Below are 72,089 nucleotides of genomic sequence, written 5' to 3'. Positions count from 1 at the left end.
TCTGTCTGTCTGTCTGTCTGTCTGTCTGTCTGTCTGTCTGTCTGTCTGTCTGTCTGTCTGTCTGTCTGTCTGTCTGGCTGTCTGGCTGTCTGTCTGGCTGTCTGGCGGTGGCAAGAAACTTCACTGAGCACATGTAGAATCTAATCGCAATGAAGTTCATATGTACCAGTTGATATGATTAGCCTAGGTACTAAGATATCAATTCACTTTGAACCAAGAGAAAAATTCAGACAAAGAATTTGCAAAATCTAAGATCATAATGAACAATATTATAAGGACATAGGGGATCTGATCCAAGATCAGCCCTTCTACTCTGAGAGTATTTGGGCCCTGGTTACTAACCCTGTTTTCTTATCCTGCTTCTGGAGAGCTACATTGGTATGCATTTGTGACTTGTTTCAGGAAACTAGGCGTAAGTCACACGTCACTACTTCACAGGAGAGGCATTTGAACGTAAACATAAAAAAATGTATCAATTTTTGGGGGTTAGAAATCCCTTCTGGAACATGTGAACTTTGATGTTCCATTAATAATAAACTTGTATTCCATCCATAAATAAGAATAAAATTGTTAAATTACAAGCCTAGTTGGTTTAGCCACAGAAAAAGACAGGAACCTTCCCGCTAGCTGAGTTAATAATGGCTGAGTTAATTGGCTGAGATAATAATGGATGGGCAGGACATGCCAAGAGATGTGTTTGGATTGGTCTGCCATTTAGCATGCTATTGTCTATAACATGAGCAGTTCAGTATGTGTCGAAAGTCCTTTCTACCTTGCCATTTTCGAAAGATATAACGTTAGCCATCGAAAGAGATACAAAAGTGCTGCTACTTTTCTCAACAGCATTGATGCCCTGAATTTAGCAGGCATTATCAACAGATCAGTTGGGAAAAGTGATGGGCTACTTTCTGCTCACGCCACGGTCAGTGTGAACCGGAGTGACTTGACACAATGCTGGCCAAACAAGATGTAGATACAAACAAAACAGAGTTAAATGGTTCCAGCCTGCCGTGAAGTGTTTATCCATGTATTCGGATAAGATTCTAGTTACATTTTCAGATATAAGCCTCAAATTTAGTCAAAAAGCCATTTTTATTGCAAGTTAACCTGTTAGGGCTAGGGGGCAGTATTGACACGGCCGGATAAAAAACGTACCCGATTTAATCTGGTTACTACTCCTGCCCAGTAACTAGAATATGCATATAATTATTGGCTTTGGATAGAAAACACCCTAAAGTTTCTAAAACTGTTTGAATGGTGTCTGTGAGTATAACAGAACTCATATGGCAGGCCAAAACCTGAGAAGATTCCATGCAGGAAGTGGCCTGTCTGACAAATTGTGTTTCATCTTGGCTCTTTTTATTGAAGACTGAGGATCTTTGCTCTAACGTGACACTTCCTACGGCTCCCATAGGCTCTCAGAGCCCGGGAAAAAGCTGAATGATATCGAGGCAGGCTCTGGCTGAAACACATTATCGCTTTTGGCAAGTGGCCGATCAGAGTACTATGGGCTTAGGCGCGTGCCCGAGTCGACCGAATGCTTTATTTTCTTTCGTCTGTTTACCTAAACGCAGATTCCCGGTCGTAATATTATCGCTTTTTTATGAGAAAAATGGCATAAAAATTGATTTTAAACAGCGGTTGACATGCTTCGAAGTACGGTAATGGAATATTTAGAATTTTTTTGTCACGAATTGCGCCATGCTCGTCACCCTTATTTACCCTTTCGGAGAGTGTCTTGAACGCACAAACAAAACGCCGCTGTTTGGATATAACTATGGATTATTTTGAACCAAACCAACATTTGTTATTGAAGTAGAAGTCCTGGGAGTGCATTCTGACAAAGACAGCAAAGGTAATAACATTTTTCTTATAGTAAATCTGACTTTGGTGAATGCTAAACTTGCTGGGTGTCTAAATAGCTAGCCCTGTGATGCCGGGCTATCACCTAAAATCGGACATATCGAGTGCATAGAGGAGTTCTGTATCTATAATTCTTAAAATAATTGTTATGCTTTTTGTGAACGTTTATCGTGAGTAATTTAGTAAATTCACCGGCAGTGTTCGGTGGGAATGCTAGTCACATGCTAGTCACATGCTAATGTAAAAAGCTGGTTTTTGATATAAATATGAACTTGATTGAACAAAACATGCATGTATTGTATAACATAATGTCCTAGGGTTGTCATCTGATGAAGATCATCAAAGGTTAGTGCTACATTTAGCTGTGGTTTGGGTTTATGTGACATTATATGCTAGCTTGAAAAATGGGTGTCTGATTATTTCTGGCTGGGTACTCTGCTGACATAATCTAATGTTTTGCTTTCGTTGTAAAGCCTTTTTGAAATCGGACAGTGTGGTTAGATTAACGAGAGTCTTATCTTTAAAATGGTGTAAAATAGTCATATGTTTGAAAAATTGAAGTTTTTGCATTTTTGAGGAATTTGAATAACGCGCCACGGGATTACACTGGCTGTTGAGTAGGTGGGACGCAAGTGTCTCACCTAGCCCATAGAGGTTAAAGTGTAATGTTAGTTAGGTAGCGAACGGTAGCTTGCTGGCTCGCTAGGTAAAGTTACGTGTATGATCTGTGTAGTAATATTATTTGAATCATAAATCAATTTGCATTGCTAGTTATAGCCTAATGTTAGCTAGCTAACATTGAAACTAGTTTGTTAGATTTAGCTACTTGCAGAATCATACTACAGCTCTGACAATGTTTGTATTGGTATTAATATGAGTTGGGATTATGCCAGTTAATTGTTTAGCTAGATAGCTCGGTAGCTACATGTCTAAACAAAAGACTCCACTTCTGCCAGATTATTACATGACCCATCAAGTTAGCCAGGTGTGTATGGGGGTAATTAATAACCTGTTTGGGATCGGGGGCAGTATTTTCACGCCCAGATGAAAAAAACATACCCGATTTAAACTGGTTACTACGAGAATATGCATATTATTAGTAGATTTGGAGAGAAACACTCTGACGTTTCTAAAACTGTTTGAATTGTGTCTGAGTATAACAGAACTCATATGGCAGGCAAAAACCTGAGAAGATTCCAAGCAGGAAGTGGCCTGTCTGTAAATTTGTAGTTCTTCTTTTGGTTCTCTATCAAAACTACAGTATCTGAGCTGCTATGAAGCACTTTCTAAGGCTTCCATTGGCTCTCTAAAGCCTTCAGAAAGCGGATTGAGGCGTCTCCTGTCTCTGGGCAGAGTATTGTCAGTGGTCTCCCTAGTGACAAAGAGATTGGAGATGCGCGGTCCCGCGACCATGCTGTTTTTTCTTTTCCTCTTTGAATGAAAACACTATTGTCCGGTTGGAATATTATCATTATTTTACGAGAAAAATACCATCAACATTTATTTTAAACAGCGTTTGACATGCTTCTAAGTACGGTAAAGGAACATTTTGGAATTTTTTGTCTCGAAATGCACTCGCACGTTACCCTTTGGATAGTGACCTGAACGCACAAACAAAATGGAGGTATTTGGACATAACTATGGATTATTTGGAACAAAAACAACATTTGTTGTTGAAGTAGCAGTCCTGGGAGTGCATTCTGACGAAGATCAGCAAAGGTAATACCATTTTTCTAAGAGTAATTCTGAGTTTAGTGAGCCCCGAACTTGGCGGGTGTCAAAATAGCTAGCAGTGATGGCTGAGCTATGTACTCAGAATATTGCAAAATGTGCTTTCGCCGAAAAGCTATTTTAAAATCTGACACAGCGATTGCATAAAGGAGTTCTGTATCTATAATTCTTAAAATAATTGTTATGTATTTTGTCAACATTTATGATGCGTAATTTAGTAAATTCACCGGAAGTTTTGGGTGGGAATGCATGTTCTGAACATCACATGCTAATGTAAAAAGTTGTTTTTGGATATAAATATGAACTTGATTGAACAAAACATGCATGTATTGTATAACGTAATGTCCTAGGAGTGTCCTCTGATGAAGATCATCAAAGGTTAGTGCTTCATTTAGCTGTTTTGGGTTTATGTGACATATATGCTTGCTTGGAAAATGGCTGTGTGATTATTTTTGACTGTGTACTCTCCTAACATAATCTAATGTTTTGCTTTCGCTGTAAAGCCTTTTTGAAATCGGACAATGTGGTTAGATTAACGAGAGTCTTGTCTTTAAAATGGTGTAAAATAGTCGTATGTTTGAAAAATTGAAATTATAGCATTTTTGAGGTTTTTGTATTTCGCGCCACGCTCTACCATTGGATATTGGCGAGGCGTTCCGCTAGCGGAACATCTGTCCTCAACAGGTTTTAAGGCCATCTATAGCATTTATTTCATATGACCCATTAATTAATCCGGCCCTGACTGGTGGGTGGGAGCTGGCTTACGAAAGAGAAGGATCTTTGTTGTCATGGCCTTTCAGATGATCACATGAATATTCAACTTTGTATTTTTTTTCATCATATTGATTAAATATTTTTATCTGGACACTTGACACTGTTTTTTGATATTGCTACTATGCACGTAACCATTTCACTGTGCCATTTACACCTTCTGTATCCTGTGCATGTGACAAATACATTTAGATTTGATTTGATATAGCTTGTATTTTAACACATGGCTTCACATGCGAATCTTTAAAGAGATAGGTGGGGCTAAGGATTAAAGAGGGTGTGAACGATGCTGAATGGGTATAGACAAAGTCCTTTCCAGTAGGTACCAAATTATTCACGGGTCATTTTCTCAAAAGTGGGTTTACAAGTTTATCAACTTTCAAAGCAGAATAAGTTTCCCATTATTCCTCAACTGCAGTGTATTTTCCAGCTCTGAGTCCCTATTTTTATCCAATGTAAAAAACACTTTCACATTTTGCTACATTAAGACCAAATCAAGGAGGTTGGTCACATTTTGTTTGTGTATGTGTCCTAGGAGTTTCAGGGGTGTACCCACTGGATGTTAACATTGATGTAGGAGTCCATCCTTGTGACGTCCATCTACACCAGCAAAGGAGGTCTCCTGTAGTATAAGGTGCTGTAAATTACAACATTTAAAAAGCCCCTTGGCCAGTACATACTGTAAATAGTGTTTATTGGAAAAGAGTTTCAGGATACAGATGTAAAAAAAAAAAAAAAAAAAAAACACCTGATTTTTCTGATTATATGCGGAATATTTTCAAAACTCTAAACTGATAACACTGGGAGTACATTCATGCAAAATCGAAGTTTTCTGTGAAATACCATGAGGACATTTTGTTTAGTCACCAGTACACCAATACAGTGCCTTCAGAAAGTATTCACACCCGTTGACTTTTCCACATGTTGTTGCGTTACAGCCTGAAATGTTGTCACTGGTCTACACACAATACCCCCATCAAAGTGGAATTATGTTTTTACAAATTTGTACAAATGAAATAAAAAATGATATTCTGAAATGTCTTGACTCAGTAAGTATTCAGCCCCTTTGTTATGGCAAGCGTCCATACAGTACATAACAGCACATAATGGAAGATAGACAAAGGATATATACAGACAATAAATACAGGTAGAAACAGTGCAATTCATGAGCGATCAAAGGTTCATCTGTACACTATAAACAATAGAACACTCAATCAACTACAACATTAGCTGTAGGCCAGCCTGCTGGTCCTACTTGTGGTTTTAAACGTTCAGGAGCCTTACTGCCGCTTGGACAAAGGATCGTTTGGGTATGCTTGTCATTGGTAAGGAGTGTCTTAGGATAAAAATACATGGAATAGAGCTAAGCATTGGCAAAATCCTACAGGAAAACCTGTTTCAGTCGGCTTTCCAACAGACTCTGGGGGAAAAAATGCATCTTTCAGAAGGACAATAACCTAAAACACAAGGCCAAAAATACATTGGAGTAGACGAAATTTAAAGTTCCTAAGTGGCCTAGGTACATGAATTGTGATTCAAGTCTGAACCATTCTGCCGTTGTCACTCTAAAGAGCCTGGAAAACAACTTGAATTTGAATTTATTTATTGTTTTATTGTTTTGTTGAATAGTCATGACTGGTTTGAGATATCTTTCGTAAGACGACGCTGGCAAAGGATATCATTGCTACTTATTGCAGATCCAAGTTCAGTTTTGAGATCTTCATTGGTGTAGGGTTAGCTGGACTTTTCTGATTGGTCTTGGAACTTTGATAACCTCTCCTCGCTTTGCATGATGGGATATGTACTGATTGTTTTTTATTACAAAAAACATCAATAATGTGACACTCATCAATGTGACACACAAAAATATCATACACTGTGAGGAATATCCTTTTTGCAAAAAACGTGACCGGATGACATTTTCCTATGATATCATGTTGACTATGTAGCGAGTACAGTGCCATTTGGGATGCAAGTTGAGTTTTCTCCTGCATAGTGAAGTTGTTGAGGAGAGAAGATCACCAAAGGTCTTGTTTGTACGTATGTTCATGAATTTCAACTGACTGCCAGCAGATACCTCTCATGCATACATTGACCTGTAGGATTACTAGGGAGTGTGGATGGCGCCGTACACACACACACACACACACACACACACACACACACACACACACACACACACACACACACACACACACACACACACACACCACACACACACACACACACACACACACACACACATGAATAAAACGCCAGTACTTGTGTAATTTCCCTATGGATTGGATAAGGAGCGTGACTCAGTAGCCAATCACCTGCCTCTTCCTCCTTCTCACCTCATATCCCCCATCTAGAGCCTTTAATCATTCAATCTGCCTAAGGGTGATTTGAGTAAAAAAAAGTTTTTTGGGATCATTGACTTTTTACCCCCCCCAATCTTAACCAACATTGAAATTAATACAACTAAATTGAAACTGTGTAGAAATTATAATGGGCACACAGTAAGAAGATGGTGCCGGAGAAGATGGGTGCCGTTTCATCGGCTCTTAAGGATTGGCCCCTTTTTTCCCCAAATTTTCGCCTAAAATGACATACCCAAATATAACTGCCTGTAGCTCAGGACCTGAAGCAAGGATATGCATATTCTTGGTAACATTTGAAAGGAAACACTTTGAAGTTTGTGGAAATGTGAAAGGAATGTAGGAGAATATAACACATTAGATCTGGTAAAAAGATAATACAAAGAAACAAAAAATGCAATTTCGATTTTGGCCACTAGATGCCAGCAGTGAATGCGAAAAGTTTTAGACGGATCCAATGAACCATTGCATTTCTGTTAAAAATGCTGTATCAAGACTGCCCAAATGTGCCAAATAAATGGTACGACCTGAAAGCACGTACATCTTACCAACGGGACAACAAAACCTGTAATATCGTATGTTTCACCGACTCGTGGCTGAACAACAACATTAACAACATACAGCTGGCGGGTAATACACTCTAACAGCAGGCTCTGGTAAGACACGGGGCGGCGGCCTCTGTATATTTGTAAACAATAGCTGGTGCACGATATCTAGGGAAGTCTCAAGGTTTTGCTTGCCTGAGGTAGAGTATCTCATGATAAGCCATAGACCACACTATCTACCTAGAGAGTTTTCATCTGTATTTTTTGTAGCTGTCTACATACCACCATCGATGCTGGCACTAGAACCGCACTCAATGAGTTTTATTCCACCATAAGAAAAAAGGAAAACGCTCATCCAGAGGCGGCCCTCCTAGTGGCCGGGGACTTTAATGCAGGGAAACTTAAATCAGTTTTACCTAATTTCTATCAGCATGTTAAATGTGCAACCCGAGGGGAAAAAACACTCTAGACCACCTTTACTCCACACACAGAGACGCATACAAAGCTCTCCCTCGCCCTCCATTTGGCAAATCTGACCATAATTCTATCCTCCTGATTCCTGCTTACAAGCACAAATTTAAGCAGGAAGCACCAGTGACTCGGTCTATAAAAAAGTAGTCAGATGAAGCAGATGATAAACTACAGGATTGTTTTGCTTGCAGACCGGAATATTTTCCGGGATTCCTCTAATGGCATACACCACATCAGTCACTGACTTCATCAATAAGTGCAATGAGGACGTCGTCCCCACAGTGACTGTACGTACATTCCCCAACCAGAAGCCATGGATTACAGGCAACACTCGCACTGAGCTAAAGGGTTGAGCTGTCACTTTCAAGGAGCGGGACTCTAACCCGGAAGCTTATAAAAAATCCCGCTATGCCCTCCGACGAACCTTCAAATAGGCAGAGAGTCAATACAGGACTAAGATCGAATCGTACCACACCGGCTGTGGCAGGGCTTGCAAACTATTACAGACTACAAAGAGAAGCACAGCTGAGAGCTGCCGAGTGACACGAGCCTACCAGATGAGCTAAATAACTTATATGATCGCTTCTAGGCAAGTAACACTGAAATATGCATGAGAGTATCAGCTGTTCCGGACGACTGTGTGATCATGCTCTCCGCAGCCGATGTGAGTAAGGCCTTTAAATAGGTCAACATTCACAAGCCCACAGGGCCAGATAGAATACCAGGACTGGCAAGTGTCTTCAGTGACATATTCAACCTCTCCCTGTCTGAGTCTGTAATACCAACATGTATCAAGCAGCCCACCATAGTCCCTATGCCCAAGAACACTAAAGCAACCTGCCTAAATTACTACCTACCGACCCGTAGGACTCACGTCTGTAGCCATGAAATGCTTTGAAACGCTTGTCATGGCTCACATCAACACTATTATCCCAGAAACACTAGACCCACTGCAATTTGCATACCGCCCCAAACATATGATGCAATCTCTATTGCACTCCACACTGACTTTCACACCTGGACAAAAGGAACACCTATGTGAGAATGCTATTCATTGACTACAGCTCAGCGTTCAACACCATAGTGCCCTCAAAGCTCATCACTTTTAGGAAGGCCCTAAAAATTGTCAAAGACTCCAGCCACCCTAGTCATAGACTGTTCTCACTGCTATTGCACGACAAGCGATACCTGAGCGCCAAGTCGAGGTCCAAAAGGCTTCTAAACAGCTTCTATCCCCAAGTCATAAGATTCCTGAACATCTAAGCAAAAGGTTACCCAGACTATTGGAATTGTCCCCCCCACCTTCTCTTCTGCTACTTATTTTATATATATTTTTTAATTTAACTAGGCAAGTCAGTTAAGAACACATTCTTATTCACAATGACAGCCTAGGAACAGTGGGTGCCTTGTTCATGGGGCAGAACAACAGATTTTTACCTTGTCGGCTCAGGGATTCGATCCCAGCAACCTTTTGGTTACTGGCCCAACGCTCTAACCACTAGGATACCAGCCGTAATAACCCGTCAGTTACTAAGATCAAATCTTAATAACTCTACATACATGTACATTTTACCTCAATTACCTCGACACCGGTGCTCCCGCACATTGACTCTGTACCGGTACCCCCTGTATATAGTCTCCACATTGACTCTGTACCGGTACCCCCTGTATATAGCCTCCACATTGACTCTGTACCGGTACCCCCCTGTATATAGCCTCCACATTTGACTCTGTACTGTAATACCCTGTATATACCCTCCACATTGACTCTGTACCGGTACCCCCTGTATATAGCCCCTGCTATTGTTATTTACTGTTGCTCTTTATCGCTTACTTTTTAACGTTTTTTTTCTTCTTAAAACTGCATTGTTGTTTAGGGGCTTGTAAGTAAGCATTTCACTGTAAGGTCTACACCTGTTGTATTCGGCGCATGTGGCAAATAACATTGGAATTGATTTGATTTGATTTATAGTGTCTTTACTCTGCCCAGCTTGCTGGCAATCAAAATGAAAGCTAGACAGTCAGGAACCATCATAAATTCTGAACGCGATGGATAGAGGACGTTTTTTGTCAATTTTGACGGCGAGGATATATGATACATTTCACGTGCGACCCTTCATTAGACACCCGGTTAGTTAGACACCCTTAGTCCATGCTTTAATTCAACGGTCAGAGGATTGAAGCTTATTCAAACACATAGAAAAGAAGTTGGTGTAAGTGCTATAGGGATAGGGTTAAGGCTATAGGGATAGGGTTAATGCTACAGGGATAATGTTAGGGCTACAGGGATGGGATAGAGTTAGGGATAGGGTTAGGGCTACAGGGATAGGGTTAGGACTACAGGGATGGGATAGGGTTAGGGCTACAGGGATAGAGTTAGGACTACAGGGATGGGATAGGGATAGGGCTACAGGGATAGGGTTAGGGCTACAGGGATGGGATAGGGATAGGGTTAGGGCTACAGGGATAGAGTTAGGACTACAGGGATGGGATAAGGATAGGGTTAGGGCTACAGGGATAGGGTTAGGGCTACAGGGATAGGGTTAGGACTACAGGGATGGGATAGGAATAGGGTTAGGGCTACAGGGATAGGGTTAGGACTACAGGGATAGGGTTAGGGCTGCAGGGCTGGGATAGAGTTAGGAATAGGGTTAGGGCTACAGGGATAGGGTTAGGACTACAGGGATGGGAATAGGGTTAGGGCTAGTGCTACAGGGATAGGGTTAGTGCTACAGGGACAGAGTTAGGGACAGGGTTAGGGCTACAGGGACAGGGTTAGGGCTACAGGGATAGGGTTAGGGCTACAGGGATAGCGTTAAGGCTACAGGGATAGGGTTAGGGCTACAGGGACAGGGTTAGGGACAGGGTTAGGACTAAAGGGTTAGGGCTACAGGGGTTAGGGCTACAGGGTTAGGGCTACAAGGTTAGGGCTACAGGGTTAGGTTTAGGGTTACAAGGTTAGGGCTACAAGGTTTGGGCTACAAGGTCAGGGCTACAGGGTTAGGGCTACAGGGTTAGGGCTACAGGGTTAGGGCTACAGGGTTGGACTACAGGGTTAGGGCTGCAGGGTTAGGGCTACATGGTTAGGGCTACAGGGTTGGGCTACAGGGTTAGGGCTACAGGGTTAGGGCTACAGGGTTGGGCTACAGGGTTAAGGCTACAAGGATAGGGCTACAGGGTTAGGGCTACAAGGATAGGGCTACAGGGTTGGGCTACAAGAATAGGGCTACAGGGTTAGGGCTACAGGGGTTAGGGCTACAGGGTTAGGGCTACAGGGTTAGGGCTATAGGGTTAGGGCTACAGGGTTAGGGCTACAGGGTTAGGGCTACAGGGGTTAGGGCTACAGGGTTAGGGCTACAGGGTTGGGCTACAGGGTTAGGGCTACAGGGTTAGGGCTACAGGTTTGGGCTACAGGGTTAGGGATACAGGGTTGGGCTACAGGGTCAGGTTTAGGGCTACAGGGTTAGGGCTACAGGGTTAGGGCTACAGGTTTAGGGCTACAGGTTTAGGGCTACAGGGTTAGGGCTACAGGGTTAGGGCTATAGGGTTAGGGCTACAGGGTTGGGCTACAGGGTTAGGGCTACAGGGTTAGGGCTACAGGGTTAGGGCTACAGGTTTAGGGCTACAGGGTTAGGGCTACAGGGTTAGGGCTACAGGTTTAGGGCTACAGGGTTAGGGCTACAGGGTTAGGGCTACAGGGTTGGGCTACAGGTTTAGGGCTGCAGGGTTAGGGCTACAGGGTTAGTGCTACAGGGTTAGGGCTACAGGTTTAGGGCTACAGGGTTAGGGCTACAGGTTTAGTGCTACAGGGTTAGGGCTGCAGGGTTAGTGCTACAGGGTTAGTGCTACAGGGTTAGGGCTACAGGTTTAGGGCTACAGGGTTAGGGCTACAGGGTTAGGGCTACAGGGTTAGGGCTACAGGGTTGGGCTACAGGTTTAGGGCTGCAGGGTTAGGGCTACAGGGTTAGTGCTACAGGGTTAGGGCTACAGGTTTAGGGCTACAGGGTTAGGGCTACAGGGTTAGGGCTACAGGGATATTCTTTTCTCACCTACGTCAGGGAATGATAACCCTCTATTTATTTCTACTGTGAGGAGATTCACCTGTCCTTCAGCTGTCATCAAACCCCTTGATTCCAACCTTGATTTATTTCTATGTTCAGACGATTGAATCTTCCCTCAAACCTTCTACCCCAAGGGTTTATGTCAGCATATCAAATTGTGATCTTGCATGATCTAGCGACCAATCCAGTGGGTGTTGTACATCAAGCTGCATCACGCTTTGATCCAGTCTGGCTCGGACAAGGCTTACTTTACAGGATTATTGACACAGGCATACGGTAGTGTAACGACCGAGAAACACCACTCAGTCAACTACACACGTCCTGTTGCTATGGAGATTATATCGATCAACTTCTTTCGTCCCTTCAATCGAACGCTACAGGAAGTGGTGTAATTTAGGTTATTGTCATAGAGGACTCAACCTCCAGTCCTACGTTTCAGTCTCATCTGAATCAATCTCTAAAATCTAAAAAAAATCTAATAAAATCTAATTATATTTGTCAAATGCACACAGAAAAAATCCCAGAGTTGACCATGAAATGCTTATGAGCCCTTCCAACGATAAAGAGTAAACAATTATAATAAATAGAAAATAATAAAACTAGGAATAAAATACACAATAATGATACCATATACAGGAAGTACCAGTACCAGATCAATGTGGAGCTATATACAGGGAGTACCAGATCAGTGTGGCGCTATATACAGGGAGTACCAGTACCAGATCAATGTGGAGCTATATACAAGGAGTACCAGATCAGTGTGGAGCTATATACAGGGAGTACCAGATCAATGTGGAGCTATATACAGGGAGTACCAGATCAGTGTGGAGCTATATACAGGGAGTACCAGATCACTGTGGAGCTATATACAGGGAGTACCAGTACCCGATCAATGTGGAGCAATATACAGGGAGTACCAGATCAATGTGGAGCTATAAACAGGGAGTACCAGATCAATGTGGAGCTGTATACAGGGAGTAACAGTACCAGATCAATGTGGAGCTATATACAGGGAGTACCAGTACCAGATCAATGTGAAGCTATATACGGGGAGTACCAGATCAATGTGGAGATATATACAGGGAGTAACAGTACCAGATCAATATGGAGCTATGCACAGGGAGTACCAGTTTAATGTGGAGCTATATACAAGGAGTACCAGTACCAGATCAATGTGGAGCTATATACAGGGAGTACCAGATCAATGTGGAGCTATATACAAAGAGTACCAGATCAATGTAGAGCTATATACAGGGAGTATCAGTACCAGATCAATGTGAGAGCTATATACAGGGAGTACCAGTACCAGATCAATGTGGAGCTATATACAGGGAGTACCAGTACCAGATCAATGTGAGAGCTATATACAGGGAGTACCAGTACCAGATCAATGTGGAGCTATATACAGGGAGTACCAGTACCAGATCAATGTGTGAGCTATATACAGGGAGTACCAGTACCAGATCAATGTGGAGCTACATACAGGGAGTATCAGTACCAGATCAATGTGAAGCTATATACAGGGAGTACCAGTACCAGATCAATGTGGAGCTATATTCAGGGAGTACCAGTACCAGATCAATGTGAAGCTATATACAGGGAGTACCAGATCAATATGGAGCTATGTACAGGGAGTACCAGATCAATGTGGAGCTACATACAGGGAGTATCAGTACCAGATCAATGTGAAGCTATATACAGGGAGTACCAGTACCAGATCAATGTGGAGCTATATACAGGGAGTACCAGTACCAGATCAATGTGGAGCTATATACAGGGAGTACCAGATCAATGTGGAGCTACATACAGGGAGTACCAGTACCAGATCAATGTGAAGCTATATACAGGGAGTACCAGATCAATATGGAGCTATGTAAAGGGAGTACCAGATCAATGTGGAGCTATATACAGGAAGTACCAGTACCAGATCAATGTAGAGCTATATACAGGGAGTACCAGTACCAGATCAATATGGAGCTATATACAGGGAGTACCAGTACCAGATCAATGTGGAGCTATTTACAGGGAGTACCAGATCAATATGGAGCTATGTACAGGGAGTACCAGATCAATGTGGAGCTATATACAGGGAGTACCAGTACCAGATCAATGTGGAGCTATATACAGGGAGTACCAGATCAATGTGGAGCTATGTACAGCGAGTATCAATACCAGGTCAATGTCGAGCTATATACAGGGAGTACCAGTACCAGATCAATGTGGAGCTATATACAGGGAGTACCAGTACCAAGTCAATGTGGAGCTATGTACAGGGAGTACCAGATCAATGTGGAGCTATATACAGGGAGTACCAGATCAATGTGGAGCTATATACAGGGAGTACCAGATCAGTGTGGAGCTATATACAGGGAGTACCAGATCACTGTGGAGCTATATACAGGGAGTACCAGTACCCGATCAATGTGGAGCTATATACAGGGAGTACCAGATCAATGTGGAGCTATAAACAGGGAGTACCAGATCAATGTGGAGCTATATACAGGGAGTACCAGTACCAGATCAATGTGGAGCTATATACAGGGAGTACCAGTACCAGATCAATGTGAAGCTATATACGGGGAGTACCAGATCAATGTGGAGCTATATACAGGGAGTACCAGTACCAGATCAATGTGGAGCTACATACAGGGAGTACCAGTACTAGATCAATGTGAAGCTATATACAGGGAGTACCAGTATCAGATCAATGTGGAGCTACATACAGGGAGTACCAGTACCAGATCAATGTGAAGCTATATACAGGGAGTACCAGATCAATATGGAGCTATGTACAGGGAGTACCAGATCAATGTGGAGCTATATACAGGAAGTACCAGTACCAGATCAATGTAGAGCTATATACAGGGAGTACCAGTACCAAATCAATATGGAGCTATATACAGGGAGTACCAGTACCAGATCAATGTGGAGCTATTTACAGGGAGTACCAGATCAATATGGAGCTATGAACAGGGAGTACCAGATCAATGTGGAGCTATATACAGGGAGTACCAGTACCAGATCAATGTGGAGCTATATACAGGGAGTACCAGATCAATGTGGAGCTATGTACAGCGAGTATCAATACCAGGTCAATGTGGAGCTATATACAGGGAAAACCAGAACCAGATCAATGTGGAGCTATATAAAGGGAGTACCAGATCAATGTGGAGCTATATACAGGGAGTACCAGATCATGTGGAGCTATATACAGGGATTACCAGATCAATGTGGAGCTATATACAGGGAGTACCAGATCAATGTGGAGCTATATACAGGGAGTACCAGTACCAGATCAATGTGGAGCTATATACAGGGAGTACCAGATCAATGTGGAGCTATATACAGGGAGTACCAGATCATGTGGAGCTATATACAGGGATTACCAGATCAATGTGGAGCTATATACAGGGAGTACCAGATCAATGTGGAGCTATATACAGGGAGTACCAGTACCAGATCAATGTGAAGTGATACGAGGTATTTTGAGGTAGATGCACCAAATGACCAAAAGTATGTGGACACCTGCTTGAGAAACATCTCATTCCAAAACCATGGGCATTAGTATGGAGTTAGTCCCACCTTTGCTGCTATAACAGCCACAACTCTTCTGGGAAGGCTTTATACTAGATGTTGGAACGTTGCTGCGGGAACTTGCTTCCATTCAGCCACAAGAGAGTTAGTGAGGTCGGTCATTGATTTTGGGCGATTAGGCCTGGCTCACAGTCGGCATTCCAATTCATCAAACTATTTCTGTATGGACCTTGCTTTGTGCACAGGGGCATTGTCATGCTGAAACATGAAAGGGCCTTCCCCAAACTGTTGCCACAAATTTGGAAGCACAAAATCGTCAACAATGTATGCTGTAGCGTTAAGATTTCCCTTCACTGAAACTAAGATGCTTTACCCGAACCATGGAAAACAGACGCAGACCATTATTCCTGCTCCACCAAACTTTGCAGTTGGCACTATGCATTCGGGCAGGTAGCGTTCTTCTGGCATCCGGCGTCCCAGATTCGTCTATCTGACTGCCAGATGGTGAAGTATGATTCATCACTCCAGAGAACGCTTTTCCACTGCTCCATAGTCCAATGGTGTTGAGCTTTACACCACTTCAGCTGACGCTTGGCATTGCGCATAGTGATCTTAGGCTTGTATGCGGCTGCTCGGCCATGGAAACCCATTTCATGAAGCTCCCGACGAACAGTTCTTGTGCTGATGTTGCTTCCAGAGGCAGTTTGGAACTTGGTAGTGAGTGTTGCAACCGAGGACAGATGATTTCTACGCACTTCCGTACTCAGTACTCAGTCTTGTTCTGTGAGCTTGTGTGGCCTACCACTTTGCGGCTAAGCCGTTGTTGCTCCTAGATGTTTCCACTTCACAGTAACAGCACTTACATTTGTCCGGGACAGCACTAGCAGGGCAGAAATTTGACGAACTGACTTGTTGGAAAGGTGACATCCAATGACAGTGCCATGTTGAAAGTCAATGAGCTCTTCATCAAGGCGATGGATATTACTTGGCTGTGTGTTCGATTTTATACACCTGTCAGCAACGGGTGTGGCTGAATTAGCAGAATCCGCTAATTTGAAGGGGTGTCCACATACTTTTGTATATTCAGTGTATGTAATTGTCACGTCCTGACCATTGTAAGAGGTCATTTGCCATAGTGGAGTGGTCAGGGCGTGACAGATGGTTGTTTTGGGTGGTTTTGGGGTTTTCTGTTTCTAGGTGAAATCGTGCTAGAATTCGATTTCTATGTTTCGTTTTCCATGTTTTGGCCAGGTATGGTTTCCAATCAGAGGCAGGTGTCTTTCGTTGTCTCTGATTGGAAGCCATACTTAGGCAGCCTGTTTTCCTTTGGGGTTTGTGGGTAATTGTTTCCGTTTAGTCTAGTGTACCTGACGGGACTGTTGTTGGTCGTTTTTGTTGTTTTGTTGTTAAAGTGTATTCATTAAAGACAAATAATGAGCACTATACACGCTGCGCCTTGGTCTCCATTCAACGACCCCTATGACAGTAATGTACATTAAGGCTGGGTAAAGTGACTAGGGATTTGGATAGATAATCATTCTGGTAAAATAATGATCAGAGTAGCAGCAGAAAATAATGAGTGTAACAGGGTGTGAATGTGCGTGTATTCGGAAGGTACTCAGACCCCTTGACTTTTTACACATTTTGTTACGTTACAGCTTTATTCTAAAATGTATTCAATATTTTCTCCCCCTCATCAATTTACACACAATACCACAAAGCAAAAATAGGTTTTCAGAAATGTTTTCAAAATGTTTTTTTTTTAATATTACCTTTACATAAGTATTCAGACACTTTACTCAGTACTTTGACAGTGATTATACCTTTGAAGCACCTTTGGCATTGATTACAGCATTGATTCTTCTTGGGCATGACACCTCAAGTTTGGCAAAGCTGCAGGGCAACTAGGTCTCATAGTCTCACTTCTGAATCAGATGTTTATCCACGTTTCTCAAAACTGGATTCTGGATTGCCTGTCACAACAACAAAAAAATCAAGCTTCTGCCTCCAACCCTAGAAAACTGTTTTCCACTTTCTCCTCCATCCTTAACCTGTTGGGTCTAGGGGGCAGCATTTGCACGTCTGGATAAAAAAAATGTACCCGATTTAATCTGGTTACTAATCCTACCCAGTAACTAGAATAGGCATATACTTATTATATATGGATAGAAAACACTCTAAAGTTTCTAAAACTGTTTGAATGGTGTCTGTGAGTATAACAGAACTCATTTGGCAGGCAAAACCCTGAGACATTTTCTGACAGGAAGTGGATACCTGATGTGTTGTATTGACTTTAAACCTATCCCATTGAAAAACACAGGGGTTTAGGAATATTTTGGCACTTCCCATTGCTTCCACTAGATGTCACCAGCCTTTACAAAGTGTTTTGAGTCTTCTGGAGGGAGATCTGACCGAACAAGAGCCATGGAACGATGATGTCCCATTAGACACCTGGCGCGCGAGTTCATGTTGGGTACCCTCGTTCCAATACGTTATAAAAGAGTATGCATTCGTCCACCTTGAATATTATTCATGTTCTGGTTAAAAAAGGCCCTAATGATTTATGCTATACAACGTTTGACATGTTTGAACGAACGGAAATATATTTTTTCCCCTCGTTCATGACGAGAAGTCCGGCTGGCTTACATCATGTGCTAACGAGACGGAGATTTTTGGACATAAATGATGAGCTTTTTTGAACAAAACTACATTCGTTATGGACCTGTGATACCTGGAAGTGACATCTGATGAAGAGAATCAAAGGTAATGGATTATTTACATAGTATTTTCGATTTTAGATCTCCCCAACATGACGTCTAGTCTGTGTCGCAACGCGTATTTTTCTGGGCGCAGTGCTCAGATTATTGCAAAGTGTGATTTCCCAGTAAGGTTATTTTTAAATCTGGCAAGTTGATTGCGTTCAAGAGATGTAAATCTATAATTCTTTAAATGACAATATAATATTTTACCAATGTTTTCTAATTTTAATTATTTAATTTGTGGTGTTGACTTGACTGCCGGTTATTGGAGGGAAACGATTTCCTCAACATCAATGCCATAGTAAAACGCTGTTTTTGGATATAAATATGAACTTGATAGAACTAAAAATGCATGCATTGTCTAACATAATGTCCTAGGAGTGTCATCTGATGGAGATTGTAAAAGGTTAGTGCATCATTTTAGCTGGTTTTATGGTTTTGGTGACCCTGTCTTTGACTTGACAAAACATTACACACAACTCTTGTAAATGTACTGTCCTAACATACTCTAAATTTATGCTTTCGCCGTAAAACCTTTTTGAAATCGTAAAACGTGGTTAGATTAAGGAGATGTTTATCTTTCAAATGGTGTAAAATAGTTGTATTTTTGAAAAATTTGAATTTTGACATTTATTTGGATTCAAATTTGCCGCTCTTGAAATGCACCTGCTGTTGATGGAGTGCACCACGGGTGGCACGCTAGCGTCCCACCTAGCCCCAAGAGGTTTTAATCCTCCACCTTGTCCCTCCTCCATCTCTGCCGACCACTTTGAAAAATAAACATTGACGACATCCGCTACTCATTCACTCAACCTATTGAGTCCACTGGTCCCACTCACACAGAACTACCCTGAACCTTGACCTCTCTCTCCAGATGACATCCGCTCCTCATTCCCCCAGCCTATTGAGTCCACTGGTCCCACTCACACAGAACTACCCTGAACCTTGACCTCTTTCTCCCCTCTCCCTCCAGGTGACATCAGCTCCTCATTCACTCAGCCTATTGAGTCGACTGGTCCCACTCACACAGAACTACCCTGAACCTTGACCTCCTTCTCCACTCTCTCTCCAGATGACATCCTGTGGCTAATGACGTCCGGCAGCCTGACAACCTGCCCGTTCGATCCCATCCCCTCCTACCTTCTCCAGAATATCTCCAGAGACCTCCCATTCCTCACTTCCCTCATCAACTCATCCCTGACCACTGGCTGCGTCCCTTCTGACTTCAAGATTGCCAGAGTCGCTCCCCTCCTCAAGAAACCAACACTCAACACCTCTGACGTCAAAAACTACAGACCGGTATACCTTCCTTTTTTTCTTTCCAAAACACTTGAGGATGCCATATCTGAACAACTCTCTCATAATCTCTCTCAGAATGATCTTCTTGGCCCTAACCAGTCAGGCTTCAAAATGGCTCACTTTACTGAGACTGCTTTCCATCTGCTTCCGACACCGTGAATCATCCGATCCTCCTCTCCACCCTCTCATTTGGGCGTCTCAGGCTCTGCACACTTCTGGATTGTATTCCACCTAGCAAGTCGCTCCTACCAGGTGGTGTGGAGAGGATCTGTGTCTGCACCATGTGCTCTCACTATTGGTGTCCCCCAGGGATTTGTTCTAGGCCCACTCCTCTTTTCTCTTTACACCAAGTCACTCGGCTCTGTCATATCCTCACATGGTCTCTCCTATCATTGCTATGTGGATGAAACTTAACCTGTTAGGGCTAGGGGGCAGTATTGACACGGCTGGATAAAAAACATACCCGATTTAATCTGGTTACCACTCCTACCCAGTAACTAGAATATGCATATACTTATTACATATGGATAGAAAACACCCTGAATCTTCTAAAACTGTTTGAATGGTGTCTGTGAGTATAACAGAACTCATTTGGCAGGCAAAACCCTGAGACCTTTTCTGACAGGAAGTGGATACCTGATGTGTTGTATTACCTTTAAACCTATCCCATTGAAAAACACAGGGGCTGAGGAATATTTTGGCACTTCCTATTGCTTCCACTAGATGTCACCAGCCTTTACAAAGTGTTTTTCAGTCTTCTGGAGGGAGATCTGACCGAACAAGAGCCATGGAACGATGATGTCCCATTAGACACCTGGCGCGCGAGTTCATGTTGGGTACCCTCGTTCCAATACGTTATAAAAGAGTATGCATTCGTCCACCTTGAATATTATTCATGTTCTGGTTAAAAAAGGCCCTAATGATTTATGCTATACAACGTTTGACATGTTTGAACGAACGTAAATATATTTTTTCCCCTCGTTCATGACGAGAAGTCCGGCTGGCTTAGATCATGTGCTAACAAGACGGAGATTTTTGGACATAAATGATGAGCTTTTTTGAACAAAACTACATTCGTTATGGACCTGTGATACCTGGAAGTGACATCTGATGAAGAGAATCAAAGGTAATGGATTATTTACATAGTATTTTCGATTTTAGATCTCCCCAACATGACGTCTAGTCTGTATCGCAACGCGTATTTTTCTGGGCGCAGTGCTCAGATTATTGCAAAGTGTGATTTCCCAGTAAGGTTATTTTTAAATCTGGCAAGTTGATTGCGTTCAAGAGATGTAAATCTATAATTCTTTAAATGACAATATAATATTTTACCAATGTTTTCTAATTTTAATTATTTAATTTGTGACGCTGACTTGACTGCCGGTTATTGGAGGGAAACGATTTCCTCAACATCAATGCCATAGTAAAACGCTGTTTTTGGATATAAATATGAACTTGATAGAACTAAAAATGCATGCATTGTCTAACATAATGTCCTAGGAGTGTCATCTGATGGAGATTGTAAAAGGTTAGTGCATCATTTTAGCTGGTTTTATGGTTTTGGTGACCCTGTCTTTGACTTGACAAAACATTACACACAACTCTTGTAAATGTACTGTCCTAACATACTCTAAATTTATGCTTTCGCCGTAAAACCTTTTTGAAATCGTAAAACGTGGTTAGATTAAGGAGATGTTTATCTTTCAAAGGGTGTAAAATAGTTGTATGTTTGAAAAATTTGAATTTTGACATTTATTTGGATTCAAATTTGCCGCTCTTGAAATGCACCTGCTGTTGATGGAGTGCACCACGGGTGGCACGCTAGCGTCCCACCTAGCCCATAGAGGTTAACAGTGGCATCTATTCTGAGAAATTTCCGTCAAAACAACATGTAAGATGTGCATTCTGCAAGGGCATCTGACTGAACTGCACATTACAGAAGTAAATTGAGGAAAGCCTCCAAACCTACTTGTGTGTATTTGTAATTGTTTTTGCATTTCTGCTTAGGACCCAACGGTTACCTCCCACAGGCAGGAGAGGTAGGATTTTCACTGCTGTGCAGGAAACTGCAATCGTTGATATGGTCATCAGAAAGAATGGCAATAAACTCACAGAGATTCGGGACGAGTGTTGGCAGACAATGTAAGCATAACAATATTTCTAGAGTCCTGAAACAGCATCAAGTCAGGATGAAGCAGTTTTACACTGTCCCCTTTGAGAGGAACTCTGAACGAGTCAAGCAACTCAGGAACTAATAAGTCCAGGTAAGATGACTATAAAATACAGAACTGGTTATGAACAAAACCAAACAGGGCAGAGGCACACAATCATATGTTTTAAGGTATAATGTAAACTACCGTAATAGCCTAACTCTTATGTTGCCTTGTGGATATATTTTAGAGAGTTGTGGAGATTGAAGCCAGGCGAACAACCCCACATATTCATCTTTGTGGATGAGGCTGGTTTCAACTTGGCCAAAACACAGCGGAGAGGAAGGAATGTGATTGGGAAAAGAGCCACAGTGGATGTCCCGGGCCAGAGGGGTGCCAACATCACAATGTGTGCAGCAATATCCTCTGATGGATTGCTGTTACACAAACCGCTAATTGGGCCACACAACACCGAGCGTCTCATTTCATTCCTGGATGACCTCTATGGAAGGGTTGTGCCAGGTGAGGGAAGGGTTGCAGTGAGGCGAAATTGGCCAACGTTTGTAATTGTTTGGGACAATGTGGCATTTCACCACTCCCGTGCAGTCACAGAGTGGTTTGCAGCCCATCCCAGGATGATATCACTTTTCCTCCTTCCTTACTCTCTATTCCTCAACCCCATATAGGAATTATTTTCCTCATGGAGGTGGAAGGTTTATGACCACCATCCACAAGATCAAATGTCCCTCCTGGATGCAATGAATGCTGGATGCCTGGACATATCTGCAGAAGATTGCCAGGGATGGACCAGCCATGCCAAAATATTCTTTCCTAGGTGTATTGCCCAAGATGACATAAGATGTGACCTGGATGAGAACCTGTGGCCAAATGCATAAGACAGGGTTGACTAGTATTGCTACTGTATCTGTATCAGTAGATGGTGTATATACAAATTATTGTATTTTGGAATCACTCAATGCCATAAAATGACATGAAACATATTGAAGCATATTGCATCATGTCTGATACATTCCTGTAACATATTCTACAGTGAATTCTAAACAGTAGAGAGGTGTCATTCTTGTTTTGTAAAGAAAACATTGTGTAATGCTGCCTGTTGTTAGTGTTGTTTAGGTCATTGTTTTATGAGTGACAATGTGTGCTTGTTGGGTGACAACCTTTGCTAGTGTTATGGAAGAACGAGTTGATGTGAGACATGTATGAAGTGTTTTGGTAGTTTTAGGGCATTTTGAACGTGAAATGAACTGCTGTGCCAAGCTGTGTGAAGAGTTTTAAAAAAGTGACCTAAGTATTGAGAAATGGGTCCTAGCGATTGTAAAAAAAACTGTAATGCTCAGGATCTTCTAAAAGAAACGTGTGTGTTTTAAAATAGCAGCGTTGCAGTTGTCCCAAAGTTTGGTGTACCTAACCGGATAGATATAATTGCAGCCAATAACGTTCCTTATCAAAATGTCACAGGGAGAATTTGAGGTAATCCTCTCTTCAGATCTACTCCTCCAATGATCTCCTCACTTTCCTCCCTAGGATGTATTGATAGGATGTGAGGCTAGGATATAGGATATGAGGAATCTAGAAAAATAGATTTGAGATCCACCTCTGTTTTCGTTCTTGCCAACCAACCCCTCTCGTTCAGCTGTAATGGATAATGTTTTTTCCCCAGTAGATAATTAACAGATTATAACATCAATAGAAACAAGGCTTTACTGTCGGGCACAGTCACAGGCAGACAGACAACGCCCCAAGAAAGAAAATTGGGATTGTTTGTTATCTAAAAACAACACGCAATTAACTTGCTTCCCCCATACACCACTACCCGCACTTTACTGGAGGAAAATTATTTTGCTTTTACACAACTCTTTGCCAAAGGAAAGGGATTTCTGAATCAATTAATTTTAAGAAAGACACTGAGGTCTAAAAAACGCCCTTTGGTGTGAGAGAGAGAGAGAGAGAGAGAGAGAGGAAACAATTCTGCTGATTTTGAGGCAGTAAAAACAGGGTGGCGCTGGGTGTGTCTGTCTAATGCTGGTACTGACTTCATTAAATAAGACCAATGTTAACAACCATGATAGTTCTGATCATGATTACGGCAAGTAGAGGAGAGCAGTGTAAAGCCAAGCTGCACACTTGATGATGGAATTGCTTATCCTTAAGAATTAGTTTTTAACTTAATGACAAAGGTTACTTTGAAAAAGCATTTCACTACATCCAAACTACTTATCATAAATGATCAGTGGTGTAAAGTATTTAACTCTCTGGGATAGGGGGCGGTATTTTCACGTCCAGATGAAAAGCGTGCCCAGAGTAAACTGACTGCTAATCAGGCTCAAAAGCTAGGATATGCATATTATTAGTAGATTTGGATAGAAAACACTCTGACGTTTCTAAAACTGTTTGAATGATGTCTGTGAGTATAACAGAACCTATTTGGCAGGCGAAACCCCAAGGACAAACCAACCAGGAAAAAAATGTTTTGAGGTCACTCTCTTTTCAATATATTTCTATGTGTATCTAGATTTTTAAGGCACTTGCTTGCAGTTCCTATCGCTTCCACTGGATGTCAACAGTCTTTAGAAATTGGTTGATGTTTTTCCTTTGTGTAATGAAGAAGTAGCCCTGTTCAGAACGAGGGTCGAGTGAAGTGTACTGTTGTGGTTGAGGCGCGTGACCTGAAAGCAAGCTCCACTTTGTTTTTGTCCGGTATTGAATTTTATCGATTATTTACGTAAAAAATATCTAAAGTTGAATCAGAAAAGTTGTTTGAAATGTTTGGAAAAAGATTAAAGGTAACTTGAGATATTTTGTAGTCATGTTGCGCGAGTTGGAACCGGTGTTTTTCTGGATCAAGCGTGCCAAATAAATTGACATTTTGGAGATATAATGATGGAATTAATCGAACAAAAGGACCATTTGTGATGTTTATGGGACATATTAGAGTGCCAACAAAAGAAGATCTTCAAAGGTAAGGCATGAATTATATCGTTATTTCTGAGTTTTCTGTCACGCCTGGCGGGATGAAATATGATTGTCTGTGTTTGTTTGATGGGGTGCTGTCCTCAGATAATCGCATGGTGTGCTTTCTTCGTAATTCCTTTTTGAAATCGGACACTGTGGTTGGATTAACAAGAAGTTTATCTTTAAAATGGTGTATAATACTTATATGTTTGAGGAATTTTAATTGTGAGATTTCTGTTGTTTGAATTTGGCGCCCTGCAATTTCACTGGCTGTTATCGAGGTGGGACGCACAAATCCCAGAGAGGTTTTAAGTAAAAATACTTTAAAGTACTCCTTAAGTAGTTTCTTGGATTGTCTGAACTTTAATTTACTATTTATATTTTAGACAGCTTTTACTTTTACTCCACTACATTCCTGAAGAAAATAATGTACTTTTTACTCCATACATTTTCCCTGACACCCAAAAGTACTCCTTACATTTCTAATGCTTAGCAGAACAGGAAAATGGTCCAATTCCCCCACTTATCAAGAGAACATCCCTGGTCAGCCCTACTGCCTCTTATCTGGCAGACTCACTAAACACACATTTCGTTTGTAAATGATGTCTGAGTGTTGGAGTGTGCCTTTGGCTATCTGTAAAAAAAATAACAGGAAAAATGGTGCGATCTGGTTTGCTTAATATAAGGAATTTAAAATTATTTTTCTTTTTTCTTTTGATACTTAAGTATATTTTGAACCAAATACTCTCATACTTCTACTCAAGTAGTGTTTTACTGAGTGATTTTTTTTTTTTTTACTTGAGTCATTAAGGTATCTTTACTTTTACTTAAGTACTTTTTACAGCACTGCCAGAACCAATATGCTGTAATTACTAGAATAGAATCAGTAGAACGCATTAGAATAGAAACACTAGAATGTGTTAGAATAGAGACAGTAGAATGTGTTAGAATAGAGACAGTAATTGAAGCTTATCCTCAATACTGTAAAACTAAACTAATTGTGTTTTCTAAAGCAAGAAATTGATCTCTGAACCTTTCACCTATTACTACCTGTCAGGGCAAGGAGATTGAGGTTTTAACCTCATATAAATATTTTGGAATTTTAATTGATGACGGCCTCTCTTTTAAATTGCATATTCAACAATTTACAAAATAATTTAAGCTGAAATTGGGATTTTATTTTAGGAATAAGGCCTATTTTTCTTTTGAAGCCAGAAGGAGGCTAGTATCAGCTACATTTATGCCTTTACTAGACTATGGGGATATTTTATATATGAACGCTTCCGCTCAGTGTTTGAGATCAATTGACACCCTTTACCATAGCACTTTGAGATGTATTTTAAACTGCAACACCCTTACGCACCACTGCACTTTGTATACCAGGGTTGGCTGGCCTTCTCTAGTCACTCGTAGGCTCAGTCACTGGTATACTTTTATTTACAAAGCCATTTTGGGTTTACTACCTTTTTATTTGGGCATTTGTATTGTTCAGAAATGTGGTGGGTACTGTCTTCTTTCGCTGGACTTTATCCTGCTAACTGTTCCAAATGTCCGAACTGAATTTGGTAAAAGGGCTTTTATGTACTCTGCGCCATCGTCTTGGAACGCCTTACAAAATACTTTTAAACTGGAAGAACTTGTCCCGATTGGTATTTTTAAATCCCTGATGAATGATCTTGAGACTGATTCCCTAATATGCTGTTTTTGATTTTGTTATACTCTTGTGAATTCTATGGTTTCAACTAGATTACTTGTAGTTTTTCATGTTGTTTGTCTGTAATTTTTGTAATGACTTGGTGCTCCCTATCTTGGCCAGGATGCTCTTGAAAAATAGATTTTAAATCTCAATTAGCCCTTCCTGGTTAAATAAAGGTTAAATAAATTTAAAAAAGAACACGTTGGAATAGAGACAGTAGAATGTGTTAGGATAGAGATGGTAGAATATGTTAGAATAGAGACGGTAGATTATGTTAGAATAGAGACGGTAGAATATGTTAGAATAGAGATGGTAGATTATGTTAGAATAGAGACGGTAGAATGCATTAGAATAGAGACAGTATTGTTACAGAGAGAGAATTGCTCAGGAAGGATTCGCGTTCTGTCTCCTAGAGATTAACGTACTTTGGTGTGAAAAGTGCAACTCAATCCCAGAACAACAGCAAAGGACCTTGTGAAGATACTTGAGGAAACAGGTACAAAAGTATCGAAATCCACAGTAAAACGAGTCCTATATCGACATAACCTGAAAGGCCGCTCAGAAAGGACGAAGCCACTGCTCCAAAACCACCATAAAAAAGCCAGACTACGGTTTGCAACTGCACATGGGGACAAAGATGGTACTTTTTAGAGAAATGTCCTCTGGTCTGATGAAACAAAAATAGAACTGTTTGGTCATAATGACCATTGTTATGTTTGGAGGAAAAAGGGGGAAGCTTGCAAGCCAAAGAACACCATCCCAACCGTGAAGCACGGGGGTGGCAGCATCATGTTGTGTGGGTGCTTTGCTGCAGGAGGGACTGGTGCACTTCACAAAATAGATGGCATCATGAGGTAGGAAAATTATGTGGATATATTGATGCAAAATCTCAAGACATCAGTCAGGAAGTTAAAGCTTGGTCGCAAATGGGTCTTCCAAATGGACAATGACCTCAAGCATACTTCCAAAGTCAAGGTATTGGAGTGGCCATCACAAAGCCCTGACCTCAATCCCATAGACAATTTGTGGGCAGAACTGAAAAAGCATAAGTGTCTGTTACACCAGCTCTGTCAGGAGGAGTGTGCCAAAATTCACCCAACTTATTGTGGGAAGCTTGTGGAAGGCTACCCTAAACGTTTAAACAATTTAAAGGCAATTCTACCAAATACTAATTGAGTGTATGTAAACTTCTGACCCGCTGGGAATGTGATGAAAGAAATAAAAGCTGAAATAAAAGATTCTCTCTGCTATTATTGTGACATTTCACATTCTTAAAATAAAGTGTTGATCCTAACTGACCTAAGACAGGGAATTTACTAGGATTAAATGGCAGGAATTGTGAAATACTGAGTTTAAATGTGTTTGGCTAAGGTGTATGTAAACTTCCGAATTCAACTGTATATACATAGGGTACCAGTACCTTTTCCATGTGCAGGGGTTTAATGTATATGTTTAGATATATCTAGGACCAAGTGACGGATAATAAGCAGTTGCAGCAGTGTATGTGATGAGTCAAAAAGCTGTGAGTCAATGCAGATAGTTAAATAGTTAAGCAAATAGCTACCTGGACTAACTATTTAATAGTCTCATGGCTTGGGTGTAGAAGTTGTTCAGGAACCTTTCGGTCTCAGACTTGGCACTCCAGTACCGCTTGCCATGCGGTAGCAGAGAGAAATGTCAATGACTTAGCTGGTTGTAGTGATTGACAATTTTGAGGGCCTTCCTCTGACACTGCCTTGTATAGAGGTTCTGGATGGTAGTGAGCTCGGCTACCCTTTGCCTCGCGGTTGGACGCCGAGCAGTTGCCATACCAAGCGGTGATGCCCTGTCAATGTGGATGGGGGCATGCTCAGCCCCTCCATTTCCTGTAGTCCACGACCAGCTCCTTTGTCTTGCTCACGTTGAGGGAGAGGTTGTTGTCCTGACACCACACTGCGAGGTCTTTGATCTCCTATAGGCTGTCTCATTGTCGTCGGTGATCAGGCCTACCACTGTTGTGTCGTCAACAAACTTAATGATGGTGTTGCGAGTTGTGCACGGCCACGCCATCGTGGGTGAACAGGGTGTACAGGAGCGGACTAAGCATGCACCCCTGAGGGTCAGCGTGGGGGATTTTATTTATGAAGGCGGTGACTGATGTTGTAAACTCCTCAATGTCATTTGATGAATCCCAGAACATATTCCAGTCTGTGCTAGCGAAACAGTCCTGTAGTTTAGCATTCGCTTCATCAGACCATATCCGTATTGAGCTTATCACTGGTACTTCCTGTTTGACTTTTTGCTTGTAAGCAGGTATCAGGAGGATAGAGTTATGTTCACATTTACCACTCTGTGTGTGGAGTAAAGTGGATCTATAGTTGTTTTCCCTCTAGTTGCACAAGTGACATTTTAGTTTTCCTGCATTAAAATCACTGGCCACTAGGAGTGCATCCTCTGGATGAGCATTTTTCTGTTTGCTTGTGGCCCTATACAGTGTCCTGAGTCTGGTCTTAGTGCCAGCATCGGTTTGTGGTGAAAATAGACAGCTACGAAAAATATATAGATGAAAACTATGGGAGAAGCAGTTTTAGTAATGTATTCTGATTATCATTTGAATTTAGGCTGAGCACGTCTTCAGGAAGTTACATCATTTAGATATGTTCATACATAACAGACTGAAACAATTACTCTACATTGTAATGTGCATTCTCCATATGCATTCATCTTCACACAACACAGTGTTGAAGTTATTTATAGTGTGTTTCTGTTCTCTCTGTTCAGCTGATGTGATTCTGGACCACAACACTGCCAGCCTAGACATCATCCTGTCTGAAAACCTGACCAGTGAAAGAGAGAGTGAAGAGACACAGCAGCTTTCTGACAACCCAGAGAATATTTTGTATTAATTTTATACAATATATTTATTGCTATTTTTTTTACAATTTATCAATCATCCACAAAATATGACACAGATAATGCCCCGTTATTCCTCCCACCTAGCCAAAACAGCATGCTATATTGGAGCACATCGTGCAGGATAACGACCCTAAACACACAGCCAAGACCACGCAGAAGTGGCTTTGGGACAAGTCTTTGAATGTCCTTGAGTGGCACAGTCAGAGCCTGGACTTGAACTCGATCTAACATCTCTGGAGAGACCTGAAAATAGCTGTGCAGTGATGCACCCAATACAACCTGACAAAGCTTGTAGCGTCATACCCAAGAAGACTTGAGGCTGTAATCACTGCCAAAGGTGCGTCAACAAAGTACTGAGTAAAAGGTCTGAATACTTATGTAAATGTGATATTTCCGGGGTTTTTTGTGTTTATATACATTTGCGAACGTTTCTAAAAACTTTTTTTTGCTTTGTTATTTTTTCTCATCAATTTACACACAATACCCCATAATGACAATTGAATCAAGTTTAGTATAATGTAACAAAATGTGGAAAAAGTCAAGGGATCTGAATACTTTCAGAATGCATTATATCTTATACAGTCTCTCTGGTGTAAAGTTGACCCTATGTAAAAGGTTGAATTGCATGAAATTGTACATTGTGTTAAATTAGAGTCACTGAGCATCTAAAAAGAGATTTCCCCATTTCTCATCCTCAAAAATGAGACTAAGGTCATCAATCATCATTCCACTTCATGCAAGCCTGCAGAGCTTCATCGTTCCCCAAAAGAGCTTGAAGATTGGAGTACATGTAACAAATGAAACCTTTTACCTCTTTCCTCTCCAGCCACAGTTTGTCAGTTATAGGTTTACTCATGGACTGAATTCTACCTCCCTGTTGAGTGGCAATATAAAGTCTAACCTGTAGGTACTTAGTTCACCTTCTCTATACAGATGACCAAATGTTTTATTTCCTTTGTTGAACCAAGACAATATAACAGCATCTCTCAGGGGTTTGGGTGAGATGGGGTTATTATTGAAAGGTGTTTGTTCATATATAGATCTATCCCCTTCTGTTTGTTTACGGACTTCAATCAATATATTTAGTGTTTTTAATGAAAGGGTTGATTGTGAGACCTAGCAAAGCTTTAGGTGGGGCTAATACCAGGTATAGATGCCAATGAAACAGAGGAAAGACACTATTCCTCTATCTGTCTCCAAGAGGGTGAACACGTATCTAGCCATACCCACATAGCCTTTAACTGAGATGCCCAGTAATACAACTGGAAGTCAGGTGACTTTAACCTCCCCACGTCTACCTTCGACTCATTCCTCTCTGCCTCCTTCTTTCCACTCCTCTCCTCTTTCGACCTCACCCTCTCACCTTCCCCCCCTACTCACAAGGCAGGCAATACGCTTGACCTCATCTTTACTAGATGCTGTTCTTCCACTAATCTCATCGCAACTCCCCTCCAAGTCTCCGACCACTACCTTGTATCCTTTTCCCTCTCGCTCTCATCCAACACCTCTCACTCTGCCCCTACTCGGATGGTATTGCGCCGTCCCAACCTTCGCTCTCTCTCTCCCGCTACTCTCTCCTCTTCCATCCTATCATCTCTTCCCTCTGCTCAAACCTTCTCCAACCTATCTCCTGATTCTGCCTCCTCAACCCTCCTCTCCTCCCTCTCTGCATCCTTTGATTTCCTCTGTCCCCTATCCTCCAGGCCGGCTCGGTCCTCCCCTCCTGCTCCGTGGCTCGACGACTCACTGCGAGCTCACAGAACAGGGCTCCGGGCAGCCGAGCGGAAATGGAGGAAAACTCGCCTCCCTGCGGACCTGGCATCCTTTCACTCCCTCCTCTCTACATTTTCCTCTTCTGTCTCTGCTGCTAAAGCCACTTTCTACCACTCTAAACTCCAAGCATCTGCCTCTAACCCTAGGAAGCTCTTTGCTACCTTCTCCTCCCTTCTGAATCCTCCTCCCCCTCCCCCCCCCCCCCTCCTCCCTCTCTGCGGATGACTTCGTCAACCATTTTGAAAAGAAGGTTGACGACATCCGATCCTCGTTTGCTAAGTCAAACGACACTGCTGGTCCTGCTCACACTGCCCTACCCTGTGCTTTGACCTCTTTCTCCCCTCTCTCTCCAGATGAAATCTCGCGTCTTGTGACGGCCGGCCGCCCAACAACCTGCCCACTTGACCCTATCCCCTCCTCTCTTCTCCAGACCATTTCCGGAGACCTTCTCCCCTACCTCACCTCGCTCATCAACTCATCCTTGACCGCTGGCTACGTCCCTTCCGTCTTCAAGAGAGCGAGAGTTGCACCCCTTCTGAAAAAACCTACACTCGATCCCTCCGATGTCAACAACTACAGACCAGTATCCCTTCTTTCCTTTCTCTCCAAAACTCTTGAACGCGCCGTCCTTGGCCAGCTCTCTTGCTATCTCTCTCAGAATGACCTTCTTGATCCTAATCAGTCAGGTTTCAAGACTGGGCATTCAACTGAGACTGCTCTTCTCTGTGTCACGGAGGCTCTCCGCACTGCTAAAGCTAACTCTCTCTCCTCTGCTCTCATCCTTCTAGACCTATCTGCTGCCTTTGATACCGTGAACCATCAGATCCTCCTCTCCACCCTCTCCGAGCTGGGCATCTCCGGCGCCGCCCACTCTTGGATTGCGTCCTACCTGACAGGTCGCTCCTACCACGTGGCGTGGCGAGAATCTGTCTCCGCACCACGTGCTCTCACCACTGGTGTCCCCCAGGGCTCTGTTCTTGGCCCACTCCTATTCTCGCTATACACCAAGTCACTTGGCTCTGTCATATCCTCACATGGTCTCTCATATCATTGCTATGCAGATGACACACAATTAATCTTCTCCTTTCCCCCTTCTGACAACCAGGTGGCGAATCGCATCTCTGCATGTCTGGCAGACATATCAGTGTGGATGACGGATCACCACCTCAAGCTGAACCTCGGCAAGACGGAGCTGCTCTTCCTCCCGGGAAAGGACTGCCCGTTCCATGATCTCGCCATCACGGTTGACAACTCCCTTGTGTCCTCCTCCCAGAGTGCTAAGAGCCTTGGCGTGACCCTGGACAACACCCTGTCGTTCTCCACCAACATCAAGGCGGTGACCCGATCCTGTAGGTTCATGCTCTACAACATTCGCAGAGTGCGACCCTGCCTCACACAGGAAGCGGCGCAGGTCCTAATCCAGGCACTTGTCATCTCCCGTCTGGATTATTGCAACTCGCTGCTGGCTGGGCTCCCTGCCTGTGCCATTAAACCCCTACAACTCATCCAGAACGCCACAGCCCGTCTGGTGTTCAACCTTCCCAAGTTCTCTCACATCACCCCGCTCCTCCGCTCTCTCCACTGGCTTCCAGTCGAAGCTCGCATCCGCTACAAGACCATGGTGCTTGCCTACGGAGCTGTGAGGGGAACGGCACCTCCGTACCTTCAGGCTCTGATCAGGCCCTACACCCAAACAAGGGCACTCCGTTCATCCACCTCTGGCCTGCTCGCCTCCCTACCTCTGAGGAAGCACAGTTCCCGCTCAGCCCAGTCAAAACTGTTCGCTGCTCTGGCACCCCAATGGTGGAACAAGCTCCCTCACGACGCCAGGACAGCGGAGTCAATCACCACCTTCCGGAGACACCTGAAACCCCACCTCTTCAAGGAATACCTGGGATAGGATAAAGTAATCCTTCTAACCCCCCCCTTAAAAGATGTAGATGCACTATTGTAAAGTGGTTGTTCCACTGGATATTATAAGGTGAATGCACCAATTTGTAAGTCGCTCTGGATAACAGCGTCTGCTAAATGACTTAAATGTAAATGTAAATGTAAGCCTTCCTTCTAAGTGTGGTTTGCATAAAGTTGTGAGTTTCACTCTGGACGTGGGGGGGGGGGGGTCCTTTTCCACAGAAATGAAGAGACCTTCCTATTAAGTAAGAGAAACTGGTAAATCACATCATCTATCCAATTCTTCCCCAACCTTTTTGAGAAGTGGAGTTTAGTTCAGTTGATATGTCTTAATAATTTCATAAGGAATTTGCAATCCCAGATATGTCATTTTCTGAGGTCTCCAAGAAAATGGCTGGTCTAAGATTGGGTTCTGAATAGCTGCCCTGTTATTAGGCATGATTATACTCTTCAATAGGTTTATTTTATATCCTGAAAAGATCCCATATTCTTTCAGCAAGTCAACTAATGCTCGGAGAGACATGTCTGAGGTAAAACGAAAAGAAAAATTGTCATCAGCGTTTAAGGAGACTAGATGTTCACACCCACCTATACGAACATCATGGATAGATGACATGAGATCTAAAAGCTTCTGCCAGTGGCTCTATAGCCAAAGAAAAGAAAAAAAAGGAGCGGACTAGCTAGTATTAACTTCCAAGTCGCGAAATGCCTTTAACATTTTTCAAAAGTTTGAGGACTCTATGCAGACACGTCTTGTTAGAGCTTTGCCATTGCCGGAAGAATATTAAAAGGCTTGGGATGGGTCCTGGGCTCTGAGGGCTTTACCTCAGGAACACACAGCTGGGATGTTGAAGTTGGGGACATCTTTCTAGTGGCCACTGAGTCTGTTAGTAGACCTAAACCTTGGGATGAAGTCTGGGGATTTTAACATGATGATGGAGATGTCTCCAATTGAGAACCTCATGAATATGACAAAGACTGCAAAGAATCAGACCAGCTGGACTGGGACAGAGGAGAGCCGTCATTCTCTAAGCCTGATAACAAAAACACACCTTCACCTTCAGCACAGTTAGACCTGATACCACCTCTGTCTGTAACAGGGGAACAGCACAGTTAGACCTGATACCACCTCTGTCTGTGACAGTAGAACAGCACAGTTAGAGATGATACCACCTCTGTCTGTAACGGGAACAGCACAGTTAGAGATGATACCACCTCTGTCTGTAACAGGGGAACAGCACAGTTAGAGATGATACCACCTCTGTCTGTAACAGGGGAACAGCACAGTTAGAGATGATACCACCTCTGTCTGTAACAGGGGAACAGCACAGTTAGAGATGATACCACCTCTGTCTATAACAGGGGAACAGCACAGTTAGAGATGATACCACCTCTGTCTGTAACAGGGGAACAGCACAGTTAGACCTGATACCACCTCTGTCTGTAACAGGGGAACAGCACAGTTAGAGATGATACCACCTCTGTCTATAACAGGGGAACAGCACAGTTAGAGATGATACCACCTCTGTCTGTAACAGGGGAACAGCACAGTTAGACCTGAAACCACCTCTGTCTGTAACAGAGGAACAGCACAGTTAGAGATGATACCACCTCTGTCTGTAACCAACTAGCTCTCACAATCTCACGTCAGAATTAGACGTTCATCCATGTTTCTCAAACGTAACATTTCTAAGTGTTTAAAGGTAAGTTCAGGCATTAACTCCAAATTCTAAAGGTTAGGCATTGACGCCGAATGTTTAAAGTTAGGCATTGACGCCGAATGTTTAAAGTTAGGCATTGACGCCGAATGGTTAAAGTTAGGCATTGACGCCGAATGGTTAAGGTAAGGATTAAGGTTTGAGAAAGCCTTAAAAACGTTCTATCGCTGGATTAAAACTTGCAACCTTTGGAATCAGAGGCTTACACCCACCTCCCTCATCATGAAACTGAAACCTACATAAAGGTAACAGCGCTCTCTGTTGCCCTTAGTGGACGGTTTACACGTCATCTCCCGACGTCCTCAGACATGGATGGATGTCGAATACTGACTTGTATCATGGGTGATCTGGCTTCTGTGACAGTGGAACAGCATTAGAGATTATGCCACCTCTGTCTGTAATAGTGGAACACAGTGCCGTTTTTGATGAGGGAGGACAATTATTTTTTTTTGATGAGCATGGCCTTATTTCTATTACAGCATATTAGATGACTGTCATTCATACTCCATTCACCCAGTTCAATGTAACAGTGATAGGTTTAGGATACTGTCATTCATATTCATCCAGTTCAATGTAACAGTGACAGGTTTAGGTTACTGTCATTCATATTCCATTCATCCAGTTCAACGTAACATCAATAGGTTCAAACTACTGTATGATACTGAAATGTTCCCTATACCCATCATGAGGTTGCTACAACCTAGCCTATGAATGAAAGTTTACAACGTAGGTGCACACAGGTCGAAATAAAAATTTCAGATGACAGACAGTGACTCATGGACAGACAGTGACACATTCAACACCGCCTTGCACACTCTGGCCTGAATTTAGCTTATCTAAGGTGTAATCATTAGTCCAGTTGCAAAAGAGAGTTTGCATTTTTATCCTTGTTTCGTTTGCTTCCGTTTAAGAAATGTTTTTCAACAGAATCGGCTGAATAAATCATGCAGTTACGTTACAGTGTACAGTCAGTAAGCAGTTACACTGGCGGGCCCCGGTGGCAATAAATTATTAAACCAAAAGCTTACCTTGACTTGGAAGAGTTCCGGTGTTGGATAGTCATAGCCAGCTAGCTAACATAGCATCCCTCTGTTTGAGCCGAGAGTTTGATTAACTAAACTAGCCAGCTGCATTTGGTAGGTGAAAAGTGAGAAAAAAAATGACGATATCTATCTTTCTCTCTCTCTCTCTCTCGCTCTCTTACTTCTCCTTAATTTTTGAAGAAATGAATTTGTTGAAAACTGTTCAACTATTGTCTTTCTTTCTCTTTGAGTCAACTACTCACCACATTTTATGCACTGCAGTGCTAGCTATCTGTACCTTATGCTTTCAGTACTAGATTCATTCTCTGATCCTTTGATTGGGTGGAGAACATGTCAGTTCATGCTATAAGCGGTTAGGTTGGAGGACGTCCTCCTGTCATAGTTACTGTGTAAGCTTGTGGAAGAGAGTGAGAGCCATGAGCCTCCTAGGTTTTGTAATGAAGTCAATGTACCCAGAGGAGGATAGAAGCTAGCTGTCCTCCAGCTACACCATGGTGCTACCCTACAGGGTGCTGTTGAGGCTACTGTAGACCTTCATTGCAAAACAGTGTGTGTTTAAATCAATTATTTTGGTGACGTGAACATATTTAGTAAAGTTTTATCAAAAAGGATAACTTCTTCAATGTTTAACCATTTTATTTTTATGAAATTCACAGAGGAGGATGGTCTCTCTCACTCTCCACTGGTGGAACAGCAATCTTCCCAATCTGTCTCCTGCATTCAATCATCACAGAGAGAGAGAGAGAGAGAGAGAGAGAGAGAGAGAGAGAGAGAGAGAGAGAAGAGAGAGAGAGAGAGAGAGAGAGAGAGAGAGAGAGAGAGAGAGAGAGAGAGAGAGAGAGATGAGAGAGAGAGAGAGAGAGCGAGAGAGAGAGAGAGAGAGAGAGAGAGAGAGGGAGAGAGCGAGAGAGAGAAGAGAGAGAGAGCGACGTGAGAGAGAAGAGAGAGAGAGAGAGAGAGACGTAGAGAGAGACGTAGAGAGAGAGACAGAGACAGAGACGTAGTGAGAGAGAGAGACGTAGAGAGAGAGACAGAGACAGAGACGTAGTGAGAGAGAGAGAGACAGAGACGTAGTGAGAGAGAGAGAGACAGAGACGTAGTGAGAGAGAGAGAGACGTAGAGAGAGAGACAGAGACAGAGACAGAGACAGAGACGTAGTGAGAGAGAGAGAGACAGAGACAGAGACGTAGTGAGAGACGTAGTGAGAGAGAGAGAGAGACAGAGACAGAGAGAGGAGAGAGACGTAGTGAGAGAGAGAGAGAGGAGAGACAGAGACAGAGAGAGAGTGAGAGAGACGTAGTGAGAGAGAGAGAGACAGAGACAGAGAGAGAGAGACGTAGTGAGAGAGAGAGAGACAGAGACAGAGAGAGGAGAGACGTAGTGAGAGACAGAAGACGTAGTGAGAGGACGTAGTGGAGAGAGAGAGAGACAGAGACAGAGACAGGAGACGTAGTGAGAGAGAGAGAGCACAGAGACAGAGAGAGAGAGACGTAGTGAGAGACAGAGACGTAGTGAGAGACGTAGTGAGAGAGAGAGAGACAGAGACAGAGACAGAGACGTAGTGAGAGACGTAGTGAGAGAGAGAGAGACAGAGACAGAGACAGAGACAGAGACGTAGTGAGAGACGTAGTGAGAGAGAGAGAGACAGAGACGTAGTGAGAGACGTAGTGAGAGAGAGAGAGGAGAGAGAGAGAGAGAGAGACAGACGTAGTGAGAGAGAAATAGGAGAGAGAGCGGTAGAGATAGACAGAGAGTGAGTGAGAAAGAGGAGAAGAGCAGTAGAGATAGAGAGAGGAGAAGAGAGCTCTAATCCTCTTATCATTAGTAAGGTAATTGCTGCAGACAGTGAGAATTCATCTCAGGGACATTATCCCAAGTATCTCCTCCACACACACGTACAAGTTCTTTTTTCCATCCTCCCTCTCTCTCTCTCTCTCTCTGTGTCTCTCTCTATCTCTCTCTCTCAGTCTCTCTCTACTGCTCGGTTTGTCTCTCTCACACAGACTCCTCTCCAGGCAAAGCACTGTGTGTGAGAGAGAGAAATGGTGGATTTGAGGTGCAGCTACCACCATTAACTTGTGGTGAGAGGCAACAGCCACAGTGTGTAATGCCCTCACAATACAGATTACCACAAAGCTTTGGCTTCCTCTGTTGACTGCTACAATCTCCGGGCGGTGTGTGTGCATGCGTGTGTGTGTGTGTGTGTGTGTGTGTGTGTGTGTGTGTGTGTGTGTGTGTGTGTGTGTGTGTGTGTGTGTGTGTGTGTGTGTGTGTGTGTGTGTGTGTGTGTGTGTGTGTGTGTGTGTGTCTTTGTGTTCATTTCCATTTCCAGTGCACCCCACAGTGGAACCAAGTCATTTAGGAAACTGCTGAGTGTATCTAACTTCCTCCACAGTCTCCGAACAAGACAAAAAACACATCATTTGCAATGCTTTCTGGGTCTACAACATTGTGTCCCTAATGGCAGCCCCTATTCCCTATGTAGCGCACTACTGTTGACCAGAACCCTATTCCCTATGTAGTGCACTACTTTTGACCAGAACCCTATTCCCTATGTAGTGCACTACTTTTGACCAGAGACCTATTCCATATGTAGTGCACTACTTTTGACCAAAGACCTATTCCCTATGTAGTGCACTACTTTAGACCAGAGCCCTATTCCCTATGTAGTGCACTACTTTTGACCAGAGCCCTATTCCCTATATAGTGCACTACCTTTGACCAGAGCCTTATGGACCCTAGTCTACAGTAGTGCACTAGGATATAGGGTGCCATTTGGGACACAAAACAATATTTTTTTTTTCTAGTCAGGTACTGAAGAGGATTTACCAATATTCACCTCAGGAATGTAGATAAAGACTCACTTTAACAAGTCTATTGTCTCTGGAGGCCTCTTCTATATGAATGAGATTCTCACTAAACTTACTAAAAACTTACTCCATTATGTTCTCTGTATCTCCCCTAGGTCAGACGTCAAGCAGGAAATGCTTTGTTTGTACCACAGAAGTTTTTCCAGTGTAAGTAAAAAAAAAAAAAAAAAGGGGTGTTTCTCTGTTGAAAGACGAACTTTATGGTGTCATTACATCGGGCTCAAAGACTAACTTCATGGTGTCATTACATCGGGCTCAAAGACTAACTTCATGGTGTCATTACATCGGGCTCAAAGACTTACTTCCTGGTGTCATTACATCGGGCTCAAAGACTAACTTCCTGGTGTCATTACATCGGGCTCAAAACTAACTGACTGGTGTCATTACATCGGGCTCAAAGACTAACTTCCTGGTGTCATTACATTGGGACTTTCGTTCTACTAACAAAAACATGATTAATCTAACAAAGAGTTTGACGATTAGCTGCTTAGTTGAATCAGCTGTATTCTCCCCCCCCCCCCCCCCCCCCCCGTGTAACTGACGTCATGCTGCTTGCTTAGTGAGTATGCCTACTGCTTCCTGAGTTGGTTCTCACCGTGGCTCGAACCCAGGACCTCTGCCTCGCAAAACACACGTGACTGCCCTCCTTTACCCAGTCGTGCTACGTAAAAAGCTAGCTATTCAGCGGTGCAAATGGGGACACTTCAGGGTGAGGAGAGAGAGTTCCACACTTCCCCTTGTGCTACACGGGCACACCTTCCACAGAATTAAAGAATACTGGTTTAATGTCACAAGGTGGATAAGCGACAGGTTCTAGGTCTGGGATTGAGCAGGCAGCGTAAAGCAGAAAACAAAATAAAAAAATCTACGCCATCGCTTCGGCACGTTTGGAACACAAAAAACAGCGGTGTCTAAACGCACTGAAATAAAGTCGCATGTTGAGTCAATTAACCAATAGGAATTGTAGTTCCTGATTACATGCAAGTGAGTCAAACCTGTGACAAGAAGACGGTGTATCTTTGTTATACGACTATCATATTGAGTTAAAACAGGAAACAGACAGAAGTGTAGGTTAGTTAGCAAACTACATCAGCCTTTATTTCTATAAGAGTCTGAACAAACACGGTGGATAATCAAGTACCTCCACCAGGGTTATGTTTGCTCTGTAAAGGCTGGTCTAAGTCAATGTTTATTTTCATTCAGTCAGGGTACAGCAAACTGGCACCAAATTCTCTCTCTCTCTTTTCTATTTCCCTCCCTCTGTTGCTTTCTCTCTCTCTCTCTCTCTCTCACTATCTCTTGCCTTTAACCTCTTTCTCTCTTTCTCTCTCTCTCGCTCTCTCTCTCTCTCTCTCTCTCACTCTCTCCCTCCATCTCTCCCTCTCTTCCTGCCTACTTGCCTCTTGCAGTGAATTGTGGTTACTCAGGTTGTCTAGGCTAGAGGGTCCCATATTTCTAGTCTAACCAGCAGTTCTGTCTGGGCTAGAGGGGTCCCCTATTTGAGACAGAACGAGCTCTAACGATTCCGAGATTAGGCATGGGCCCTCAGATCCTCAAATAGTTCTACAGTTGCAATATTTAGAGGATCTTGACTGGCTACATCACCTCTTGGTATGGCAACTGTGTAACGGTTGTCTTTGGAAGAAGGAGTAGACCAAAGCGCAGTATGATACGTGTTCATGATGTTTATTAATAACTTGAACACTGCAACAAAAAAACAAAGTGGAACAAAACACAACAGCTCTGTCAGGTGAACACACCAAACAGAAAACAACTACCCACACCAACCCTGTGGGAAAAGGCTACCTAAGTATGGTTCCCAATCAGAGACAACGATAGACAGCTGTCCCTGATTGAGAACCATACCCGGCCAAAACAAAGAAATACTAAAACATAGAAAAAGGAACATAGAATGTCCACCCTAGTCACACCCTGGCCTAACCAAAATAGAGAATAAAACCCTCTCTATGGCCAGGGCGTGACAGTACCCCCCCCCCCCCCAAAGGTGCGGACTCCGGCCGCAAAACCTGAACCTATAGGGGAGGGTCTGGGTGGGCTTTTCTCCGTGGTGGCGGCTCCGATGAGGGACGCAGACCCCGCTCCACCTCTGGCATGGCCCACTTCGGTGGCGCCTCTGGAGCGGGGACCCTCGCCGCCGACCCCGGACTGGGCACCGACTCTGGCAGCTCCGGACTGGAGTGCGACTCTGGCAGCTCTGGACTGGAGGGCAACTCTGGCAGCTCCGGACAGGCGGGCGACTCTGGCAGCTCCGGACAGGCAGGCGACTCTGGCAGCTCCGGACAGGCGGGCGACTCTGGCAGCTCCGGACAGGCGGGCGACTCTGGCAGCTCCGGACTGACGGGCAACTCTGGCCGCTCCGGACAGGGGTCAGGCACAGGACTCACCAGGCTGGGGAGACATGCAGGGGGCCTGGCTCTGGGAGCAGGCACAGGATTCACCAGGCTGGGGAGACATGCAGGAGGCCTGGCTCTGGGAGCAGGCACAGGATTCACCAGGCTGGGGAGACCTACTGGAGGTCTGGTCCGTGGAGGAGGCACAGGATAGACCGGGCTGTGGGGGAGCACTGGAGATCTGGTGCGTAGGCTTGACACCACTCTTCCAGGCTGAATGCCCACTTTCGCCCGGCATGGGTGGAGCGCAGGCACAGGATGAACTGAGCCCTCCCAGCACCCCGGAGACACAGTACGCAGAGCCGGCGCAGGATACGCTGGGCCGAAACGGCGCACTGGAGACCAGACGCGCTGAGCTGGCACAATCCGCCCTGGCTCGATGCCCACTCTCGCATGGCACTTGCGGGGGGCTGGCCTATAGTGCACCGGGCTATGAGCGCGTACTGGAGACACCGTGCGCTTCACCGCATAACACGGTGCCGGACGACTACCACGCTGCTTCCGGTAAGCACGGGGAGTTGGCTCAGGTCTATCGCCTGACTCCGCCAATCTCCCCGTGTGCCCCCCCAAAATGTTTTTGGGGGGCTGCCTCTTGGGCTTCCTTGCCAGCCGTGGACCTCTATACCAGGCGGTGTCAGAGGAAAGCCCTAAAAAACTTCATCCACCCAAGTCATAGACTGTTCTCTGCTATCGCACGGCAAACGCTACTGATGCACCAAGTCTGGAAACAACAGAACCCTGAACAGCTTCTACCCCCAAGCTATAAGACTGCTAAATAGTTCATTAACTAGTTAACCAATAGCTATCTGCATTGACCCTTCTTGCACTAACTCTTTTGACTCGTCACATACACTGCTGTTACTGTTTATTATCTATCCTGTTGCCTAGTTACTGTCTCTGCTACTGTTTATTCGCTATCACTTTATCCCTACCTATACAGTATGTACACATCTACGTCAATTACCTTGTACTCCTGCACATGGACTCAGTACTGATAGCCCGCGTATAAAGACAAGCTATCCTTACTCATTGTGTATTTATTCGTAATGTTATTTATTCCTATTTTTCAATTATTTCTCTTTTCTTTCTGTCTTCATGGTTGGGAAGGGCCCGTAAGTTTGCTTTTCACTGTTAGTTTTCAACTCTTGTTTAAGAAGTATGTGACAAATAGAAGGTAATTATATTTTATTTGATCCTTTACGTCGGTTGCAGAGTCATCCTGTTTTCATAGTAGTTTGCCCGAGTCCCATAGCAACAGCACTGTGACTGAGATTTGGTGCATCTAGGCAGAAGAAAAGCTGTTTCATTTCACCTCTTTCTGGTGAAGTTTTGTTCTTTCCCAGTGTCTGCATTGGTAAAGATAACACAGGGATGTATAGCAGAGGACTGGAAGGACAGAAACAGCAATTAAAACAGTTCACACGCCTATCTTCTCAAAGTCCTGCTAGTTCTAGTCTCTGTTAACCCAGCTTCAAATTGTAATCTTTGGAAACTGTCGGGAACAGATGCCTGCACGCACACACACACACCCACTCATCAGGGAAAGATATGGTACTGCAGCAGCACAGCGAAATTTAAAAGAAAGAAATATTTGGGGAAACTCATCGTCTGTCCGTCTGTCTGTCTACAAGCTAGTGCTTTGTCTTCAGGGGGTTCAGCTCCTACGCGTGGGTTTGCTGCTCTGCAGGGAGCTCTGAGCACAAGGCTATAACCTTCTCTATGGATTGGCTACGCGGTAAAGAAACACAAAAAGCAAACCTTCTCTATGGATTGGCTATGAGGCAAAGAAGCACAAGAAGCAAACCTTGCAATATATACAGCTTCTGATCTGGATATGGCATACATTATACATCTCACACACACACACACACACACACACACACACACACACACACACACACACACACCACACACACACACACACACACACACACACACACACACACACACACACACACATGGATAAAAGCAGTATAAAACAAATCCATTTTATATTATATTCTCTCAGAACAATGACCTGACTGACGACCCTGTTGCCAGCTCCATGACTAGTCAACCAGAGAGAGCTCCACCGAGGGCCGTCGTGTGTATACGTTTGTGGTGTGCTAGAGTGTGTTCTTGTTTCTGTGTGTTTGTGTGTGTTATACAATAAGTGTGTGTGTGTGATTGAACATGCCTGTTCGTGTGTGTGTGTGTGTGTGTGTGTGTGTGTGTGTGTGTGTGTGTGTGTGTGTGTGTGTGTGTGTGTGTGTGTGTGTGAATGAGGATATGTGAGGGCGCTGTCTCTCTGTGTCTGTCAGAAGTCATGTTGCCCTTTTCCCACTGATTGTTCTTCCTCTCCGCTGGGCTCCCACAGCAGACTGATTCAATGCCTCTGGGCTCCCACAGCAGACTGATTCAATGCCTCTGGGCTCCAACAGGTGACTGATTCAATGCCTCTGGGCTCCAACAGGTGACTGATTCAATGCCTCTGGGCTCCAACAGGTGACTGATTCAATGCCTCTGGGCTCCAACAGGTGACTGATTCAATGCCTCTGGGCTCCAACAGGTGACTGATTCAATGCCTCTGGGCTCCAACAGGTGACTGATTCAATGCCTCTGGGCTCCAACAGGTGACTGATTCAATGCCTCTGGGCTCCAACAGGTGACTGATTCAATGCCTCTGGGCTCCAACAGGTGACTGATTCAATGCCTCTGGGCTCCAACAGGTGACTGATTCAATGCCTCTGGGCTCCAACAGGTGACTGATTCAATGCCTCTGGGCTCCAACAGGTGACTGATTCAATGCCTCTGGGCTCCAACAGGTGACTGATTCAATGCCTCTGGGCTCCAACAGGTGACTGATTCAATGCCTCTGGGCTCCCACAGCAGACTGATTCAATGCCTCTGGGCTCCAACAGGTGACTGATTCAATGCCTCTGGGCTCCAACAGGTGACTGATTCAATGCCTCTCGGCTCCAACAGGTGACTGATTAAATGCCTCTGGGCTCCAACAGGTGACTGATTCAATGCCTCTGGGCTCCAACAGGTGACTGATTCAATGCCTCTCGGCTCCAACAGGTGACTGATTCAATGCCTCTCGGCTCCAACAGGTGACTGATTCAATGCCTCTGGGCTCCCACAGGTGACTGATTCAATGCCTCTGGGCTCCACCAGGTGACTGATTCAATGCCTCTGGGCTCCAACAGGTGACTGATTCAATGCCTCTGGGCTCCAACAGGTGACTGATTCAAAACCTTTGGGCTCCAACAGCTGACTGATTCAAAGCCTTTGGGCTCCAACAGCGGACTGTTTTACAGGCTGTGAACCATTATAGAAAAGCAAGCCGGGACTCAGACTTCCAACTGGAAGTGCATTGGATATCACCACAGATCCATGCTGGCTGCAAAAAGAAACAGGAATAAAACTAGGGGTATCTAGGGGTAACCTTACACATGCACAGAGAGAGACACAGAGAGACACAGAGAGAGAGAGAGAGAGAGAGAGAGAGAGAGAGAGAGAGAGAGAGAGAGAGAGAATAAGGAGGTGCCGGGTGCTTCAGAGAGTAAAATCACATTTTATAGGTCGCATATACATATTTAGCAGATGTTATTGCGGGTGTAGCAAAAATGCTTGTAATAAAAATACACAACAATATACCCACATTTAGAAGTTAAAGAATGGAATTGAGAAATATATAAATCTTATGTTAGGATCCAGAGTGTATATATATATATATATACTGCTCAAAAAAATAAAGGGAACACTTAAACAACACATCCTAGAAGAAATAATCTTATGAAATACTTTTTTCTTTACATAGTTGAATGTTCTGACAACAAAATCATACAAAAATAATCAATGGAAATCCAATTTATCAACCCATGGAGGTCTGGATTTGGAGTCACACTCAAAATTAAAGTGGAAAACCACACTACAGGCTGATCCAACTTTGATGTTATGTCCTTAAAACAAGTCAAAATGAGGCTCAGTAGTGTGTGTGGCCTCCACGTGCCTGTATGACCTCCCAACAATGCCTGGGCATGCTCCTGATGAGGTGGCGGATGGTCTCCTGAGGGATCTCCTCCCAGACCTGGACTAAAGCATCCGCCAACTCCTGGACAGTCTGTGGTGCAACGTGGCGTTGGTGGATGGAGCGAGACATGATGTCCCAGATGTGCTCAATTGGATTCAGGTCTGGGGAACGGACGGGCCAGTCCATAGCATCAATGCCTTCCTCTTGCAGCAACTGCTGACACACTCCAGCCACATGAGGTCTAGCATTGTCTTGCATTAGGAGGAACCCAGGGCCAACCGCACCAGCATATGGTCTCACAAGGGGTCTGAGGATCTCATCTCGGTACCTAATGGCAGTCAGGCTACCTCTGGCAAGCACATGGAGGGCTGTGCGGCCCCCCAAAGAAAGGCCACCCCACACCATGACTGACCCACTGCCAAACCGGTCATGCTGGAGGATGTTGCAGGCAGCAGAACGTTCTCCACGGCGTCTCCAGACTCTGTCACGTCTGTCACGTGCTCAGTGTGAACCTGCTTGCATCTGTGAAGAGCACAGGGCGCCAGTGGCAAATTTGCCAATCTTGGTGTTCTCTGGCAAATGCCAAACGTCCTGCACAGTGTTGGGCTGTAAGCACAACCCCCACCTGTGGACGTTGGGCCCTCATACCACCCTCATGGAGTCTGTTTCTGACCGTTTGAGCAGACACATGCACATTTGTGGCCTGCTGGAGGTCATTTGGCAGGGCTCTGGCAGTGCTTCTCCTGCTCCTCCTTGCACAAAGGCGGAGGTAGCGGTCCTGCTGCTGGGTTGTTGCCCTCCTACAGCTTCCTCCACGCCTCCTGATGTACTGGCCTGTCTCCTGGTAGCGCCTCCATGCTCTGGACACTACGCTGACAGACACAGCAAACCTTCTTGCCACAGCTCGCATTGATGTGCCATCCTGGATGAGCTGCACTACCTGAGCCACTTGTGTGGGTTGTAGACTCCGTCTCAAGCTACCACTAGAGTGAAAGCACCACCAGCATTCAAAAGTGACCAAAACATCAGCCAGGAAGCATAGGAACTGAGAAGTGGTCTGTGGTCCCCACCTGCGGAACCACTCTGTTACGTGTTATGTTTTTCTTGTTCCCCATTTTCCCCTGTTAGTGTGTTTGTCTTGGGCATTACAGGTGTACCGAGTTGCGGCTAACGATGGTGGGCGTGGCTGTAGCTGATTACAGAGAGGATATCTGTTTGCCGTGTGAGAAGAGAAGAGAGAGGGGGAGAGAGAGAGGACACTTGTTTTTTGTTTGATTATTGGTGTTAATTTCTTTGTTTGTGTTTCAGCCTGTCCTCCTGAGGCGCTCCACCCTACCTAGGTCCTGGAGAAGGGAAAAGGTAGATCTGCCCATGGGTGTACATTCTCACGTAGATAACCCATTGTTTTATACACTAGGTTAGCCGGGCGGGTGTCACCCTTGTATGTTCTTGGAACCAGGTAGGACAGTGGGTTAGGGTTTAGAATGTGTTAGGAAGGATTAGGTGTGTAGAAGAGGAGGGACCTTTTGTTTATTTTCATTACTTGGACCCCGATCCCAAACATTCCCTTCTCTTACCTTCCCTTGTTGTGGTTTTGTTTCTTATTGATTATTTATGGGTGTTTTATATTGTTCATTTAATTAATTCACTAAACATCCCCTGAGGGTTAAAATTGAGTTCTGGTTGTGGTCTGATTTATTTATCGCTCATTGCACCCCACATTTCTTCCCCTTTCATCCGTGTTACCTGGTGTGTTTAGGCCCAGGCATTTACGTCTCCTCCTCAGACGAGCTACACCCGAGGGGAGAACGTAAGACACTCCTTTATTGGGGGTGTCTTGCTAATTGCCTATAATTTCCACCTGTTGTCTATTCCATTTGCACAACAGCATGTGAAATGTATTGTCAATCAGTGTTGCTTCCTAAGTGGACAGTTTGATTTCACAGAAGTGTGATTGACTTCGAGTTACATTGTGTTGTTTAAGTGTTCCCTTTAATTTTTTGAGCAGTGTATATATACAGTACCAGTCAAAAGTTTGGACACACCTACTCATTCAAAGTTTTTTCTTTATTTTTACTATTTTCTACATTTTAGTAGCCAAAAAAGTGTGAAAGAAATCAAAATATATTTTATATATTGAGAATATTATATTTTAAATTATACTTTGTGTCACGTCCTGACCATAGTAAGTTGTTATTTTCTATGGTAGAGTAGGTCAGGGCGTGACAGGGGGGTTTTCTAGTTTTGTTTTTCTATGTTGTTATGTTCTAGTTTTGTATTTCTATGTTGGGTTGTTCTAGTTTTTGTATTTCTTTGTTGGGCTTTGTTTGAGATGAGCTCCAATTAGAGGCAGCTGGTCATCGTTGTCCCTAATTGGAGGTCATATTTAAGTTGGTGTTTGTCCCACCTGGGTTTGTAGGAGATAATTTTGAGTAGTGTATGTTTCACCTCTGTGTCACGGTTTGTTGTTTTTGTCTTTTAGTTTATTTATGTATTGCATAGTTTCACAGTATTGTAACGCCCAGGCCATAGAGAGGTTTTTTTTGTTCTTTATTTTGTTTAGGCCAGGGTGTTACATTGGGTGGGCGTTCTATGTTCCTTTCTCTATGTTTTTGTATTTCTTTGTTTTGGGCCGTGTGTGGCTCCCAATCAGGCACAGCTGAAGCTTGTTGTTGCTGATTGGGAGTCACACATAAGGAGCATGTTTTTCCTTTGGGTTTTGTGGGTAATTGTTTCTGTTTTGAGTATTTTCCTAACAGGACTGTTTGCTGTCGTTTTTGTTCATTTTTTGTAGTGTTCTCTTGTTTTTTGAATTAAAATTCTAATGATGAACACATCCTCTGCTGCACCTTGGTCTAATTCTGACGACAGCCATTACAGAATTACCCACCAACAACGGACCAAGCAGTGGAGGAAGGAGCAGCACAAGGAGAGGCACCAGGAGAAAAGCTATCTGGAGTCATGGACTTGGGAGGAAATCCTGGACGGGAAAGGACCATGGGCTCAAGCTGGGGATTATCGCCGCCTGCAGTGGGAGATCGAGGCGGCGAGAGCTAAGAGGCGCTGGTTTGAGGAAAGGGAGCGCAACGGACACGGGAGGCAGCCCCAAAAACATTTTTTGGGGGGGCACACGGGGAGATTGGCGGAGTCAGGCGGTAGACCTGAGCCAACTCCCCGTGCTTACCGGAAGCAGCGTGGTACTGGTAAGACACCGTGTTATGCTGTGGAGCGCACGGTGTCCCCAGTGCCCGTTCAAAGCTCGGTGCGCTACATACCAGCCCCCCGCAAGTGCCATGCGAGTGCAGGCATCGAGCCAGGGCGGATGGTGCCAGCTCAGCACGTCTGGTCTCCAGTGCGCCTCCTCGGTCCAGGTTATCCTGCGCCGGCGTTGCGCACTGTGTCTCCAGAGCGCTGGGAGGGTCCAGTTCGTCCAATGCCTGCTCTCCGCCCGTGCCGGGCCAAAGTGGGCATTCAGCCTGGAGTGTGGGTAAAGAGCGTCCGTACCAGAACTCCAGTGCTCCCCCACAGCCCGGTTTATCCTGTGCCTCCTCCTCGGACCAGGCCTCCAGTGGGTCTCCCCATCCTGGTCCGTCCTGTGCCACCTCCCAGGACCAGGCCTCCAGTGGGTCTCCCCATCCTGGTCAGTCCTGTGCCTGCTCCACGGACCAGGTCTCCAGTGGGTCTCCCCATCCCGGTCCGTCCTGTGCCACCTCCCAGGTCTAGGCCTCCAGTGGGTCTCCCCATCCTGGTCCGTCCTGTGCCACCTCCCAGGACTAGGCCTCCAGTGGGTCTCGCCAGTCCGGAGCCGCCAGAGCTGCCCGCCAGTCCGGAGCCGCCAGAGCTGCCCGCCAGTCCGGAGCCGCCAGAGCTGCCCGCCAGTCAGGAGCCGCCAGAGTCGCCCGCCAGTCAGGAGCCGCCAGAGCCGCCCGCCAGTCAGGAGCCACCAGAGCCGCCCGCCAGTCAGGAGCCGCCAGAGCCGCCCGCCAGTCAGGAGCCGCCAGAGCCGTCTGCCAGTCAGGAGCCGCCAGAGCCGCCCACCTGTCCGGAGCCGCCCGCCTGTCCGGAGCCGCCAGAGCCTCCCGCCTGTCCGGAGCCGCCAGAGCCGCCCGCCTGTCCAGAGCAGTCAGAGCCGTCCGCCAACCCGGTGAGTCCTGTGCCTGTGCCTACGCCTAGGGCCAGGCCTCTGTCATGTCTCCCCAGCCTGGTGAGTCCTGTGCCTGTGCGCAGGGCCAGGCCTCCATCATGTATCCCCAGCCTGGTGAATCCTGGGCCAGAGCCGCCCGCCAGCCCAGAGCCGCCAGAGCCGCCCGCCAGACTGGTGAGTCCTGTGCCTGCGCCCAGGGCCAGGCCTCCTTCATATCTCCCCAGCCTGGTGAATCCTGGGTCAGTGCCGCCAGAGCAGCCAGGGACGCCCACCAGACCTTCGGCGCGGCCAGGTGTGCCACCTAAGAGGGCGACGCCAAGGGTGGAGCAGAGGCCACGTCCCGCACCTGAGCCGCCGCCGTAAGAAGGCCCACCCGGACCCTCCCCTTCAGTGTCAGGTTTTGCGGCCGGAGTCCGCACCTTGGGGGGGGGGGGGGGGTACTGTAACGCCCTGGCCATAGAGAGGGGTTTTTTGTTCTTTATTTTGGTTAGGCCAGGGTGTTACATTGGGTGGGCGTTCTATGTTCCTTTCTCTATGTTTTTGTATTTCTTTGTTTTGGGGCGTGTGTGGCTCCCAATCAGGCACAGCTGAAGCTCGTTGTTGCTGATTGGGAGTCACACATAAGGAGCATGTTTTTCCTTTGGGTTTTGTGGGTAATTGTTTCTGTTTTGAGTATTTTCCCAACAGGACTGTTTGCTGTCATTTTTGTTCATTTTCTGTAGTGTTCTCTTGTTTTTTGAATTAAAATTCTAATGATGAACACATCCTCTGCTGCACCTTGGTCTAATTCTGACGACAGCAGTTACAAGTATAAATAAAATGTGGAACGACACACACGCTGCACTTTGGTTCGCTCATTCCTACGACAACCGTGACACTTTGAAGAATCTCAAATATAAAATCTATTTTGATCTGGAGATGGGAGAAACTTCCAGAAGGACAACCATCTCTGCAGCACCAGACGGAAGCCACTCCTCAGTAAAAAGCATATGACAGCCTGCTTGGAGTTTGCCAAAAGGCACCTACAGGACTCTCAGACCATGAGAAACAAGACTCTCTGGTCTGATGAAATCAAGATTGAGCTCTTTGCCATGAATGCCAAGCAACACTTCTGCAGGACTCCTGGCACCATCCCTACGGTGAAGTGTGGGCAGCACCATGCTGTGGGGATGTTTTTCAGCGGCAGGGACTGAGAGACTAGTCAGGGTTGAGGGAAAGATGAACGGAGCAAAGTACAGAGAGATCCTTGGTGACAACCTGCTCCAGAGCGCTCACAACCTCAGACTGGGGCGAAGGTTCACCTTCCAACAGGTCAACGACCCTAAGCACACAGCCAAGAAAACGCAGGAGTGGCTTCGGAAAAATGTCCTTGAGTGGCCCAGCCAGAGCCTGGATTTGAACCCGATCAAACATCTCTGGAGAGACCTGAAAATAGCTGTGCAGTTATGCCCCCCCTCCCCCCTCCAACCTCACAGACAGGAAGGATGAGGATTTTTAATTTTTTATCCATTTTAGAATAAGTGGAACATGTGGAACAAGACAAGGGGTCTGAATAGTTTCCGAAGTCACTGTATGTATATATTTATGATCAGAGAGGAGATGAGCACATTGTCCTAGGAAAGATTTGGGAAGAAAGGGAAAGAGAGAGGTATGGTGAGAAAAAAAATGAGAGAAAGAGTAACAGCGAGAGAGAAAGAGGAAATATGAAAGCGACAGACAGAGATCAGAAAAAGGAACAAGGGAAAAGGAGAAGGTGAAAAAAAATACAAAGTTGAATATTCATGTGATCATCTGAAAGGCCATGACAACAAAGATCCTTCTCTTTCGTAAACCAGCTCCCACCCACCAGTCAGGGCCGGATTAACCTGTTGGGGCTACAGGTTAGCAATGAACCCCGAGTCGGGATTGCTAACAAGGCTGGAAATTCAAAACATCAAAAATCTAATAATTTCAATTTCTCAAACAATCAACTATTTTACACAATTTAAATGATAAACATCTCCTTAATCTAACCACATTGTTCGATTTTCAAAGAGGCTTTACGGCAAAAGCATAAAGTTAGATTATGTTAGGACAATACATAGCCACAAAAGTACAAACATCCATTTTCAATTCAAGGTCAGGCGTCACCAAAAGCAGAAACCAGCTAGAATTATGCACTAACTTTTGTCAATCTCCATCAGATGACACTCCTAGGACATTATGTTATACAATACATGCATTTTTTGTTCCATCAAGTTCATATTTATATCCAAAAACAGCATTTTACAGTAGCGTGAAATTCACATTTTTTTCTTCTCTGAAATGCTTCCGGTGAACATAACAAAATTACTATTCGAAAACATTGGTAAATTATAATATTGTCATTCAAAGAATAATATATTATCATCTCGTAATTGCTACCGAATGGCCAGATCTCAAAATAACTTTACTGGGAAATCACATATTGCAATAAACGGGGTGCTATGCTAAGAACAACAGGCTATGCTATACAGTTAGCATCATCTAAAATCGATAATAACATTGTAAATATCCCCTTACCTTTGATTATCTCCATCAGAAGGCAGGCATCCCAGGTCCGGAAGGCATCCCAGGTCCGGAACAAATGTGGTTTCTTTTGACAAAGTTCATAATTTATGTCCAAATAACACCAAGTACTTAGCGTTCATTATGCTCCCACAAAACGTGGTGGGGGGAGTGTAAAATCACGCCGAAAAGCAAAAAAAACCTAGTAAATAATCTATTTATGTTCGTTCAAACATGTCAAATGTTGTTTAGCATTAATCTTTTGGTCCATTTTTAACGTTAAACATCAGTAATATTTTCACACAACCTATCCTATGTCTAGATAAAAAATGATGACAAACTCACGTTTCTCAGATTTATGCGCAGGCGCAAAAAAATGAAGTGATGACATGTCAACTTCCTTGGATTCTAATTTGCTCTCTGTTTATCATAGACGCTTCAAACAACTTTATAAAGATCGTTGACATCTAGTGGAAGCCGTAGGTGTTGCGAAATGAATCTTTTCTCACTATGGTATCTATAAAACAATGACACTAAATAGTACAGTCACAAAATTCACATTTTTTTGGGGATCTATTTTTCACAGGTTTTTGCCTGCAATATGAGTTTTGTTATACTTACAGACACCATTCAAACTGTTTTAGAAAATTCAGAGTGTTTTCTATCCGAATGTGTTAATAATATGCATATCCTAGCTTCTGAGTTGGTGTAGGAGGCAGTTAAAAATGGGCACATATTTTTTTCAAAATGTCTCAATACTGCCCCCGAGCCCCAACAGTTAAGAAATCCGTGGAATGCTTTCGACACCTTGTAGAGTCCATGCCCTGGCAAATTAAGACAGTTCTGAGTGCAAAAAAAGGGTTGTGCAACTCAATATTAAGAAGGTTTCCTTAATGTTTTGAACACTTGGTGTATATTCTGCATATATATACAGTGAGGGAAAAAAGTAATTGATCCCCTGCTGATTTTGTACGTTTGCCCACTGACAAAGAAATAATCAGTCTATAATTTTTATGGTATGTTTATTTGAACAGTGAGAGACAGAATAACAAAAAATAATCCAGAAAAACGCATGTCAAAAATGTTATAAATTGATTTGCATTTTAATGAGGGAAATAAGTATTTGACCCCTCTGCAAAACATGACTTAGTACTTGGTGGCAAAACCCTTGTTGGCAATCACAGAGGTCAGAAGTTTCTTGTAGTTGGCCACCAGTTGGGCACTCCAATATATGCCTTAAACATCACAAATGGTCCTTTTGTACGATTAATTCCGTCGTTATATATCCAAATGTCCATTTATGTGGCGCGTTTGATCCAGAGAAACACCGGTTCCAACTCGCGCAAAATGACTACAAAATATCTCAAGTTACCTGTAATCTTTATCCAAACATTTCAAACAACTTTCCTAATACAAATTTAGGTATTTTTTAACGTAAATAATTGATCAAATTTAAGACGGGATAAACTGCGTTCAATACCGAAGGAAAACAAAGTGGAGAGTGCTTTTCAGGTCACACGCCTCTATCAAACAGTACACTTCCCTCGAGCCTCATTCTGAACAGGGCTACTTCTTCATTACACAAAGGAAAAACATCAACCAATTTCTAAAGACTGTTGACATCCAGTGGAAGCGATAGGAACTGCAAGCAACTGCCTTAGAATTATGGATTCTCAATGAAATTTAATTGAAAAGAGAGTGACCTAAAAATAAAAAAAATTCTGGATGGTTTGTCCTTGGGGTTTCGCCTGCCAAATAAGTTCTGTTATACTCACAGACATCATTCAAACAGATTTCGAAACCTTAGAGTGTTTTCTATCCAAATCGATCAATTATATGCATATCCTAGCTTCTGGGCCTGAGTAGCAGGCAGTATACTTTGGGCACACTTTTCATCCGGATGTGAAAATAGAGCCCTCAAGCCATAAGAAGTTAAGGTTTCGAGGCTGACGTTTGGCAACTCAAACCTTCAGCTCCCTCCACAGATTTTCTATGGGATTAAGGTCTGGAGACTGGCTAGGCCACTCCAGGACCTTAATGTGCTTCTTCTTGAGCCACTCCTTTGTTGCCCTGGCCGTGTGTTTTGGGTCATTGTCATGCTGGAATACCCCTCCACGACCCATTTTCAATGCCCTGGCTGAGGGAAGGAGGTTCTCACCCAAGATTTCACGGTACATGGCCCCGTCCATCATCGCTTTGATGCGGTGAAGTTGTCCTATCCCCTTAGCAGAAAAACACCCCCAAAGCATAATGTTTCCACCTCCATGTTTGACGGTGGGGATGGTGTTCTTGGGGTCATAGGCAGCATTCCTCCTCCTCCAAACATAGCGAGTTGAGTTGATGCCAAAGAGCTCCATTTTGGTCTCATCTAACCACAACACTTTCACCCAGTTGTCCTCTGAGTCATTCAGATGTTCATTGGCAAACTTCAGACGTCCATGTATATGTGCTTTCTTGAGCAGGGGGACCTTGCTGGCGCTGCAGGATTTCAGTCCTTCACGGCGTAGTGTGTTACCAATTGTTTTCTTGGTGACTATGGTCCCAGCTGCCTTGAGATCATTGACAAGATCCTCCCGTGTAGTTCTGGGCTGATTCCTCACCGTTCTCATGATCATTGCAACTCCACAAGGGGAGATCTTGCATGGAGCCCCAGGCCGAGGGAGATTGACAGTTATTTTGTGTTTCTTCCATTTGCGAATAATCGGACCAACTGTTGTCATCTTCTCACCAAGCTGCTTGGCAATGTAGCCCATTCCAGCCTTGTGTAGGTCTACAATCTTGTCCCTGACATCCTTGGAGAGCTCTTTGGTCTTGGCCATGGTGGAAAGTTTGGAATCTGATTGATTGATTGCTTCTGTGGACAGGTGTCTTTTATACAGGTAACAAGCTGAGATTAGGAGCACTCCCTTTAAGAGTGTCAATCTTTCTGATTGAGAGGGGGTTCAAATACATATTTCCCTCATTAAAAAGCAAATCATTTTATCCAATTTTTGACGTGTTTTTCCAGATGTTTTTGTTGTTATTCGGTCTCTCACTGTTCAAATAAAGATACCATTTAGATTATAGGCTGATCATTTCTTTGTCAGCGGGCAAACGTAAAAAACCAGCAGGGGATCAAATACTTTTTCCCTCACTGTATTTACAATATTTATATATATATATATATATATATATATATATATATATATATATATATATATATATATATATATATATATATATATATATAAACCTAGCAAAAAGAAATGTCCTCTCACTGTCAGCTGCGTTTATTTTCAGCAAACTTAATTAACATGTGTAAATATTTGTATGAACATATCAAGATTCAACAACTGAGACATTAACTGAACAAGTTCCACAGACATGTGACTAACAAAAATGTAATAATGTGTCCCTGAACAAAGGGGGGAGGGGTCAAAATCAAAAGTAACAGTCAGTATCTGGAGGCCACCAACTGCATTAAGAACTCCAGTGCATCTCCTCCTCATGGACTGCACCAGATTTACCAGTTCTTGCTGTGAGATGTAACCCCACTCTTCCACCTAAGGCACCTGCAAGTTCATTTCTGGGGGGAATGGCCCTAGCCCTCGCCCTCCGATCCAAAAGGTCCCAGACGCGCTCAATGGGATTGAGATCCGGGCTCTTCGCTGGCCATGGCAGAACACTTACATTACTGTCTTGCAGGAAATCACACACAGAACGAGCAGTATGGCTGGTAGCATTTTAATGCTGGAGGGTCATGTCAGGATGAGCCTGCAGGAACGGTACCACATGAGGGAGGACGATGTCTTCCCTGTAACCACAGCGTTGAGATTGCCTGCAATAACAACAAGCTCAGTCTGATGATGCTGTGACACACCGCCCCAGACCATGACGGACCCTCCACCTCCAAATCGATCTCGCACCAGAGACAGGCCTTGGTGTAACGCTCATTCCTTCGACGATAAATGCGAATCCGACCATCACCCCTGGTGAGACAAAACTCGTCAGTGAAGAGCACCTTTTGCCAGTCCTGTCTGGTCCAGCGACAGTGGGTTTGTGCCCATAGGCGACGTTGTTGCCAGTGATGTCTGTTGAGCACCTGCCTTACAACAGGCCTCAAGTCCAGCCTCTCAGCCTATGCGGACAGTCTGAGCACTGATGGAGGAATTGTGCGTTCCTGGTGTAACTCGGGCAGTTGTTGTTGCCATCCTGTACCTGTCCTGCAGGTGTGATGTTCGGATGTACCGATCCTGTGCAGGTGTTGTTACATGTGATCTGCCACTGCGAGGACGATCAGCTGTCCATCCTGTCTCCCTGTAGCACTGTCTTAGGCGTGTCACAGTACGGACATTGCAATTTATTGCCCGGGCCACATCTACAGTCCTCATGCCTCCTTGCAGCATGCCTAAGGCACGTTCACAAAGATGAGCAGGAACCCTGGGCATCGTTTTTTGTTTTTCAGAGTCAGTAGAAAGGCCTCTTTAGTGTCCTAAGTTTTCATAACTGTGACCTTAATTACCTACCGTCTGTTAGCTGTTAGTGTCTTATTGACCGTTCTACAGGTGCATGTTCATTAATTGTTCATGGTTCATTGAACAAGCATGGTAAACAGTGTTTAAACCCTTTACAATGAAGATCTGTGAAGTTATTTGGATTTTTACCACAGTGTCCTGAAAAAGGGACATTTCTTTTCTGTTGAGTTTATTAAAACCTCTATGGGATAGGGGGCAGTATTTTCATGTCCAGATGAAAAGCGTGCCGAAAGTAAACTGCCTGCTACTCAGGCCCAGAAGCTGAAATACGCATATAATTTGTAGATTTGGATAGAAAACACTCTGAACACTCTGTTTCTAAAACTGTTAGAATAATGTCTGTGAGTATAACAGAACTGATTTGGCAGGCGAAACCCCGAGCACAATCCATCCAGGGACATTTTGTTTTGAGGTCACTGTGTTTTCCAATGTATTTCTATGGGAGACCTGATTTAATAGGGCCCATATTGCAGTTCCTATGGCTTCCACTAGATGTCAACAGTCTTTAGAAATTGTTCAATGTTTTTCTTTTGAGAAATGAAGAAGTAGTGCTGTTCTTTGTAGGTGTCACTCTGAAGGGCTTTAGTCTTGTTGCACATGAACTGGAGCGCACTTCACGTTGTTTTTATCCGGTATTAGAAACAGTTTATTCCGTCTTAACCTGTTATGGCTAGGGGGCAGTATTTTCACGGCTGGATAAAAAACATACCCGATTTAATCTGGTTACTACTCCTGCCCAGTAACTAGAATATGCATATAATTATTGGCTTTGGATAGAAAACACTCCAAAGTTTCTAAAACTGTTTGAATGGTGTCTGTGAGTATAACAGAACTCAAATGGCAGGTCAAAACCTGAGAGATTCCTTTACAGGAAGTGGCCTGTCTGACCATTTATTGTCTTTCTTTGACATCTCATTCAATTACAAAGGATATCTGCGGTAACGTGACACTTGCCACGGCTCCAATAGGCTCTCAGAGCCCGGGAAAAACCTGAATGTCGTCATTCCAGCCCCAGGCTGAAACACATTATCGCCTTTCTCAAGTGGCCGATCAAGGGACTGTGGGCTTAGGCGCGTGCACTGGCTGCCCCCGTCTTTGTGTTTTTTCCTCTGTTTGCCGAAAAGGAGATTCCCGGTCGGAATATTATCGCTTTTTTACGAGATAAATTGCATAAAAATTGATTTGAAACAGTGGTTGACATGCTTCGAAGTACGGTAATGGAATGTTTAGATTTTTTTTGTCACGAAATGTGCGCGACCCTGATTTACCATATCGGATAGTTTCTGGAACGCACGAACAAAACGCCACTATTCGGATATAACGATGGATTATTTTGGACCAAACCAACATTTGTTATTGAAGTAGCAGTCCTGGGAGTGCATTCTGACGAAGACAACAAAAGGTAATCAAACTTTTGTAATAGTAAATCTGATTTTGGTGAAGGCTAAACTTGCCGGGTGTCTAAATAGCTAGCCCGTGATGGCTGGGCTATGTACTTAGAATATTGCAAAATGTGCTTTCACCAAAAGGCTATTTTAAAATCGGACATATCGAGTGCATAGAGGAGGTCTGTATCTATAATTCTTAAAATAATTGTTATGCTTTTTGTGAACGTTTATCGTGAGTAATTTAGTAAATTGTTAGTAAATTCCCCGGAAGTTTGCGGAGGGTATGCTAGTTCTGAACGTCACATGCTAATGTAAAAAGCTGTTTTTTTATATAAATATGAACTTGATTGAACAAAACATGCATGTATTGTATAACATAATGTCCTAGGTGTGTCATCTGATGAAGATCATCAAAGGTTAGTGCTGCATTTAGCTGTCTTCTGGGTTATATTATATGCTAGCTTGAAAAATGGGTGTCTGATTATTTCTGGCTGGGTACTCTGCTGACATAATCTAATGTTTTGCTTTCGCTGTAAAGCCTTTTTGAAATCGGACAGTGTGGTTAGATAAAGGAGAGTCTTGTCTTTAAAATGCTGTGAAATAGTCATATGTTTGAAAAATTGAAGTTTTTGTATTTTTGAGGAATTTGTAATTCGCGCCACGCCTATCATTGCATATTGGAGCAGGTGTTCCGCTAGCGGAACGTCTAGATGTAAGAGGTTAAATTGTATCATTTATTTACATTTTAGGATACCTGAGGTTGCATTAGGAATGTTGTTTGAAATGTTTGGACCAAGTTTATAGGTAACTTATTAGATACTTTGTAGTCATGTTGGAACCGGTGTATTTCTGAATCAAACGCGCCAAATAAATTGACATTTTGGGGATATAAAGAAGGAATTTATCGAACAAAATGACTGTTCCGGATACAGGTAGTGTGTATCCTGTATGTGTATTTCTTTTCTCTCCTTCTCCTCCTCGCAGGTGGCAATCATCATTCCCCAATCAGAAGACACCTGCTCCTTTTCCATTACCCTATCACATCCCTTTCCCTTGGTTTAAAACCCAGTCAGTAGTTTTCTCAACAGTTCAATCTCTGTCTGTAGCTCGATCTCTAAGTCATTCAATCTCTCTCCCTCTCTCTTTCTATGCAGATCGCTCGTTTGTTTTGCCCATTACATCTCACATTTGTCCGGGACCTGTGAGTATTGTTTTGTTAAAGTCTTGACCGTTTGTTTGATGGTGGGAAAAGGGGGTACCAAGCCAAGTCACCCATGGGCCTACATTACATGTAGGAAAACAGTGTCTAAATACACTAGTTAGAACTGGGCGGACCACCCACTGTATTTTTTGGTTAGTTAACTGTACTGAAGTAGGCTAGTTTAGCTGTGTTATCGGATGCTGGAGCGAGTAGTTGTGCTGTACTTCGCTCCGCGGGTAATATTACATTTTATTACATTACACTACAACGGAACGATTTGATTAGTGTAATGTTAGCTAGCTAGCTACATAGTTGTCTTTGCATCAAGGATAAAGGTGTAGCTAAAGGTGTAGGTGTAGCTTTGAGAAACTAACTTTGAGAAACTAACAAGGTTAGCTAGCCAGCTGTATTCGTTCATTCACGCCGTTGTCCAAACGGCGTCAACACCACAACACCACAGCCAATGCTAGCTAGCCAACTTTACCAACTAGCAGTACTGTAGAAACTAAATACATTACAACGGAACGATTTGATTAGTGTGATGTTAGCTAGCTACATAGTTGTCTCTGTATCAAAGATAAAAGATAAAGGTAAACGCAGCCACTAATAGCTAGCCAACTCTACCGGCTAACAATACTGTATCATTTTTAGTCAATAAGATTTTTGCATCGTAAGCTTAACTTTCTGAACTTTCGAGTTGTGTAGTCCACTTGTGTAGCTAGCAGGACTGACTTTGTGTTAGCTAGCCAACGTTTAATTACTTCTGCGTTATGAAAGGAACTAGACACGAACATGAATGATCCATTGGTAGTTTGTTGTAACCAAGTATTGGTGCTAACAGTGTGTTATTGGATGCTAGCATGCTAGTTAGCTACGGCGTCATAGGACACGGTGCACTGGGTGGGTTTCACGGAAGAATACTGTACCAAGTTATCTAGCTGAAAAAACTAAGTTTGAGCCTATTCCTGGAAACATTGAACCACTGTAGTTTACATCAATTATAATTTCTAAAGTGGAAGTTGGAAAAGTTATATTTGAGTGTTTCAGTGAATGGTTAGTGAGGGAGGCCCTGCTCTCTCGCTTCCCCAGTTGTTTAGTTAATTTTCATTCCAATCTCCTTTGCATTAGCGTAGCCTCTCCACTAGCCTGTCAACTATGTGTCTGTCTATCCCTGTTCTCTCCTCTCTGCACAGGCCACACAAACGCTTCACACCGCATGGCCACTACCACTCTAACCTGGTGGTCCAAGCGTGCACGACCCACGTGGAATTCCAGGTCTCCGGCAGCCTCTGGAACTGCCGGTCTGTGGCCAACAAGGCAGAGTTCATCTCAGCCTATGCTACCCTCCAGTCCCTCGACTTCTTGGCGCTGACGGAAACATGGAATACCACAGAAAACACTGCTACTCCTACTGCTCTCTCCTCGTCTGACCACGTGTTCTTGCATACCCCGAGAGCATCTTGTCAGCGGGGTGGTGGCACTGGAATCCTCATCTCTCCCAAGTCGACATTCTCTCTTTCTCCCCTGACCATCTGCCTATCTCCTCCTTTGAATTCCATGCTGTCACAGTCACTAGCACTTTCAAGCTTAACATCCTTATCATTTATCGCCCTCCAGGTTCCCTTGTAGAGTTCATCAATGAGCTTGACGCCTTGATAACTTCCTTTCCTGAGGATGGCTCACCCCTCACAATTCTGGGTGACTTTAACCTCCCTACGTCTACCTTTGACTCATTTCTCTCTGCCTCCTTCTTTCCACTCCTCTCCTCTTTTGACCTCACCCTCTCACCTTCCCCCCCTACTCACAAGGCAGGTAATACGCTTGACCTCATCTTTACTAGATGCTGTTCTTCTACTAATCTCACTGCAACTCCCCTCCAAGTCTCCGACCACTACCTTGTATCCTTTTCCCTCTCTCTCTCCTTCAACACAACTCACTCTGCCCCTACTCAGATGGTATTGCGCCGTCGAAACCTTCGCTCTCTCTCTCTCCTGCTACTCTCTCCTCTTCCATCCTATCATCTCTTCCCTCTGCTCAATCCTTCTCCAACCAATCTCCTGATTCTGCCTCCTCAACCCTCCTCTCCTCCCTTTCTGCATCCTTTGACTCTCTATGTCCCCTATCCTCCCGGCCGGCTCGGTCCTCCACTCCTGCTCCGTGGCTTGACGACTCATTGCGAGCTCACAGAACAGGGCTCCGGGCAGCCAAGCGGAAGTGGAGGAAAACTAGCCTACCTGCGGACCTGGCATCTTTTCATTCCCTCCTCTCCACATTTTCTTCCTCTGTTTCTGCTGCTAAAGCCACTTTCTACCACTCTAAATTCCAAGCATCTGCCTCCAACCCTAGGAAGCTCTTTTCCACCTTCTCCTCCCTCCTGAATCCTCCTCCCCCCCTCCCTCTCTGCGGATGACTTTGTCAACCATTTTGAAAAGAAGGTTGACGACATCCGATCCTCGTTTGTTAAGTCAAACAACACCGCTGGTCCTGCTCACATTGCCCTACCCTATGCTTTGACCTCGTTCTCCCCTCTCTCTCCAGATGAAATCTTGCGACTTGTGATGGCCGGCCGCCCAACAACCTCCCCTCCTCTCTTCGCCCAGACAATTTCCGGAGACCTTCTCCCTTACCACACCTCGCTCATCAACTCATCCTTGACTGCTGGCTACGTCCCTTCCGTCTTCAAGAGAGCGAGAGTTGCACCCCTTCTCAAAAAACCTACACTCGATCCCTCCGATGTCAACAACTACAGACCAGTATCGCTTCTTTCTTTTCTCTCCAAAACGCTTGAGCGTGCCGTCCTTGGCCAGCTCTCTTGCTATCTCTCTCAGAATGACCTTCTTGATCCAAATCAGTCAGGTTTCAAGACTGGTCATTCAACTGAGACTGCTCTTCTCTGTGTCACGGAGGCTCTCCGCACTGCTAAAGCTAACTCTCTCTCCTCTGCTCTCATCCTTCTAGACCTATCTGCTGCCTTTGATACTGTGAACCATCAGATCCTCCTCTCCACCCTCTCTGAGTTGGGCATCTCCGGCGCGGCTCACTCTTGGATTGCGTCCTACCTGACAGGTCGCTCCTACCAGGTGGCGTGGTGAGAATCCGTCTCCGCACCACGTACTCTCACCACTGGTGTCCCCCAGGGCTCAGTTCAGGTGGTGAATCGCATCTCTGCATGTCTGGCAGACATATCAGTGTGGATGACGGCTCACCACCTCAAGCTGAACCTCGGCAAGACGGAGCTGCTCTTCCTCTCGGGGAAGGACTGCCCGTTCCATGATCTCGCCATCACGGTTGACAACTCCATTGTGTCCTCCTCCCAGAGTGCTAAGAGCCTTGGCTTGACCCTGGACAACACCCTGTCGTTCTCCGCTAACATCAAGGCGGTGACCCGATCCTGTAGGTTTATGCTCTACAACATTCGCAGAGTACGACCCTGCCTCACACAGGAAGTGGCGCAGGTCCTAATCCAGGCACTTGTCATCTCCCGTCTGGATTACTGCAACTCGCTGTTGGTGAGGCTTCCTGCCTGTGCCATTAAACCCCTACAACTCATCCAGAATGCCGCAGCCCGTCTGGTGTTCAACCTTCCCAAGTTCTCTCACGTCACCCTGCTCCTCCGCACACTCCACTGGCTTCCAGTTGAAGCTCGCATCTGCTACAAGACCATGGTGCTTGCCTACGGAGCTGTGAGGGGAACGGCACCTCCGTACCTTCAGGCTCTGATCAGTCCCTACACCCAAAGAAGGGCACTGCGTTCATCCACCTCTGGCCTGCTCGCCTCCCTACCTCTGCGGAAGCACAGTTCCCGCTCAGCCCAGTCAAAACTGTTCACTGCTCTGGCACCCCAATGGTGGAACAAGCTCCCTCACGACGCCAGGACAATGGAGTCAATCACCACCTTCCGGAGACACCTGAAACCCCACCTCTGTAAGGAATACCTGGGGTAGGATTAAGTAATCCTTCTCCCCCCCCCCCCCAAAAGATATAGATGTACTATTTTAAAGTGGTTGTTCCACTGGATATCATAAGGTGAATGCACCAATTTGTAAGTCGCTCTGGATAAGAGCGTCTGCTAAATGACGTAAATGTACATGTAAATCTAGCTGAGGGGTGTTTTTGGATTATTGTTTCTTTCCTTGGGTCCAGCTCAGCCCCTCTTCCCGCCCCCCTTTACCGTGTGTTTAAAAATAAACCCTGAGAGTTTGACGGTAGATTTAAGTTGTCTGTGGTTATTTGTTCTCACTGTTACTTTATCACTATTATAATTTGCATGAGTTATGTTACGGGTCTCGTTTCCATCATCCCCTAGACTACAGGGCCAAAGGGATTCGTAACAACGACCATTCATTGTATCACTGAGGCATTTGAGATTGCAAAAAGAAGATCTTCAAAGGTAAGGCTTTTATTATATGGCTATTTCTGACTTTTGTGTCGCACCTGCCTGGTTGAAATATGTTTTTTATGTGTTTGTATGCGGGGCGCTGTCCTCAGATAATCGCATGGTTTGCTTTCGCCGTAAAGCCTTTTTGAAATTTGACACCACGGCTGGATTAACAAGAAGTTAAGCTTTATTTTGATGTATTACACTTATATTTTTGTGAATGTTGAATATTGATATTTCTGTAGTTTCAATTTGGCGCGCTACAATTTCACAGGATGTTGTCAAATCAATCCTGCTAACGGGGTTCAAGCGGGATTCGTTCTTAGGGGATCCATAAGAGGCTAATCAATCCTCAGGTACCCTAATATGTAAATAAACAATACAATTTAAGACGGAGAATAGTATGTTCATTACCGGAAATAAATAATGAAGTGCGCGCCCTCACCGGAACGCTCTACAAACACTACAGCCAAAATGGGAGCCACTTAGAAAAACTAAAAATTCTAGCTCATTTTTCCAAAAACAAGCCTGAAACTCGTTCTCGTAATATATCCCCAACACAAAGCCCTATAGGATCTGGTCAAAGGGAAGTGCAGTGTAGAGACTGGGCTGCCATTCGGGACGCAGGCTCAAACTCTGACAGGACTCATTTATCAAGTTTACCAGAGCAGCTCAATGGTAGCATAGCAACTCCGGGTGTGAAACATCCAACAGTCTCATGAGCTCTATCAAAGGTCAACATCACTCTCTCACACTCTAATGCATTCCATGTTGACCTGAGGAGATGGATACAGAAACTATTCCATGTTGACATGAGGAGAGGGATACAGGAACTAGTCCATGTTGACATGAGGAGAGGGATACAGGAACTATTCCATGTTGACATGAGGAGAGGGATACAGGAACTATTCCATGTTGACATGAGGAGAGGGATACAGGAACTATTCCATCTTTCTCAACCATCCACATGATTGAACTGTGAAAAGTCAGCTCAAGCAGCTCATTAGCAGGTAATCAAAGCCTTTGAAAACAGACGTAAAAACTTTTATTGATCAACTTCTATGAAAACTGCAGAGTAAGGCTTAACCCTGACTAACCTATAGCCCTTTTCAACTAAAATGTAACGTGTCGTTATATGAACACATGAACACCAATCAAGATATTCACTCCTTCCATTATTTTAGTCCACTGATCAGTCCCAATTAATTTCTTACTCTAAACTTTTTGAGGAAGGTTTCTTCTATCTCTGGATAATGACACTATTTTGGACCAACGAATTCTTCTCCGTTCATTAGCTGGCGGAGTGTTAAAAATACTATTTTTCTTGCATCCCAAATAGCACCCTATTCCCTATAAAGTGCACTACATGGCTCTGGTCAAAAGTAGTACACTATAAAGGGAATAGGGTGCCATTTGTGATGCGGTCAGTTTCTTTAATTGCCATGGTTTGATCGCTATGAGGGTAGGCATATGCAATTACAGGAGAGATAGAGGGAGAAAAGGAAGAGAGGGATGGAAAGAGGAGGAGGAGAGGAGGAAGAGAGATATAGAGACTTAAATGGCAGAGATGGTTCTCTAAAGAGAGAAAACAAAGTAGAAATAAAGAGATAATGAAAGAGAAAGTTAAGAACTTGTGTAAGTCTTTGCTGGCTCAGAATGATTCAGGGAGGAATAACTTGTGTAAGTCTTAGCTGGCTCAGAATGATTCAGGGAGGAATAACTTGTGTAAGTCTTAGCTGGCTCAGAATGATTCAGGGAGGAATAACTTGTGTGAGTCTTAGCTGGCTCAGAATGATTCAGGGAGGAATAACTTGTGTAAGTCTTAGCTGGCTCAGAATGAATCAGGGAGGAATAACTTGTGTAAGTCAGCTGGCTCAGAATGAATCAGGGAGGAATAACTTGTGTAAGTCAGCTGGTTCAGAATGAATCAGGGAGGAATAACTTGTGTAAGTCAGCTGGTTCAGAATGAATCAGGGAGGAATAACTTGTGTAAGTCAGCTGGTTCAGAATGATTCAGGGAGGAATAACTTGTGGAAGTCTTAGCTGGCTCAGAATGATTCAGGGAGGAATAACTTGTGTAAGTCAGCTGGCTCAGAATGATTCAGTAGGGAATGAAAAGGGGAGGGGACCATTTGAATAATTGCCAACGAGGTGAAAAATCTGCCAATGTGCTCTTGAGCATGGCACGAATCCCTAATTTGCTCCAGGGGCGCTGTACTACTATGGCCGACCTTGTAAAACAAGACATTTCACTGAAATTGTCCGGTGTATGCGGAAATACACCTTTGCATTGTATTTTTTGTATTTATTTAGGTACTGCATCTCTAGGTATTACAAGTACATTATTGCAAGTATATTCATTGAAAATGATCGAGGACATAATGTCAACACAAGACCAACAGAAGCGACCCTATCATCAAAGAAAGACTGAAACATGAAAAGCACAGCGTTCTTTATTGCTTGAGAGAGAAACCCTTATGGAAGTGTCTCATTCTAGTAACTTACAGAAGGGAGTTTTTTGGAACTCCTATTCTAACTGTGTCTTACAGCCCATGAAAAGAGAACTGAAGAGCACTTGATCTGCTGCACCATTAGGAGGACTTAACCACCTCAGCAGTTAGCCCACAGAACCATTGTCGGAGAAACATTTCACCCCTCATATGGCTGGTTAAGGAACCATCTCTCTCTCTCGTGTGTGTGTGTGTGTGTGTGTGTGTGTGTGTGTGTGTGTGTGTGTGTGTGTGTGTGTGTGTGTGTGTGTGTGTGTGTGTGTGTGTGTGTGTGTGTGTGTGTGTGTGTGTGTGTGTGTGTGTGTGTGTGTGTGTGTGTGTGTGTGTGTGTGTGTGTGTGTGTGTGTGTGTGTGTGTGTGTGTGTGTGTGTGTGTGTGTGTGTGTGTGTGTGTGTGTGTGTGTGTGTGTGTGTGTGTGTGTGTGTGTGTGTGTGTGTGTGTGTGTGTGTGTGTGCTCCAAACAATGTTGGAGAAAATGTCACCCCTCAGAAAGGTGTGATAAGGAATTGTGAAACGCAGCCGCTGAGTCCAACTACTCAAAATGGATCCTGTTCGAGGTGCTACAGCGTTTTTAAATTCACTTTCTTCTTCTACGATTTATGCTACTTTCCTTCTTTTGGAAAACAAGCTGCCTCAAACAAATCGAGAAGCTTTATTTATTTGTTTGAAATTCTGTATACGTTGGCTAGGAAACATCAAAATATATAATATGTTTTTTTTATACTGTACACATAGTTTATCTGCTGTTAAGTCTGACAGTCTGAGATAACTGTCAATTCCCCATGCTATCTATGACCATAACAGTCATGTCCTCTTAGACACAATAATGCCTTAATACCCAGATTGAAATCTCAGCCAATATAAGGGTTTGGCCCAAATGGCACCCTATTCCCTATGTGCATTACTTTGCATTACTTTGACCTGAGCCCTATGGACAGGGTGCCATTTGGAACATAGTAAAACCTCTATCTCCCCAGCGCCATCTGGAATGACCCCTACACTGATAAAAGGTTACCACGGAGACCACAGAACGGAGAAGTGCTGACGGTCCAACATTTCATAAATTGGTTTTCCTTCTCACTCTCTGAACTAACAACATTCTGTCACTACCAGCTGACCCCTCTCTCTCTCTTTCTCACTCTGTCTCTCTTTCTGTCTCTCTGTGTGTCTTTCTCTCTGTCTCTTTCCATCTCTCTGTGTCTCTCTTTGTCTCTCTGTGTCTCTCTCTCTCTTTGTCTCTCTCTCTCTTTGTCTCTCTCTCTCTCTCTCTCTCTCTCTCTGTTTCTCTCTCTCTCTGTGTCTTTCTCTCTCTCTCTCTCTCTCTCTCTCTCTCTATCTCTCTCTCTGTGTGTCTCTCTCTCTGTGTGTCTCTCTCTCTGTGTGTCTCTCTCTCTGTGTGTCTTTCTCTCTGTCTCTCTCCATCTTCCTGTCTCTCTCCCTCTTCCTCTGTCTCTCTCTCTCCCTCTTCCTCTGTCTCTCTCTCACTCCCTCTTCCTCTGTCTCTCTGTCTGTCTCTGTCTGTCTCTGTCTCTCGGTGTCTCTCTCCGTCTCTCGGTGTCTCTCTCTCCCTCTTCCTCTGTCTCTCTCTCTCGATCTTCCTCTGTCTCTCTCTCACTCCCTCTTCATCTGTCTCTCTCTCACTCCCTCTTCCTCTGTCTCTCTCTCACTCCCTCTTCCTCTGTCTCTCTCTCACTCCCTCTTCCTCTGTCTCTCTCTCTGTGTCTCTCTCCATCTTCCTCTGTCACTCCCTCTTCCTCGGTCTCTCTCTCTCCGTCTGTCTCCCTCTCCCTCTGTCTCTCTCTCTCCCTCTCCCGCTGTCTCTCTGTCTCTCTCTATTTCTCTTCCTCTATATCTCCATCTCTCCCTCTATATCTCCGTCTCTCTCTCCGTCTTCCTCTGTCTCTCTCTCCGTCTTCCTCTGTCTCTCTCTCCGTCTTCCTCTGTCTCTCTCTCTCTCTCTAAACTGACATAATTCTGTCACAAACGGCAGACTCTCTCTCTCTCTCTCTCTCAGTTTAATGTTCAATTTAATTCAATTTATTGGCTTTATTGGCATGGGAAACATATGTTTACATTGCAAAAGCAAGCAAAATAGATAATAAACAAAAGTGAAATAAACAAGAAAAGATGTACAGTAAACATTACACTCACAGAAGTTCCTGAAGAATAAAGACATTTTAAATGTCATATTATGTCTATATACAGTGTTTTAATGACGTGCAAATAGTTAAAGTACAAAAGGGAAAATAAATAAACATGAATATAGGTTGTATTAACAGTGGTGTTTCTTCTTCACTGGTTGTGTTACACCCTGACCATAGAGAGCCCTTGGTTCTCTATGGTGTTGTAGGTCAGGGCATGACTAGGGGGTGTTCTAGTCTTTTCATTTCTATGTTGGTGCTCTTGGTATGGTTCCCAATTAGAGGCAGCTGATGTTCGCTGTCTCTAACTGGGGATCATACTTAAGTTCTCCATTGTTCCCACCTGGGTTGTTTGTGTATGTGCTTGTTGCACTATGTTACTTCACGTTTCGCTGCTTGTTTATTGTTTTTTGTTTGAAAGTTTCACTTAAATAAAGGATGTGGAACTCAACACATGCTGCGCCTTGGTCCGTCCATTCCTACGAGCCTGACAGAATATCCCACCAAAAGAGAACCAAGCAGCGTGTTCATGAGGTAAAGGAGTTTTGGACATGGGAGGTCATGAGTGGATGTGAGACCCTTCCTTGGCGGGAGTCGCAGAGGACTCAGGAAGGACAGCAACGACGCCGGGGGCCACGGCCACAGAAACCGCAAGATTGTTTTTTTTGGGGGGGGGGGGGGCACATGGAGTGGTCGACTGAGCAGCGGCGGAGTTCCAGAGCCTGTTTGGGAGTCGGTGGAGGAATTCGATGAAAGATACCGGAGAGAGGTGGTAGCGAGGAGAATGTTGCAGCGCAGGGGTGCTGAAGAGCGTGACACCAGTCCGGTGCCATCTGCACCGGTTTCACGCGTCTGGCCTTCAGTGCGCCTTCCCAGTCCGGTACATCCTGCGCCGGTTCCTCGCACTCACCCTGAAGAGCCAGAGACCGTCAGGGAGGCGATGGAGAAGTTGGGAGAGAGAGAGAGGAGAGAGATGTTGTGCAGGTGTGTTCTGTACAACATTCGACCTGAAGAGCCTGTCAGCAGTCTGGTGAGTCCTGTGCCAGCTCCCCGCATCCTCCCTGAAGTGCGTGTCAACAGTCCGGTGCCACCTGTGCCGGCTCCACGCACCAGGCCTCCAGTGCGCCTCCCCAGTCCGGTACGTCCTGTGCCAGCTCCCCACACCCTCCCTGAAGAGCGTGTCATCAATCCGGTGCCACCTGTGCCGGCTCCACGCATCAGGCCTCCAGTGCGCTTCCCCAGTCCGCTACGTCCTGTGCCATCTCCTCGCACTCGCCCTGAAGTGCATGTCAACAGTCCGGCGCCACCTGTACCGGCTCCACGCACTAGGCCTCCAGTGCGCCTATCCAGCCCGGAGCGTCCTGTGCCGGCTCCACGCACTCGACCTGAGGAGCATGTTATCAGTCCGGTGCATTCTGCGCCGATGCCCAGTCCAGGCATGGTGTCCAGTCCCGCTCCCTGGCAGAAGCCTCCCTCTGCGCCGATGCCCAGTCCAGGCACGGCGTTCAGCCCGGCGCCATGGCCGGATCCGGGGTCTGGGCCGCCACCGACACTAGTCACCCCCCCACCCTCCCCATTTGGTTTCAGGTTTTGCGGCCGGAGTCTGCACTTTTGGGAGGGGGGGGGGGTACTATCACGCCCTGACCATAGAGAGCTCTTGGTTCTCTATGGTGTTGTAGGTCAGGGCGTGACTAGGGGGTGTTATAGTCTTTTCATTTCTATGTTGGTGCTCTTGGTATGGTTCCCAATTAGAGGCAGCTGATATTCGTTGTCCCTAATTGGAGATCATACTTATGTTCTCCATTGTTCCCACCTGGGTTGTGGGATATTGTTTGTATGTGCTTGTTGCACTACGTTACTTCACGTTTCGTGGCTTGTTTATTGTTTTTTTGTTTGAAAGTTTCACTTAAATAAAGGCTGTGGAACTCAACACACGCTGCGCCTTGGTCCGTCCATTTTAACAATCATGAAAAAAAATGTTCTTCACTCGTTGCCCCTTTCTTTTGGCAACAGGTCAAACATCTTGCTGCTGTGATGGCACACTGTGGTATTTCACCCAATAGATATGGGAGTTTATTTGGGGGTATTTTCCCCAATAGATACAGCCTTTCTCAATACCAAGGCTATGCTTACTGAGTCTGTACATAGTCAAAGCTCTCCTTAAGTTTGGGTCAGTCACAAGGGTCAGGTACTGTATTCTGCCGCTGTGTACTTTCTGTTTAGGGCCAAATGTGTTTTTTGATGTGTTTTTTATTCATTCTTTCCAGTGTGTCAAGAAATTATCTTTTTGTTTTCTCGTGATTTGGTTGGGTCTAATTGTGTTGCTGTCCTGGGGCTCTGTGGGGTCTGTTTGTGAACAGAGCCCCAGTACCAGCTTGCTTAGGGGACTCTTCTCCAGGTTCATCTCTCTGTAGGTGATGGCTTTGTTATTCAAGGTTTGGGAATCGCTTCATTTAATGGCTATTTTCTGGATTTTTATAATTAGCGGGTATCAGCCTAATTCTGCTCTGCATGTATTATTTGGTGTTTTACATTGTACACTGGGAATATTTTTTCTTGATTTTGTGTTAGTCAAATTTTGTGAATGCTTGGTTGGTGAGTGGACCCCAGACCTCACAAGCATAAAGGGCAATGGGTTCTATAACTGATTCATGTATTTTTTGCCAGATCGTAATTGGTATGTCAAATTTTGTTTCTTTTGATGGCATAGAAGGCCCTTCTTGCCTTGTCTCTCAGATCGTTCACAGCTTTGTGGAAGTTACCTGTGGTGCTGATCTCTACGCCGAGGTATGTATAGTTTTTTTTGTGTGCTTAGGGCAGCGGTGTCTAGATGGAATTGATATTTGTGTTCCTGCCGACTGGGTCTTTTTTGAAACACCATTATTTTTGTTTTACTGAGATTTACTGTCAGGGTCAGGGCCCAGTTCTGACAGAATCTGTGCAGAAGATCTAGGTGCTGATGTAGGCCCTCCTTGGATTGGAGGGCCTACATCCAATTTGCTGAGTAGAGTGTTGGAGGCTATTTTGTAGATAACATCGCCAAAGTCAAGGATTGGTAGGATAGTCAGTTTTACGAGGGTATGTTTGGCAGCGTGAATGAAGGAGGCTTTGTTGTGAAATAGGAAGCCGATTCTAGATTTAATTTTGGATTGGAGATGCTTAATGTGAGTCTGGAAGGAGAGTTTACAGTCTAACCAGACACCTAGTTATTTGTAGTTGTCCAAATGTTCTAAGTCAGAACCATCCAGAGTAGTGATGCTAGGCGGGCGGGTGTGGACAGCAATAGGTTGAAGAGCATATATTTAGTTTTACTTGCATTAAAGAGCAGTTGGAGGCCACAGAAGGAGAGTTGTACGGCATTGAAGCTCATCTGGAGGTTTGTTAGACAGTGTCCAAAGAAGGGCCAGAAGTATACACAATGGTGTCATCTGCATAGAGGTGAATCAGAGAATCACCAGCAGCAAGAGCAACATCATTGATGTATACAGAGAAAAGAGTCGGCCCAACAATTGAACTGCCAGAAGTCCGGACAACAGGCCCTCCGATTTGACACACTGAACTCTATCTGAGAAGTAGTTGGTGAACCAGGCGAGGCAGTCATTTGAGAAACCAAGGCTGTTGAGTCTGCCAATAAAAATGCGGTGATTGACAGAGTCTAAAGATTTGGCCAGGCCGATGAAGACGGCCTGCACAGTATTGTCTTTGATCGATGGCGGTTATGATATTGTTTAGGACATCGAGTGTGGCTGAGGTGCACCCATGACCAGCTCAGAAACCAGATTGCATAGCGGAGAAGGTACGGTGGGATTCAAAATGGTCGGTGATCTGTTTGTTAACTTGGCTTTCGAAGACTTTAGAAAGGCAGGGTAGTATAGATATAGGTCTGTAACAGTTTGTGTATAGAGTGTCTCCCCCTTTGAAGAGGGGGATGACCCCGGCAGCTTTCCAATCTTTATGGATCTCTGACGATACGAAAGAGAGGTTGAACAGGCTCGTAATAAGGGTTGCAACAATTGTGGCAAATAATTTTAGAAAGAGAGGGTCCAGATTGTCTAGCCCAGCTGATTTGTAGGTGTCCAGATTTTGCAGCTCTTTCAGAACATCAGCTATCTGGATTTGGGTGAAGGAGAAATGGGGGAGGCTTGGAAAGCATGGCAAGTCATATAAAAATGACTATTGAAATTCTCAACAATCGTAGATTTATTGGTGGTGACAATGTTTCCTAGCCTCAGTGCAGTGGGCAGCTGGGAGGAGGTACTCTTATGGTGCTCTTGTTCTCCATGGACTTTAGTGTCCCAGAACTTTTTGGAGTTTGTGCTAAAGGATGCAAATTTCTGTTTGAAAAAGCTAGCCTTTGCTTTCCTAACTGCCTGTGTATATTGGTTCCTAACTTGCCTGAAAAGTTGCATATCACGGGGGCTATTCGATGCTAATGCAG

Source organism: Salmo salar, chromosome 15 (genome assembly GCF_965601325.2).
Source record: "Salmo salar chromosome 15, fSalSal1, whole genome shotgun sequence".
NCBI classification, from domain to species: domain Eukaryota; kingdom Metazoa; phylum Chordata; class Actinopteri; order Salmoniformes; family Salmonidae; genus Salmo; species Salmo salar.
The sequence above is the reverse complement of the archived record's forward strand: the minus strand, read 5'-3'. Positions refer to the sequence as shown.